At 48.3% G+C, this 71,751-nt stretch overlaps 3 protein-coding genes across 4 annotated transcripts in view; 2 read left to right on the top strand and 1 right to left on the bottom strand.

The window, feature by feature from the left end:
• tacr2 (tachykinin receptor 2) overlaps positions 1-7,654 on the bottom strand; it is a 12,817-nt gene extending 5,163 nt beyond the window's left edge. Inside the window, exons 1-3 of the mRNA XM_055647300.1 lie at positions 7,281-7,654; positions 3,837-4,031; positions 269-419 (exon numbers count right to left, since the gene is read on the bottom strand). Of these exons, the coding sequence (XP_055503275.1) occupies positions 269-419; positions 3,837-4,031; positions 7,281-7,654 (720 nt within the window). The remainder of the gene's footprint in view (positions 1-268; positions 420-3,836; positions 4,032-7,280) is intronic.
• Positions 7,655-15,130: 7,476 nt separating this feature from the next.
• On the top strand, positions 15,131-56,712 carry tspan15 (tetraspanin 15). The gene is made up of 8 exons (XM_055647301.1): positions 15,131-15,283; positions 33,881-34,066; positions 38,141-38,215; positions 39,819-39,914; positions 44,650-44,772; positions 46,666-46,713; positions 49,219-49,335; positions 54,943-56,712. The coding sequence occupies exons 1-8, from the start codon at positions 15,188-15,190 to the stop codon at positions 55,123-55,125; spliced, it is 924 nt and encodes a 307-aa protein (XP_055503276.1). The 5' UTR covers positions 15,131-15,187; the 3' UTR covers positions 55,126-56,712.
• A 14,182-nt stretch (positions 56,713-70,894) lies between these two features.
• Positions 70,895-71,751, top strand: part of rufy2 (RUN and FYVE domain containing 2) — a 50,756-nt gene continuing 49,899 nt past the window's right edge. Inside the window, exon 1 of one of the 2 annotated variants that reach the window (XM_055647299.1) lies at positions 70,895-71,092. In XM_055647299.1, the coding sequence (XP_055503274.1) occupies positions 70,933-71,092 (160 nt within the window). In that variant the 5' untranslated portion in view covers positions 70,895-70,932. The remainder of the gene's footprint in view (positions 71,093-71,751) is intronic. The other variant, XM_055647298.1, reaches the window with a different exon arrangement.

Raw genomic sequence — 71,751 nt, 5'->3', positions numbered from 1 at the left:
CCTTCGATTTAAACCAGCATCTGAAGTTCTCTCTTTACAGGTTTGGCAGCTAATGTGTCATCTTGTAAAATTGTACATGGTCTCTAGTGTGTGTGTGGGATAGTACTAGTGTGCGGTGATCGCTGGTCGGCACAGGCTGGGTGGGCCGAAGGGCCTGTTTCCGCGCTGTGCCCTGTGAGAAGCTAAAACCAAAGTGCCTTGTGTCTGCGTGTGGATGAGGATGCAACACACACCCCTCTACAAACAAAGTAGGTATTTTGCTACAGACCTTCCGTTTTGCTTTCAGCTGCTCGTGATATCGCCGCGTTGAGTCGCCGGGTATTGCGCTGGCCCACAGCGTTATCCCCACCCTGGTGTAGGTCACCCCCATCACCATCAGTGGCATTAGGTAGATCAACGCGATCACCACGAGCTGGTACCTGCGACGCACCGCGATCAAAAGAGACAACAAACGTCATAAGTCATAAGTTGTTGGGGCAGAATTAGGCCATTCGGCCCATCGATGCAACTGCCATTCAATCACAGCTGATTTTCGATTAGACAATAGACAATGGGCAAAAGGTGCAGGGCCCTTCGAGCCAGCACCGCCATTCAATGTGATCATGGAGGATCATCCCCAATCAGTACCCCGTTCCTGCCTTCTCCCCACATCCCCTGATTCCGCGATCTTTAAGAGCCCTATCTAGCTTTAACAGCCCTATCTAGTACAGGTGTCTGGGGTTATGGGGAGAAGACAGGAGAATGAGGTTAGGAATGAGAGTTAGATCAGCCATGATTGAATGGCAGAGTAGACGTGATGGGCCGAATGGCCTAATTCTACTCCTATCACTTGTGACCTTGTGATCTATCTCTCCCTCTCAACCCCATTCTCCTGCCTTCTCCCCATAACCCCTGACACTCGTACTAATCAATAATCTATCAACCTCCACCTTATTGACGGCCTCTACAGTCGTCTGCGGCAATGAATCAATTCCACAGATTCACCACACTCTGACAAAATAAATTCCTCCTCGTCCGCTGTCTACAACGTAAGTCCTTTTATTCTGTGGCTGTGGCCTCTGGTCCTAGACTCTCCCACCAGTGGAAACATCCTCTCCACTCCCCGTCTCTCTCCAGGCCTTTCACCATTTCAATGAGCCCCCACCCCCCACCACATCCTTCTAAACTCCAGCGAGTGAGTAGAGGCCCAGTGCCGTCAAACGGAATCTGAAAGTTTGCTAACGAGAGCTCCACAACGTTTGTCGTTACATGAAGTCGAACTCTGGCGATGGAGGAACGACCCTGGAAACGGGTGATAGAAAATGAAGAATCTAATTTGGGACGGCTCAGCAGTAGAGTTGCTGCCTCACAGCGCCGGAGACCCGGGTTCGATCCTGACTGCGGGTGCTGTCTGTACGGGGTTGGTTCGTTCTCATTGTGACCTGCGTGGGTTTTCTCCGGGTGCCCGGGTTTCCTTCCACCTTACAAAGACGTGCAGGTTTGTACGTTAATTGACTTCTGTAAATTGTGCATCGTGTGTAGGATAGGACCAGTGTGCCGGGTGATCACAGGTCGGCACGGACTCGGTGGGCCGAAGGGTCTGTTTCCATATCTCTAAAGCTGATATGTATCTCTAAAGTCTAAAGTCCAATTTAGAGAATATATTTTGCAGAAGACAATTTACGAGGATGTTGCAGGGACTAGAGGGCGTGAGCTAAAGGGTGAGTAGGCTGGGTCTCTATTCCCTGGAGCGCAGGAGGATGCGGGGTGATCTTATGGAGGTGTATAAAATCATGTGAGGAATAGATCAGGTAGATGCACAGAGTCTCTTGCCCAGAGTAGGGGAATCGAGGACCAGAGGACACAGGTTCAAGGTGAAGGGGAAAAGATTTAATAGGAATCTGAGAGGTAGCTTTTGCACACAAAGGGCGGTGGGTGTATGGAACAGGCTGCCAGAGGAGGTAGTTGAGGCTGGGACTAACCCAACGTTTAATAAAATGGTTAGACAGGTACACAGATAGGACAGGTTTGGAGGGAAATGGACCAAACGCAGACAGGTGGGACTAGTGTAGCAGGGACACGTTGGCCAGTGTGGGCAAGTTGGGCCGAAGGGCCTGTTTCCACGCTGTATCACTCTATGACTCTATGACTATTAACCTACAGACCTGCACGTCTTTGGGATGTGGGTGGAAGCCGGAGCACCCGGAGAAAACCCACGTGGTCACGGGGAGAACGAACAGACTCCACACAGACAGCACCCGAGGTCGGGATCGAACCGGGAGTTTTCCCTGTGCTCCCACTTGCCTCAGGTATCACACTGGTTGCAAACAATATGCATTCCATTCATTCCATCAACATTTGAATGACTGCATCACATGCATCATGCGTCTGGGTTTGCACAACATTATACAAAGGGGCGGCACGGTGGCCCAGCGGTAGAGTTTCTGCCTCACAGCGCCAGAGATCCGGGTTCGATCCCGACCACAAGTGCTATCTGAGTTTATGCATTCTCCCTGGGACCACGTTGGTTTTCCTCCGGGTGCTCTGGTTTCCTCCCAAAGACGTGCATGTTTTGTCGGTTAATTATTATATCGTTCAGTTTAGTTTTCGATACAACGTGGAAACAGGCCCTTCGGCCCACTGAGTCCATGCCGACCATTGATAACGGGTATTGTTTATGAAGGAACTGCGGATGCTGGAAAATCGAAGGTGGACAAAAATGCTGGAGAAACTCAGCGGGTGAGGCGGCATCTATGGAGCGAAGGCAATAGGCAACGTTTCGGGTCGAGACCCTTCTTCAGACTGCAGAAGGGTCTCGACCCGAAACGTTGCCTATTTCCTTCGCTCCATCGATATCGGGTACGCTAGTTCCACGCTATCCAATCCCACACACACTAGGGACAATTTACAGAAGACAATTAAACAACAAACCTGCACGTCTTTGCAGGTGCAGCAGGCAGTAAAGAAAGCGAATGGTATGTTAGCTTTCATTGCAAAAGGATTTGAGTATAGGAGCAGGGAGGTTCTACTGCAGTTGTACAGGGTCTTGGTGAGACCACACCTGGAGTATTGCGTACAGTTTTGGTCTCCAAATCTGAGGAAGGACATTATTGCCATAGAGGGAGTGCAGAGAAGGTTCACCAGACTGATTCCTGGGATGTCAGGACTGTCTTATGAAGAAAGACTGGATAGACTTGGTTTATACTCTCTAGAATTTAGGAGATTGAGAGGGGATCTTATAGAAACTTACAAAATTCTTAAGGGGTTGGACAGGCTAGATGCAGGAAGATTGTTCCCGATGTTAGGGAAATCCAGGACAAGGGGTCACAGCTTAAGGATCAGGGGGAAATCCTTTAAAACCGAGATGAGAAGAACTTTTTTCACACAGAGAGTGGTGAATCTCTGGAACTCTCTGCCACAGAGGGTAGTTGAGGCCAGTTCATTGGCTATATTTAAGAGGGAGTTAGATGTGGCCCTTGTGGCTAAAGGGGTCAGGGGGTTATAGAGAGAAGGCAGGAACGGGATACTGAGTTGGATGATCAGCCATGATCATATTGAATGGCGGTGCAGGCTCGAAGGGCCGAATGGCCTACTCCTGCACCTAATTTCTATGTTTCTATGTTTCTAAAAGCGCCGGGAGAAAAGCCACGCAGGTCACGGGGGGAACGTGCAAACTCCACACAGACAGTACCCGGTGGTCAGGATCGAACCCGGGTCTCTGGCGCTGTGAGGCAGCAACTCTGCCGCTGAATGCGCCCATGAAACCATGAAACGTTAACTTTGGAGAGCACCCCACAATATCGAAGTGGTCACGTAGAAACAGATGGCGGGGAAGCGAGAGGCAGCCCCTTACTTACGTCAGTTGGTGTTTCCCTCCAACGTCTCCGGGCCAGTACACGTTGCAGATTATTCTGTTGCCCACGTGCTCGATTTGAGCGTAAAAACACTGCGGGAATGCCAGAGCCAGGGCCAGCAGCCATATAGCACCTATCACCAGCTTGGTCATGCTGGAAGACAGTCTTGGCTTCAGAGGGTAGATGATGGCAATGTACCTGCATGGTCAACCACATACACATTATATAAAGCACATCACTGGCTTCCCTTCCCACCATCCAAACTGTATTACACACAATTGCACTTGAGGATGCTAGCAGCATAGAAAATAGACGCAGCAGTCGGCCATTCGGCCCCTTCGAGCCAGCACCACCATTCAATATGATCATGGCTGATCATCCAAAATCCGTACCCCGTTTCTGTTTTCTCCCCGCATCCATTGATTCCACTCATGGGAGGAGACAGGAGTATTGTGAGCAATTTTTGGGCACCATATCTGAGGAAGGATGTGCCGGCTCTGGAGAGGGAGGGTCCAGAGGAGGTTTACAAGAACGATCCCAGGAATGAGTGGGTTAACCTGTGATGAGCCGTTTGTCGGCACTGGGCCTGTACTCGCTGGAGCTCAGAAGGATGAGGGGGAACCTCATTGAAACATATGGAATGGTGAAAGGCTTGGATCGAGTGGATGTGGAGAGGATGTTTCCACTAGTGGGAGAGTCCTGGACTAGAGGACATAGCCTTAGAATTAAAGGACGTTCTTTTAGGAAGGAGCTGAGGAGAAATTTCTTTAGTCAGAGGGTGGTGAATCTGTGGAATTCTTTGCTACAGAAGGCTGTGGAGGGCAAGTCAGTGGATATATTTAAGGCAGAGATAGAGAGCCTCTTGATTAGTTTGGGTGTCAGAGGTTATGGGGATAAGGCGGGAGAATGGGGTGAGGAGGGGGAGATAGATCAGCCATGATTGAATGGTGGAGTAGACTTGATGGGCTGAATGGCCTAATTCTACTCCTATCACTTATGATACCACCAGTAATGTCATCTTGTGTGCAGTTTTGGTCTCCCAATTTGAGGAAGGACGTTCTTGTCATTGAGGGAGTGCAGCGTGGGTTCACCAGGTTAATTCCCAGGATGGCGGGACTGACATATGATGAAAGAATGGATCGACTGTGCTTATATTCACTGGAATTTAGAAGGACGAGAGGGGATCTTATAGAAACATATTAAATTCTCAAGGGATTGGACAGGCTAGATGCAGGAAACATGTTCCCCATGTTGGGGGAAGTCCAGAACCAGTGGTCACATTTTAAGAATAAGAATGAGATGAAGGAAAACCTTTTCACCCAGAGAGTTGTGAATCTGTGGCATATTCTGCCACAGAAGGCAGTGGAGGTCAATAAGTAAGTTTACTGGCCAAGTATTCACATACAAGGAATTTGCCTTGGCGCTCCGCCCACAAGTAACAACATGACCTACAGTGACAGTTACGAATGACTCTGAAAACACTAAACATTAATAATAATAAAACATTAATGATAAAACACCATCGATCAAGCATGTGAACCAACAAAATACCAGATCAAAGGGAGGCTACAGATTTTTGGCTATTGAGTAGAGCAACTCCTCGTGGATAAAAGCTGTTTTTATGTCTGGCTGTGGCAGCTTTGACAGTCCGGAGTCGCCTTCCAGAGGGAAGTGATTCAAAGAGTTTGTGGCCAGGGTGAGAGGGGTCAGTTCACTGGATATACTCAAGAGAGAGTTTGATATACATTAGTTCCGAGGGCTAACGGAATCAAGGGATATGGGGAGAAAGCAGGAACATGGTACTGATTTTGGATGATCAGCCCTGATCATATGGAATGGCGTTGCTGGCTAGAAGGGCCGAATGGCCTACTCCTGCACCTTTTTTCTATGTCTAAGTCTAAATGGAACCGTTTCTCCTTCCCCAACTAATGCCACTGCAAGAGTTACAGGAACTGAAACTAATTTCTCCCACACAGGTTTTTGAGCCATGGATTAAATTCTCTGTACATATTGACACTGGGATAATATACACATGACTCAGGTTAAGATCACCTTTGAGGTTCAGCATTATAATTTGGCCTGCGGTCGCCCATATTCCTTCGGCAAAACTTCATGCTAATAAATTCATGAGTTCCTAGGAGCAGAATTAGGCCATTCAGCCCATCAAGTCCACTCCGCCATTCAATCATGGCTGATCTATCTTCTCCTCTCAACCCCATTCTCCTGCCTTCGCCCCATAGCCGCTGACACCTGTACTAATGAAGAATATGTCAATCTTCGCCTTAGAAATATCCACTAACTTGGCCTCCACAGCTACCTGTGGCAAAGAATTCCACAGATTCACCACCCTCTGACTAAAGAAATTCCTCCTCATCTCCTTTCTAAAGGTACGTCCTTTTATTCTGAGGCTGTGGCCTCTGGTTCTGGCCCTTAACAATCTTATACGTTTCAATGAGATACCCTCTCATCCTTCTAAACTCCAGTGTGTACAAGCCCAGCCGCTCCATTCTCTCAGTATACGACAGTCCCGCCATCCCGGGAATTAACCTTGTAAACCTATGCTGCACCCCCTCAATAGCAAGAATGCCCTTCCTCAAATAAGATCAGCCGTGATTGAAATGCTGCCATTCGGCCCAACTCTGCTGCTACCCTACGCTGCACGCCCTCGATAGCAAGAATGTCCTTCCACAAATAGGGTGATTTCACCGAAGGTCAAATGAGCGTAGATCCCCCCTCACGTGACCGAAAATTTGAACTGGAGGACATCTCACAGTTTGGTACATGTAAGTGAATGGGGAAACACGCACTTTCCCACCCGTTAAAAACATGGAAAACGGCCGATTTTTGAGCTGAAATTTTCTGTGCTAGTCGGGGTGACCGTGAAGCACAGCGACCTAAATTTTCAGGCAAAAAAAAAGATAGAAAGTGAGGTAATTACAAGAGGGAACTGAAGGTAGAAAGCGGCGGAAGTGAACAGCTGACATTTGCCGTGGAGATTTTAAGATCCAAAATATCGGGAATTATCGCGTTTGCTCGCTGAATTTCATCAAAAGTAAGTTAATAATTCCTTACTTTTGATGAAATTCAGCGAGCAAACGCGATGTGCTTCACGGTCACCCCGACTAGCACAGAAAATTTCAGCTCAAAAATCGGCCGTTTTCCATGTTTTTAACGGGTGGGAAAGTGCGTGTTTCCCCATTCACTTACATGTACCAAACTGAGAGATGTCCTCCAGTTAAAATTTTCGGTCACGTGAGGGGGGATCTACGCTCATTTGACCTTTGGTGAAATCACCCTATAGATCAGCCGCGATGGAAATGCCGCCATTCGGCCCAACTCTGCTGCTACCCTACGCTGCACTCCCTCGATAGCAAGAATGTCCTTCCACAAATAGATCACAAATGCCGCCATTCGGCCCATCTCTGCTGCTGCCCCTGGTGGCCTCACCTGTCCAGGGCGATGGCGGTCATGGAGTAGATGCTGGCGAAGACGGCGGTGATGGGGAGAAAGTTCTGGAAGCGGCAGTAGTGGAGGCCGAAGTACCAGTCGTTGTGGGCGGCGTAGATGAAGTTGAAGGCAGCGTTGAAGGCGGCCATTGATCCGTCGGCCACCGCCAGGTTGACCAGGAAGTAGTTGGTGACGGTACGCATGGGCCGGTGGGCAAGGATGATCCAGATCACCGTCACGTTGCCGCCCAGCGCGGTCAGCACCACCAGCGAGTACGCCAGCGCCCACAGGCACACCTGCCACGCCGGCTGGGCAAACATGTTGCCCAGGGTGAGGTTGGCAACCAGCGCCGTGCCGTTCTGTCCGGCCTCCATGGCCACCGACCCACCCAATGGGACTTGCCAGTCACTCCGCGCTATCCTCTCCTCTCGCCGAGGGTCCCACTGTGGCTTGTGCCCGTAAACGCCTGGTCTCTCGACTCTCACAGACACGGTCTCACGCAGGTTGGGTGGAATCGTGAGAGGAATAGATCGGGTAGTCTCTTGCCCAGAGCAGGGGAATCGAGGACCATGTTACAGGAAAGATGTCGTCAAGCTGGAAAGGGTAGTCAAGTCAAGTCAAGTCAAGTCACTTTTATTTCTATAGCACGTTTAAAAAACAACTCTCGTTGGCCAAAGTGCTTTACATTGGTATAAGAATAGTATAACAAACAACAGTGGTTCATAGATTAAGTACATACATCAATACATACATGTAGCCCTCGCTCAGAGGACGTCAAGAAAGGCTTGGGAGTAAAGATGAGTTTTAAGTCTCGACTTAAAGGAGTCGATGGAGGGGGCAGTTGTGATGGGACGAGGGATGCTGTTCCACAGTCTAGGAGCTGCAACCGCAAAGGCGCGGTCGCCCCTGAGCTTATGCCTAGATGTTCAGCAACCCCAAGTCGGCAGACCTGAGGGACCTGGAGGGGGTGTGGTGGGTGAGCAGACTTTTGATGTAGGTGGGGGCGAGTCCGTTAAGGGCTTTGTAGACATACAGGAGGATCTTGAAATGTATTCGGAACCGCACAGGGAGCCAGTGCCAGTGGAGAGAGGCCAGGATCGGGGTGATGTGGTCCGTTTATCGGGTGCCCGTCAGGAGTCTCGCTGCGGCGTTTTGGACCAGTTGCAGGCGGGACAGGGAAGATTGGCTGATGCCTGTGTGGAGGGAATTGCAGAATAACTGCAACAGTTACACAACAGAGAAGATTTACGAGGATGTTGCCAGGACTAGAGGGTCTGGGCTATAGGGAGAGATTGAGCAGGCTGGGACTCCACTCCTTGGAGCGCACGGGGATCTTACAGAGGTGTACACAATCATGAGAGGAATAGATCGGGTAGACGCACAGAATCTCTTGCCCAGAGTAGGTGAATCGAGGTGCGGAGGACACAGGTTTGAGGTGAAGGGGAAAAGATTTAATAGGAATCCGAGGGGTAACTTTTTCACACAAAGGGTGGTGGGTGTCTGGGACAAGCTGCCAGAGGAGGTAGTTGAGGCTGGGACTATCCCATGGTTTAAGAAGCAGTTAGACAGGTACATGGATAGGACAGGGTTGGAGGGGATGTGGACCAAACGCGGGCAAGTGGGACTAGTGTAGCTGGGACATTGTTGGCCGGTGTTGGCAAGTTGGGCCGAAGGTCCTGTCTCCACACTGTAACACTCTGTGACTCACCTCCTCACTTGCTGCCGCTCCTGTAGCGGGTCCGCCCGCTATCCCGGTGGCTGAGAAGCACCCGAACCGCTATCAGTATCAGGGTTTTGCGGGCAACTCCCAGCCCTGGTGTTCCGCCTCCCGCAGCAGATCTGCCGGTTAGCCCGGCTCCTGGAATCGCTCAGCCCGCTATCCTGGGCTCACCCAGTCCGCTGTCCCAGATCCCGCAATCTCCCAGTGTCCCGGGATCACTCTCTAGTGTCTAGTCTGCCATCCCGGCTCCTAGAATCACCCTCCCTCCCCGCTATCCGAGTTCCCGCAATCACTCAGCCCGAATGGGTCCGCTATCCCCGACTCCTGCAGCGACCCATTCCGCTATCCCAGCTCCCGGGACCACTGCAACCCGCTATCCCAGCTCCCGGGACCACTCTGACCCGCTACCCTGGGAAACAGAGGGTGCAGAGTGCGGGACCGCTGTGTCGATTCACTGGAAACAAACAACGAGACGAGTGTCCCGGCAGCTGCATCCAATCCTCAGCCGTGAACACAGGGTCCCGGCTGCGGACAGTTAGCGGCGCCGCTCAGCAGCGGGGATGGAGCTGTGTGCGTGTGGACTGGCAACGCCGTCTGTAGTGTAGCGTAAACACCCCCGGAAACACCCCCCCCCCCCCCCCCACACACACACACACACACACACACCTCACACACACATATACCCCCCCCCACACACACACACACACACACACACACACCCCACACACACACACACACACACACACACACACACACACCACACACAAACCCCACACCCCCACACCCACACACACACCCCCCACCCACACACTCAGTAAGGGAATCGAGAACCAGAACCAATACAGTAGCTTTGAGGTGAGGATGGGAAAATTTAATAGGAACCTGAGGGGCAATATTTTTACACAAAGGGTGGTAAGTGTATGGAACGAGCTGCCAGAGGAGGTAACTCAGGCAGGTGCTATCGTAAAGTTTAAGAAACATTTAGACAGGTACATGGATAGGACCGGTTTATGGGTCAAACGCAGGCAGGTGGGACTGGTGTAGATGGGACAGGTTGGTCGGCGTGGACAACCCCGAGGGGCCTGTTTCCACACTGTATGACTCCTCAGATTCCTGCGCTCCAAGATATAAGGTCCTAGCCTGCCCAGCCTTAAACCATTCACCAGTGGATGTGGTAGATAGCGGAGCCTTACTTTGATCGAGCGATTATGGGGTCGCTTAGCTCCATTGCATGGAGACTGAAGGAACTACAGACTACAAATGTATGGAACATAACACTGTCTGAAGAAGGGTCTCGACCCGAAACGTCACATATTCCTTTTCTTCAGAGATGCTGCCTGTCCCGTTGAGTTACTCCAGCTTTTTGTGTCTACCTTCGGTGAAAACCAGCATCTGCAGTTTCTTCCTACGCACTCCATACCCAATCCCACTGTGCAATAGTGTGTAACTGTGGGGGGTAACTTGCAAACAAAGAATTTCACCGTGACTTGTCACATTTGGCAATAAAACATTCAATTCAATTCAAATGTCAATGTTTCAATGTCAGTTTGAAGAAGGGTTTCGGCCCGAAACGGTGCCTATTTCCTTCGCTCCATAGAAGCTGCTGCACCCGCTGAGTTTCTCCAGCATTTTTGTGTACGGTCAATGGTTCAATGGTTTCTTTGTTATCAACTAAACTAAACTAAACTAAACTAAACTAAACTAAACTAAGGTAGACAAAAATGCTGGAGAAACTCAGCAGGTGAGGCAGCATCTATGGAGCGAAGGAAATAGGCAACGTTTCCTCCCAAGTGTGCAAGATAGTACTAGCGTGGTTTCAGGATAGTACAGGATCGCTGGTCGGCGTGGACCTGGTGGGCCGAAGGTACCGTCTCAACGCTGTTTCACGAAAGTAAACTAAACCAAATGATGGGCATCCTGTTTCCTTGTTGTATGACTCTATCATCATTGTTACGGGTGTAATCAGAGATCCCAGCCTTGCCAGCAATGCTAATGTCCCCAAAGAAATCAATAGGGCTAATGGTTCTCTGGCTATATCGTACCGGTAGACTGATAACACATATCTTCATATCACTTCTGATAGGGTCCATGGGACTGACTGGTTGTGACCAACAACATCTGGGTAATCACTTCACACAATGGGATACAATAGCAAACACCGCCCACAGGAAATTGTCTTCCTAATATCAGGCATGTGTTCCATTTTGTTCGTGGCTGGTTTTACAGTATTTTCATTTGAGTTATATATAGAGTTTGCTTTTAGTTTTAGAGACACAGGGCAGAAATAGGCTCTTCGTCCCGACCAGCAATCCCCGCACATGAACACTATCCTACACACACACTAGGGACAATTTACACTTACACCAAGCCAATTAACCTACAATCCTGTACGCCTTTGGAGTGTGGGAGGAAACCGGAGATCTCGGAGAAAACCCACGCTGTCACGGAGAGAGCGTACAAACTCCGTACAGGCAGCACCCGTAGTCAAGTCAAGTCAAGTCAAGTCAAGTTTATTTGTCACATACACATACGAGATGTGCAGTGAAATGAAAAGTGGCAATGCTCGCGGACTTTGTGCAAAAAGACAAACAAACAAACAACTAAACAAACTATGAACAGAATGGAACAGAATCACATATTCTTTTACATATTAAATATTGTGGGCGGAAGGAAAATGGGAAAAAAACAGCAATTTTTTAAAAAAGCAGTAGAGTGGTTCAGTAGAGTTAGTCCCTGGTGAGATAGGAGTTTACAGTCCGAATGGCCTCTGGGAAGGAACTCCTCCTCAACCTCCCCGTTCTCATAGCATGGCAACGGAGGCGTTTGCCTGACTGTAGCAGCTGGAACAGTCCGTTGCAGGGGTGGAAGGGGTCTCCCATGATCTTATTGGCTCTGGAGTTGCATCTCCTGATGTATAGTTCCTGCAGGGGGGCGAGTGAAGTTCCCACAGTGCGTTCGGCCGAACGCACTACTCTCTGCAGAGCCTTCTTGTCCTGGGCAGAGCAATTCCCAAACCAGATGGTAATATTTCCGCACAAGATGCTTTCTACAGCCGCTGAGTAGAAGCACTGGAGGATCCTCGGAAACACTCTGAATTTCCTCAATTGCCTGAGGTGGTAAAGGCGCTGCCTTGCCTTACTCACGAGTGCTGCGGCGTGTGATGTCCATGTCATATCCTCAGAGATGTGGACTCCCAGGTATTTATAACAGCTCGCCCTATCCACAGTATCCCCATTTATTCTCAATGGTGTGTACGTCCTCGGATGATGTTCCCTCCTAAAGGCCCTTCAGCCCATCAAGTCAACGCTGACCATCGATCGCTCATTCACACTAGTTCTATGTCCTACACACTAGTGGCAATTTACGGAAGTCAATTAACCTACAATACAAGGAAATGGGCCCAACACTGATACCCGAGGTACACCGCTAGTAATTGGCCTCAGGTCCATTAAACAAACTTCCACCAACACCCTTGCTTCCTTCCATGTAGCCAATTGTCTATCCAGTCGGCTAGCTCTCTCTGAGTCCCATGCAATCTCACCTTCAAGAACAGCCTACTATGCGGAACCTCATCAAAGGTCCCGCTGAAGTCCATGTAGACAACGCCTATGGCTTTGACCTCGCCAACATTGTGGTCACATGTTCAAAAAACCCAGTCAGCTTCATTAGACATGATCTGGACCTGGTGTGGGAGACTTTACAGATGCTGGTTTAAACCGAAGATAGACACAAAAATCTGGAGTAACTCAGCGGGACGGGCAGCATCTCTGGAGAGAAGGATTGAGTGACGTTTCGGGTCGAGACCCTTCTTCAGACTATTTGGGGAAAAGGGAAACGAGAGATATAGACGATGTTGAGAGATAAAGAACAATGAATGAGTGGTAGACAAAAAAGTAACGATGAGAATGGAAACAGGCCATAGTTAGCTGTTTGTTGGGTGAAAACGAGAAGCTAGTGCAATTAAAGTGTCTGGCAATCGGAGGTCAGGTGGGTCCAGGCGGGCTGAGCGAAGGTGTTCAGCGAAACCATCGCCCAGTCTACGTTTGTTCTCGCCGATGTATAAAAGTCCACATCTTGAACAACGGATACAGTAGATGAGGTTGGAGGAGGTGCAGGTGAACGAACCTCTGCCTAACCTTAAGGGATATGTCGGGGTCCCTGGACAGAGTCAAGGGAGGAGGTATAGCGAGGTGCAGCCGCCTTTTATGGGGCGACTATTTACATACCTTGAGTACACAAGCAAAGAGTTTCACTGCACCATATCACATGTGACAATAAAATATTCCATTCCATTGTGGGGAGTTTTAACTTTCCCAATATATAATGGGATTGCCATAGTGTCAATGGCTTATACAGGGGGGGATTGTCAAATGAGTTCAGGAAAACTTCCTCTGGCAATATTTAGAGTTATGACATCTTGGACTACTCCTTGTCATTCTACTTACTCAATGAAGCATCAACATCTCATCGTTTACCAATAATCTCACCTGTAGCCTGGAGCATTGAGCTGCCAATTCCCCATCCTCCCTTAACCAGGTTTCTGTAATGGCCACGATGTCCCAGCCGAACGTACCTAACCACGACTAATGCAATTCAATCCAATGGCCATTCCTCGCTCCCTGCTGCTGTTCTCCTGCTCATCCAGACCACTGAACCTTCCTTTCATCTCCTCCCATGCAGACCACCAGCATCTTACCTGCCTGTGTCCAGCATTGGACCCCAGGCCATTTCTTGGACACTCTTCCTGCACCCCGTTTCCTTGCCCACTCACGTCAAGTCAAGTCCACTTTATTTGTCACATGCACATTCAGATTCAAACTTTATTCAGGATCAAACGTTATTGTCATTGTGCAGTGTACAAGTACAGAGACAACGAAATGCAACTAGCATCTCACCTAGAAGTGCAAACACAGAATAATGGAACAGTAATATACATATATATATATGTGTATATACAGTAGCAGTAGTGCAATTTTCAGGGGGGGGGGGGGGGGGGGGAGATCAGTCACTGGGGGAAGGAGTGTCCGAGGGGGGGAGGGGTGGGGGGAGATGACTGACAATCACCAAGGTGCGGAGTTAAGTAGAGTAACCGCCGCAGGGAAGAAGCTGTTCCTGGACCTGCTGGTCCGGCAACGGAGAGACAGACCTGTAGCGCCTCCCAGGTGGGAGGAGGGTAAACAGTCTGTGGTTGGGGTGAGAGCAGTCCTTGGCGATGCTGAGCGCCCTCCGCAGACAACGCTTGCTCTGGGCAGACTAAATGGAGGGGAGTGAGGAACCGGCAGTTTTCACCACCCTCTGCAGTTGCTAGCTCACCCTGGTCACATACACATACAAGGTGTACAGTGAAATGAAAGTGGCAACGCCTGTGGATTGTGCAAAACAATAGAACAACAGAACAGACCCAGTATTTACATTTTTAAAAAAAGCCACAACAGTAAACGAGTCCCAGGTGAGATCAGAGTTTACAATCCTGACGGCCTGTGGCAAGAAACCCCGCCTCGTCCTCTCTGTTTTCGCAGGGTGACAGCGGAGGCGCTTGCCTGACCGTAGCAGCTTGAACAGTCCGTTGCTGGGGTGGTGGTGGGGGGGTTCCTACATGATCTTGCTGGCTCTGGATCTGCACCTGCTTCCTTCCTCCCTCCCCTTTTCTCGACACACCCTTCCTTGGATCACTCTTCCTTGGCCCACTCCTGTAGAAACAGGGAACTGCAGATGCTGGTTAATACAAACAAAAAGCACACAAAGTGCTGGAGTAACTCCACAGGTCAGACAGGGTCTGAAGGAGGGTCTCAACCTGAAGCATCGCCTATCCACGTTCTCCAGAGATGCTGCCTGACCTGCTGAGTTACTCCAGCACTTTGTTTCCTATTGCCCCACTCTTCTTCCTTCAACCCCTCTTATCTGGGACCCTATAAATCTCGAACCCTCTGGCCCTCTCTCACACTCTGCAAGGGGCGAGGGAGGTCCCCGCCGCCCTGAAGCTGAGCTACAGGTGGAGGGCGCTCCGCTCCGCTCCCCCTGCGGGAGCTCCCGGGCCCCGGCGTTGACTGGGCGGCCGTGGCGTCAGTCAGGAGCGGGCGGCTCGCCGCTTGGTAGATGTGCGGAGACGGGGCGGGTCGGGCTCAGATGAAGCAGGAAGCGGTGTCCGGGTCGGGTAGGGTGGGGTGTGGTGTGGTCCGCCGGCGGGATGGCGAAGCAAGCCGTGGGGTCGCGCAACCTCTGCCGCCGCCTCAACTACATCTGTGTCAAGTTCACCCTGATCACCTACGCGACCGTCTTCTGGGTGAGTGTCAACTGGCAGAGGCGCATTAAGCCAAATGAGGGCAGTATAACTTGGGAGAGGGAGGAGGGAGGAGGGATAAGGGATAAGGGATAGAGAGGAGCGGAGGGATAGGGAGGAGAGAGGGAAGATGTAGAAAGGAACTGCAGATAGACACAAAATGCTGGAGCAACTCAGCGGGGAAGGCGGACTGGTGGGTTCGATCCTGACCTCGGGTGTTGTCTGTACGGAGTTTGCACGTTCTCCATGTGACCGCGTGGGTTCCCTCCAGGTGCTCCGAGTCTGAACACTGGTTCTGACCCAAAACAGTCATCAATATTTCTTCTCTCCAGAGATGCTGCTTGCCCCACTGAGTTACTGCAGCGTTTTGCATTTTTCTTCGGTGTAAACCAGCATCCACAGTTCTGTCGTTAAACAGCTTCGGGACATGGGGAGAGTCTGGAGCACCACACGGTCACAGGGAGAAAGTGGAAACTCGTGTTCCAGGAGCAGAATAAGACCTTTCGGCCCATCAAGTCTACTCCGCCTTTCAATCATGGCTGATCTGAGGGATAAAATTGGTCCATTAGAGAGTCAGAGTGGACAGCTAACAATTGAACAATTTCTTTTCTTCGGTATTCACCAAGGAGAAGGATATTGAATTATGTGAGGTAAGGGGAACAAGTAGAGTAGCTATGGAAACTATGAGATTCAAAGAAGAGGAAGTACTGACACTTTTGAAAAATATAAAAGTGGATAAGTCTCCAGGTCCGGACAGGATATTCCCTAGGACATTGCGGGAAGTTAGTGTAGAAATAGCAGGGGCTATGACAGAACTATTTCAAATGTCATTAGAAATGGGAATAGTGCCGGAGGATTGGCGTACTGCGCATGTTGTTCCATTGTTTAAAAAGCGGTCTAAGAGTAAACCTAGCAATTATAGACCTGTTAGTTTGACGTCAGTGGTGGGCGAAATTAATGGAAAGGATACTTAGAGATAATATATATAAGCATCTGGATAAACAGGGTCTGATTAGGAACAGTCAACATGGATTTGTGCCTGGAAGGTCATGTTTGACTAATCTTCTTGAATTCTTTGAAGAGGTTACTCGGGAAATTGATGAGGGTAAAGCAGTGGATGTTGTATATATGGACTTCAGTAAGGCCTTTGACAAGGTTCCTCACGGAAGGTTGGTTAAGAAGGTTCAATTGTTGGGTATTAATGGTGGAGTAGCAAGATGGATTCAACAGTGGCTGAATGGGAGATGCCAGAGAGTAATGGTGGATGGTTGTTTGTCAGGTTGGAGGCCAGTGACTAGTGGGGTGCCACAGGGATCTGTGTTGGGTCCACTGTTGTTTGTCATGTACATCAATGATCTGGATGATGGTGTGGTAAATTGGATTAGTAAGTATGCAGATGATACTAAGATAGGTGGGGTTGTGGATAATGAAGTAGATTTTCAAAGTCTACAGAGAGATTTATGCCAGTTGGAAGAGTGGGCTGAAAGATGGCAGATGGAGTTTAATGCTGATAAGTGTGAGGTGCTACATCTTGGCACGACAAATCAAAATAGGACGTACATGGTAAATGGTAGGGAATTGAAGAATGCAGGTGAACAGAGGGATCTGGAAATAACTGTGCACAGTTCCCTGAAAGTGGAATCTCATGTAGATAGGGTGGTAAAGAAAGCTTTTGGTGTGCTGGCCTTTATAAATCAGAGCATTGTGTATAGAAGTTGGGATGTAATGTTAAAATTGTACAAGGCATTGGTGAGGCCAATTCTGGAGTATGGGTGTACAATTTTGGTCGCCTAATTATAGGAAGGATGTCAACAAAATAGAGAGAGTACAGAGGAGATTTACTAGAATGTTGCCTGGGTTTCAGCAACTAAGTTACAGAGAAAGGTTGAACAAGTTAGGGCTTTATTCTTTGGAGCGCAGAAGGTTAAGGGGGGACTTGATAGAGGTCTTGAAAATATGAGAGGGATAGACAGAGTTGACGTGGATAAGCTTTTCCCACTGAGAGTACGGAAGATTCAAACAAGGGGACATGACTTGAGAATTAAGGGACAGATGTTTAGGGGTAACATGAGGGGGAACTTCTTTACTCAGAGAGTGGTGGCTGTGTGGAATGAGCTTCCAGTGAAGGTGGTGGAGGCAGGTTCGTTTTTATTATTTAAAAATAAATTGGATAGTTATATGGACGGGAAAGGAATGGAGGGTTATGGTCTGAGCGCAGGTATATGGGACTAGGGGAGAATACGTGTTCGGCACGGACTAGAAGGGTCGAGATGGCCTGTTTCCGTGCTGTAAATTGTTATATGGTTATATCTATCTTTCCATCTCAACCCTCAGAGGGCGGTGGAGGCCGGTTCTCTGGATACTTTCAACAGAGAGCTAGATAGGGCTCTTAAAGATAGCGGAGTTAGGGGATATGGGGAGAAGGCAGGAACGAGGTACTGATTGGGGATGACCAGAATGGTGGTGCTGGCTCGAAGGGCCGAATGGCCTACTCGTGCACGCATTGTCTATCATTCCCGATGTAGGGGGAGTCCAGAACCAGGGGTCACAGTTTAAGAATAAGGGGTAGACCATTTAGGACGGAGATGAGGAAAATATTTTCACCCAGAGAGTTGTGAATCTGTGGAATTCTCTGCCACAGAAGGCAGTGGAGGCCAATTCTCTGGATGTTTTCCAGAGAGAGTTGGATTTAGCTCTTAGAGCTAATGGAAGCAAGCGATATGGGGAGACAGCAGGAACGGGGTACTGATTTTGGATGATCAGCGATGATCATATTAAATGGCAGTGCTGGCTCGAAGGGCCGAATGGCCTACTCCTGCATCTATTTTTTTTAATGTTCTGATCAAAAATTTTGTTTAATTCAACCTTAACAATGCCCATTAACTTGGCTTCCACAGCCCATCCCTGGCAATGGATTCCACAGATTCACTGCCCTCTGACTAAAGACAACTTCTCACAGGATTGGATTGTGAGGCAGCTGCCCCATTGTGGCCGTTCTATTTGAGGGGTTTGGCAGATGTTTAAAGATTTGAGGTCTGGTGGTGGGTGTATGTTCTGTACAGGGGGTAGTTCAGGCTGGGACTATCCCATCGTTTAAGTAAGGGTTAGACAGGTACATGGATAGGACAGGTTTGGAGGGATATGGACCAAGCGCAGGCAGGTAGGACTAGTGTAGCTGGGACATTGTGGGCGGTGTGGGCAAGTTTCCACACTGTATCACTCTATGATTAACTAAGCACCTATCAGAAAAACCTGTGTTTTTTCGAATGGTGAAAGATTGGTTGGTGACAAAAATCCAAGGCCACAGCTGGTACACTGTGTGCACAGTCACCGCAGTCAACATAACTGGTGGAGCATTGAGGGTGCAGATGGTATCTGCAATTGCCTTTATTGTGGGAACAAGAAATTTGATCGCAAGAATAATGAAGTCCTACAGCAATTGCAAAAAAGGCTTCGATGAAACTGCACTGGTATTATTATGCAGAGCGGCACGGTGGTGCAGCGCTTGGAGCTACTGCCTTACAGCGGCAGAGACCCGGGTTCGATCCTGACTGCGAGTGCTTGTCTGTACGGAGTTTGCACGTTCTCCCCGTGGCCTGCGTGGGCTTTCTCCGACTTCTTTGGATTCCTCCCACATCCCAATGTCATCCAGGCTTGCAGGTTGATTGGTTTGGCATATGGATCTAAAATTGTGTGTAGAGTAGTGTTACTGTGCAGAGATCCCTGGTCGGTGTGTGGACTCGGTGGGCCGAAGGGCCTGTCTTCATGCTGTATCTCTAGACTAAACATAAACTAGGCTAATTTGTTTTGGGCCGTTGCTGGTACACTGTGTGCAGTTCTGGTGGCCATCGTTTTGGAAGGACATGATGGCAGTGGGGAGGAAACAGAGGAGATTCACCAGAATGTTGCCTGGGATAAGACATTCCACAAACATAGAAAATAGGTGCAGGAGTAGGCCATTCGGCCCTTCGAGCCTGCACCGCCATTCAATATGATCATGTTTCCATGCTGTATGACTCTGTGAGTGTAGATGGGACATGTTGGTCAGCATGGGTAAGTTGGGCTGAAGGGCCTGTTTCCATGCTGTATGACTCTGTGAGTGTAGATGGGACATGTTGGTCAATATGCGCAAGGTGGGCCGAAGGGCCTGTTTCCATGCTGTACGACTCTCCATGGCTCCGTCTATTGGAAATATGGGCAGTTAATTGCAATTGTATTCTTTACAATTGTCTAAAAATAGAGAACATCGCCATTGCAGGTTTGTTTTAAATGCGATGCCAGGTATCTGGGCATGCGCTACGCCAGGTCAGTGTGTTCTACGCAAGATTCCTGCATCTGCCAGTTCCGTGTGGCTGCAAAGTATCTGGAAGTGATTGTTGACCGACCAATGGAAAAAAAACCCTGCAAGGTACAGAGGTTGTAAGCAACACATTGGCACAGAAATTGGACCAAAATGTTCTTCAGTAACATCCACGTTTTGTTTTCTTGAGTAGATTTGCATTCACTTCCAGATACTTTACAGACACAAGGAACTGCAGAAGCTGGAATCTTGCATAGAGCACAATGGGCTGGAGTAGTGCAAACGTCCAGCTACTCTATAGACACAAGGAACTGCAGATGCTTTTTTTATTTTTTAAAGACACAGAGTGGTGCAGCGGTAGAGTTGTTGCCTTAAAGCCCTGTCCCACGGTACGAGTTCATTCCAAGAGCTCTTCCAAGTTAAAAAAAAAAAAATCAAACTCGTGGTAAGCACGGTGTATAGAAACATAGAAAATAGGTGCAGGAGTAGGCCATTCGGCCCTTCGAGCCTGCACCGCCATTCAATATGATCATGGCTGATCATCCAACTCAGTATCCCGTACCTGCCTTCTCTCCATACCCCCTGATCCGCTTAGCCACAAGGGCCACATCTAACTCCCTCTTAAATATAGCCAATGAACTGGCCTCAACTACCCTCTGTGGCAGAGAGTTCCAGAGATTCACCACTCTCTCTGTATGTACGTAGCGGGTACGTCGGAGCTCGGGGACGTCTCTTAGCGGCTCGTAACGCTAACGGCAGGTACTCGGGAAGACTCGCTAACGGCAGGTACTCGGGAAGACTCGTGACGATTTTTCAACGTGTTGAAAAATGTCCACGAGAGCCCCGAGTACCGACGAGCGGCCATTACCGCAAATCTACGAGTTCGAATCGGGGCAAACTCGGGAGAGCTCTTGGAATGAGCTCGTACCGTGGGACAGGGCCTTTACAGCGCCAGGGACCTGGGTGCGATCCTCTGTACAGAGTTTGTATGTTCCCCCTGTGACTGTGTGGATTCTCTCCAGGAGCTCCGGTTTCATCCCACGCTCCGAAGACGTTCAGGTTTGTAGTTTATAATTGGCTCCGTTAAAATTGTAAGTTGTCCCTAGTGTGTAGGATAGTGTTAATGTGTCGGGATCACTGGTCGCCATCGACTCGGTGGGCTCTGGTAAAGATTGTAAATTGTCCCTAGTGTGTAGGGTAGTGCTAGTGTATGCAATTTGTTGGAACGACCTCCTTGGCTCTGGATGCTGACACATTGGTGAGTTGATTAGTAGAGAGGTACAGCGTGGAAAGAGGCCCTTCGTCCCACCCGCCATCACCTGTACACTAGCACCATCCGACACACCAGGGGCAATTTCCGGATGCCAGTTATGCCCCTGTCCCACTTGGGAAACCTGAACGGAAACCTCTGGAGACTTTGCGCCCCACACAAGGTTTCTGTGCGGTTCCCGGAGGTTGCAGGTGGTTGCCGGAGGTTGCAGGTGGTTGCCGGAGGTTGCAGGTAATGGAAGCGGGTAGGGAGACCTCCGGGAGGGGCGCAAAGTCTCCAGAGGTTTCCGTTCAGGTTTCCCAAGTGGAACAGGGGGCCTAAACCTGCCAACCTGCAAGTCTTTGGAAAGTGGGAGAAAACCGGAGCACCCGGAGAAAACCCACAGGGAGAACGTACAAACTCCACGCAGAGAATGCTCGCAGTCAGGATCGAACCCGGGTCCGTGGCGCCGTGAGGCAGCAACTCTACCACTGCGCCGCCATGCCACCCTAACCTTCTGACATGGGAGAGGGGAGAAGCTGTGATGACCAGGGATTTAACCATGTAACCATATAACAATTACAGCACGGAAACGGGCCATCTCGGCCCTTCTAGTCCGTGCCGAACACTTATTCTCCCCTAGTCCCATATACCTGCGCTCAGACCATAACCCTCCATTCCTTTCCCGTCCATATACCTATCCAATTTATTTTTAAATGATAAAATCGAACCTGCCTCCACCACTTCCACTGGAAGCTCATTCCACACAGCTGAGTAAAGAAGTTCCCCCTCATGTTACCCCTAAACTTCTGTCCCTTAATTCACATCATGTCCTCTAGTTTGAATCTTCCCTACTCTCAATGGGAAAAGCTTATCCACGTCAACTCTGTCTATCCCTCTCATCATTTTAAAGACCTCCATCAAGTCCCCCCTTAACCTCCTGCGCTCCAAAGAATAAAGACCTAACTTGTTCAACCTTTCTCTGTAACTTAGTTGCTGAAACCCAGGCAACATTCGTTCAATTTGTTGTGAAGATATAGTTACAGGACATTCTTTGGTCAGATAAATGGCGATCCTGCAGACTTAAATCATTTCTCTGTTGATTATGCATTCGAAAGGCTTTTAACGGGACGTTGGTATGCTGTTCAGACACTTGTTTAACTTTGCTTATCCGATTGAATCCTCGTGAAAGTTTTGTGTTTATATGGATGTCATTTTGCTTTGGTTGGGAAGGCCAAAGTGAAATTCACATGCATCAAATGGCGTAATGTATAACGGGATCAGCAGCGTTTGCTAATTAGCTGCTGAAGGAGCTGATTTTCGCCAAATACAGCGGAAGACACCAGCGACGTGCCAGAAATTCAAGAGAGTCAGGGGGCAGCAGTCAGTGGAGTTGCTACTGCCAAGGGGAAGGTGGTGTGTGGGGAAACAGGAAGGTTTGAAGCTGAAGGCACACAAAAATGCTGGAGAAACTCAGCGGGTGCAGCAGCATCTATGGAGCGAAGGAAATAGGCAACGTTTCGTGCCCGAAACGTTGCCTATTTCCTTCGCTCCATAGATGCTGCTGTACCCGCTGAGTTTCTCCAGCATTTTTGTGTACCTTCGATTTTCCCGGCATCTGCAGTTCCTTCGTAAACACTGAGGTTTGTAGCTGAATGAGCCACAGAGTGAAACGACGTGGAAACAAGCTCTTCAGCCCAACGTACCCACACCGGACCAACATGTCCCATCGACACTAGTCCCACCTGCCTGTCTTTGGGACATATCCCTCTAATCCTGTCCTATCCATGTACCTGTCCAATTGTTGTAATAGCCTTAAAAACACCCATTGACTACGCCTACACAGCCATCTGCAGCAATGAATTCCACAGATTCACTGCTCCTCAGGCTAAAGAAAATCCTTCTAATCTTTTTTCTAAAAGGTACGTCCTTCTAATTCTGAGGCTATGGCCTCAGGTCCTGGACTCTCCCACCAGTGGAAACATCCTCTCCACATTCACCGAGGATGCTGCCTGCATTGGAGGGCTGCAGTTACAAGGAGAGATAGCGGAGTCCTTTTTCTCACACAGAAGGTGGTGGACACGTGGAATGAACTGCCAAAGGGGATGGTGGCAGGCATTCAAGAGGACTTGTATACAAAGACAAGGTCCATCAGGCGCTGGTCAGGCCGCAGTTGGAACATTGTGAGCAATTCTGGGCACCATAATCTGAGGAAGGATGTGCAGGCTCTGGAGAGGATCCTGACGAGGTTTACAAGAATGCTCCCGGGAATGAGCGGGTTAGCATATGATGAGTGTTTGACGGCACTGGGCCTGTGCTACCTCTAGAAGAATGAGAGGGGGGGGGGACCTCATTGAAACTTACTGAATTGTGAAAGGCTTGGATAGAGTGGATGTGGAGAGGATGTTTCCACTAATGGGAGAATCTAGGACCAGAGGTCATAGCCTCAGAATTAATGGATGTTCCTTTAGGAAGGAGATGAGGAGGAATTTCTTTAGTCAGAAGGTGGTGAATCTGTGGAATTCTTTGCCGCAGAAGGCTGTGGAGGCCAAGTCAGTGGATATTTTTAAGGCAGAGATAGATGGATTCTTGATTAGTGCGGGTGTCAAGGGTTATGAGGAGAAGGCAGGAGAATGGGGTTAGGAGGGAGAGGGAGATCAGCCGTGGTTGAGTGGCGGAGTAGACATGATGGGCCGAATGGCCTAATTCTACTATCACTCATAACTTTATGACCTTCTGATATTATCACAGCATTTAAAAGACTGCATTCGGGCAGACAGTTTGGTTTGAAGTGTAGACGCAAGCAACTGCAGACGCTTGGTTCCAAAGAAGAGTCTTGACCTGAAACGGTGCGTATCCATGTTCTCGGGGGACACAGCGTGGAAACGGGCCCCTTTGGCCCACTGAGTCCACGGTGATCAGTGATCTCCCGTTCACACTTTGTTCTGCGTTATCCCGCATCCAATCCTGACACCCCGAGGGCGAGTTAGAATTGCGTGTCGGAGCATGTATGTATTTATGTATGTGCTTAATCTATGAACCACTGTTGTGTAACGTTAGTACCTCCACCAATATAAAGCACTTTGGCCAACGAGAGTTGTTTTTTAATTATGCTGTAGAAATAGAAGTGCCTTGACTTGACTTGAGACCCAGCGCAACCACACTTGTTGACGTTTTGCGGCACGGTGGCGCGGCGGTAGAGCTGCTGCCTTTCAGCCCCAGAGATCTGGGTTCGATGCTGACCACGGGTGCTGTCGGTACAGAGTTCGCACGTTCTCCCCGTGACCACGTGGGCTTTCCTCCTGATGCTCCGGTTTCCTCCCACGCTCCAAAGGCGTGCAGGGTTTCTCAGTAAATATTGTACATTGTCCCCGGTGTGTGTTGGATAGTGCTGGTGTACGGGGTGATCGCGGACCGGCGCGGACTTGATGGGCCGAAGGGCCCGTTTCTATATAAAGTCCAAGGTCAAACGGCGATTTCCGCAATTGATGCGCTCGCTGTTTCGTTGTTCTTCTCCGAGCTCCCCCTCGATTTACAGCCACTCCAGATAAATGATGTGCCGTTAACCTGCTGTCTAAGCTTGTCGCTTTAGAACTTGTCACCCGGGAGACTAATGACATGAAGTAATCCAGCAGCAGGAGAGAGGTGCGGCTGTGTAGTGGGGCAACAGGTTTTGTTGAGAAGATTCAGCGCAATTATTAAAATGTGCAGATCGCTCAGTGTAAAAATGAACTGCGATACATGAGGGCGGCACGGTGGCGCAGCGGCAGAGTTGCTGCCGGAGACCCGGGGTTCGATCCCCGTTACAGGTGCTGTCTGTACGGAGTTTGCACGTTCTCCTCGTGACCTGCGTGGGTTTTCTCCGAGATCTTCGGTTTCCTCCCACACTCCAAAGACGTGCATGTTTGTAGGTTAATTTGGCTTGGTAAATGTAACAAATTGTTCCTAGTGTGTGTAGTGTTAATGTGCGGGGATTGCTGGTCGGTGGAGGCCCAGTGGGCTGAAGGCACCTGTTTCTGTGTTGTATTTCTAAAACTAAACCTAAATGTCGGCAGATTAGTAAATTAACAGTCTTTCACAAAAGAACACAAAGTGCTGCAGTAACTCAGCAGGTCGTAGCAACTTAGAAACATAGGCAATTCAGCCCTTCAAGCCAGCACTGCCATGCAACATAATCATGGCTGATCATCCAAAATCAGTGCCCTGTTCCTGCTTTCTCCCCATATCCCTTGATTCCGTTAGCCACAAGAGCTATATCTAACTCTCTCTTGAAAACATCCAGCGAATTGGCTTCCTTCTGTGGCAGAGAATTCCACAGATTCACAACTCTCTGCGTGAAAATGTTTTTCCTCATCTCGGTCCTAAATGGTCTACCCCTTATTCTTAAACTGTGACCCCTGGTTCTGGACTCCCCCAACATGGGGGAACATTTTGTCTGCATCTAGCCTGTTCAATCCCTTAAGAATTGTATATGTTTCTATTAGATTCCCGCTCATCCTTCGAAATTCCAGAGAATAGAAGCCCTCAGGAGCTCTGGGGAACATGGAGAGGTGACATTTTGGGTTGGAACCCTTGGAATCCTTCTGCAGAGTAATACCGATTCAAAACTTTAGAGATACAGACCCTTGTGAGAATATAATTCTGGACGTTGTACCACAAACTCGTTCTAACACTGAATGGATGTAGAATGCGGTGGTGCAGCTGTACCGTTGCTGCCTCACAGCGCCAGAGATCCGGGTTCAATCCTGACTATGGGTGTCTGTCAGTCCGGGGTTTATACGTTCTCCCCGTGACCTGTGTGGGTTTTCTCCAGGTGCCCCGGTTTCCCCCCCATACTCCAAAGACGTTCGGGTTTGTAGGCTTATTGGCTTGGGTAAAGATTGTAAATTGTCCCTAGTGTGTAGGATAGTGCTCGTGTGCGCAATTGCTGGAACTGCGGATGCCGATAAATTGTTGAGTTGATTATTTTGAGATGCAGCGTGGAAACAGGCCCTTCGGCCCTCCGCCTCCGTGCCAACCCGCCCTCACCTGCACACTGGCACTATCCTACACACTGGGGGCAATTTACAGAAAGCCAGTTGACCTACAAACCTGCACGTCTTTGTGGTTGTGGGAAGAAACTGATCGCTGGTCGACCACGGACCCGTGCTGTATCTCTAAACTAAACTACACGCTGAGTAGTCCGACTACTGTATCTGGCTGGACTGGATCCATGCAAAGCCTTAACATCTGCACAGTGTTAACGTAAACAGTTCTGTAAGCTGTCTCCAGGCGATTTTCTGTCAAATCTAAATAATATTCATTTCAAAATAGTGCGACGTGTGTGAGACTCTGGGGCAGGTTTCTGGACTGCTGGATGTTGATCCAATTAACACTACAGCACACTTTCAATTTGCTTTTTTTCAGATGTTACACATGGAGTATAGAGCATTTTTCTTTAGACTTGTCAAGAGGTCATAAGTGATAGCAGTAGAATTAGGCCATTCGGCCCCATTCCCCTGCCTACTCCCCATAACCTCTGACACCCATACTGATCAAGAATCTATCTATCTCTGCCTTTAGAATAGCCACTGACTTGGCCTCCACAGCCTTCTTTGGCAAAGAATTCCACAGATTCGCCACCCTGTGACTAATTTCTCCTCATCTCCTTCCGAAAAGAACGTCCTTTAATTCTGAGGCTACGACCTCTAGTCCCAGACTCTCCTACAAGTGGAAGAGAATTTTGCATCCGTGTTCTGGTAAATTTACCAAAGCCAATTATCTTGCAAACCCGCATTTGTTGGCGTGTGGGAGGAGGCCGGAGCCACTGGGGAAAACCCACGCGGTCACGGGGAGAACCTACAAACTCCGTACAGATTATCACCCGTGGTCAGGAACGAACCTGGGTCCCTGGCGCTGTGAGGCAGCAACTCTACCGCTGTGCCGCTCAACTCCATCTGCCATCTTCTATCCAGTCCGATTTGACTTCCCTTTTAATCAATGAACAACCAAAGGGAATGTTGGAAACAGAATCGGGGAAGTTTAAAGGGACAATGGGAAGCTGGGATCAAGTTTATTCAAGGGGAGTGTGAGGTAACAGAAATTAGCACCAACAGAACAAGATGGGCCAAAGCCATGTAGATTTCGAGGATGTTGCCGGGACTAGAGGGTCTGAGCTATAGGCAGAGGCTGAGTAGGCTGGGACTCTATTCCCTGGAGCGCAGGAGGATGAGGGGTGATCTTATAGAGGCGTATAAGATCATGGGAGGAATAGATCGGGTAGATGCACAGAGTCTCTTGCCCCAGAGTAGGTGAATCGTGGACCAGAGGACACAGGTTTAAGGTGAAGACAATAGACAATAGGTGCGGGAGTAGGCCATTCGGCCCTTCGAGCCATTCAATATGATCTTGGCTGATCATCCCCAATCAATACCCCGTTGCTGCCTTCTCCCCATATCCCCTGACTCCGCTATTTTTAAGAGCCCTTTCTAGCTCTCTCTTGAAAGTATCCAGAGAACCTGCCTCCACCGCCCTCTGAGGCAGAGAATTCCACAGACAGGCAGAAGATTTAATAGGAATCACAATTTGACACAGAGAGTCATAAGGTCATAGGTAATAGGAATAGAATTAGGTCATTCGGCCCATCAAGTCTACTCCACCATTCAATCATGGCTGATCTATCTCTCCCTCCTAACCCCATTCTCCTGCCTTCTTCCCATAACCCCTGATGGTGGTGGGTGTGTGGAACAAGCTGCCAGAGGAGGTAGTTGAGGCTGGGACTATCCTAACATTTAAGAAGCAGTTAGACAGGTACATGGATAGGACAGGTTTGGAGGGATGTGGGCCAAATGCTGGCGGGTGGGACTAGTATAGCTGGGACATGTTGGCCGGTGTGGGCAAGGAGGGCCGAAGGGCCTGTTCCCACACTGTATCACTCTATGACTCTATTTCAAAATAGTCAGTCAGAACATCATTGGAGTTTTGTTATGTACTCCGTCTGTATTATTCACAGCCACTCAATCAGCTTGTCATAGAGTCATACAGCACAGAAACAAGCCCTTCCACCCACTTGTCCATGCTGACCAAGATGTCCCTCCTTCCCATGTCGGGCCCATATCCCTCTAAATCTTTTTTGGTGACGGCGGGACTGTCATATGCTGAGAGAATGGAGCGGCTGGGCTTGGTAAATGAAATTTACCAAAGACTGGATAGACTTGGTTTATACTCTCTAGAATTTAGGAGATTGAGAGGGGATCTTATAGAAACTTACAACATTCTTAAGGGGTTGGACAGGCTAGATGCAGGAAGATTGTTCCCGATGTTAGGGAAGTCCAGGACAAAGGGTCACAGCTTAAGGATAAGGGGGAAATCCTTTAAAACCGAGATGAGAAGAACTTTTTTCACACAGAGAGTGGTGAATCTCTGGAACTCTCTGCCACAGAGGGTAGTTGAGGCCAGTTCATTGGCTATATTTAAGAGGGAGTTAGATGTGGCCCTTGTGGCTAAGGGAATCGGGGGGTATGGAGAGAAGGCAGGTACGGGATACTGAGTTGGATGATCAGCCATGATTATATTGAATGGCGGTGCAGGCTCGAAGGGCCGAATGGCCTACTCCTGCACCTAATTTCTATGTTTCTATGTTTCTAAATTATGCCCCCGTCCCACTTAGGAAACCTGAACGGAAACCTCTGGAGACTTTGCGCCCCACCCAAGGTTTCCGTGTGGTTCCCGGAGGTTGCAGGTGGTTGCCGGAGGTTGCAGGTAGTGGAAGCAGGTAGGGAGACTGATTAAAAACCACGGGAACCTCCGAGAACCGCGCGGAAACCTTGGGTGGGGCGCAAAGTCTCCAAAGGTTTCCGTTCAGGTTTCCTAAGTGGGACAGGGGCATTATTAGGAGGTAGACAAAAATGCTGGTGAAACTCAGCGGGTGCGGCAGCATCTGTGGAGCGAAGGAAATAGGCAACGTTTCGGGCCGCAACCCTGCTTCATTAGGAGGATGTTGCCAGGACACGAGGGCCTGAGCTGCAGGGAGAGGTTGGACAAGCTAGGACTTTATTCCTTGGAGCGCAGGAGGCCGAGGGATGATTGTTATAGAGGTGATCTTTTTACAGAGCTGCCAGAGGTGGTAGAATAACAACATTTAACAGACACTTGGTCAGGTACAAGGACGGGTAGGAAAGGTTTAGAGGGATACTAGACCAAGTGCAGACCCGTTGGGTCTGCTCCCCCAATGGTGTGATCCCCCAACCCAATATTCCACCATGCACCCGTCTCCTCCAACGGAACTGAAGCCGTTCCCAAATGTAAGATTCCAGCACTCCCCTGCCTCCCTCAGCAGTGGATTAAAAAAAAATTCCAATTGCACCTCCCCTGCCTGCTGCAGCAGTGAAAAGTTCAGAGTGTTCCTGCCTTGCAACTTTGTTTTGAAGTGTGTTGGAAGCTGATAGGAAGGAGCAGCCGTCAACGAATCAAAAGGAAGAAAGGCAGGCGGCAGCCAGACGGACGGACGGCAGGCGGCAGCCATAGACTTTTATATAATAAATAGATAAATAGATGGACCAAACGCTGGCAAATAGGCATAGTTTAGAAGGGGCATCTTGATCAGCAGGGACAATTTGGGTCGAAGGGCCTTTTTCCATGCAGTATGATTCTGAGACTCTACCCTTTCATCCCAGGAGTTAATCTCGTCAACCTTTTTTCTGAACTACCTCCAACGCATGTAAATCCCTCTTTAAACAACACGATCAAACCTGTCGTTCGACACAAAAAGCTGGAGTAACTCAGCGGGCCAGGCAGCATCTCCGGAGAGAAGGAATGGGTGGGTGAAGCTCAGGGATTTGACAAGGTTATGAATAAATCAAAATAATTTTACTAAAAACTCCCTCCCTAACCTTTGAAAAAATCCACGTCAATGGGCTTTCATCTCCTGTGCCAGCGTGTCGTACTCAGGTGTTGATTATGGTCATCAGTCTGAAGAAGGGTCTCGACCCCGAAACGTCACCCATTCCTTCTCTCCAGAGATGCTGCCTGTCCCGCTGAGTTAATCCAGCATTTCGTGTCCACCTTCGGTTTAAACCAGCATCTGCAGTTCCTTCCTGCACATGATCAGACCTGTTCCTGGAACTGTAAGCGCGCTCTGCAAAGTTGCAGCAACAGTTGATTGTTCTGTAACTCCACACCCTCGCCAACAAAAGTCAAGGTCCAAGGTACATAAACAACTGGAGAAACTCAGCGGGTGCAGCAGCATCTATGGAGCGAAGGGAATAGGCAACGTTTCGGGCCGCAACCCTTCTTCACTCAGTCTGAAGTTTTATTCCTGCACATTTCACCAAGGAGCTTGTGGGTCAGTGATCAGACGCATCACGTTAGCCCGTGACTATTTGAATCTGCTGAACTTTTTTCCCCAAGCAGTCTTGCTCAAGAAGGGATTGCATTCTTGCACAAGTTTACTAACCTGCCGTTGCAATATTCCGCCCATTATTTTCTTGTCAACGCCAAAGGTAAACAGGATACTAACTGCTGGATCGTTAAGAGTTTACTAGGAATTACTTGCAATGTTTAGCTTAGTTTGGAGATGCAGCTAAACATTGCAAGTAATGGCCATTGATCACCCGTTCACACTAGTCCCCAGTTCTCCATTTTTCGCATCCACTCTCCACGCACTAGGGAGCAACTTACAGAAGCAATTTAACCTTCAAACACGCACGTCTTTGGGATGTGGGAGGAAACCGGTGCACCTGGCGGAAACCCACGCGGTCACAGAGAGAAGGTACAGACTCTGTACAAAGAGCACCCACAGTCAGGATCCAACTGCATTTCGTTGTCTCTGTACTGTACACTGACAGTGACAATTAAAGTTGAATCTGAATCTGAACCCTGGGTCTCAAGCGCTTTAAGGCATCAAAAGGCGTCTGATCACTTACAAAATTCTTAAGGGGTTGGACAGGCTAGATGCAGGAAGATTGTTCCCGATGTTAGGGAAGTCCAGGACAAGGGGTCACAGCTTAAGGATAAGGAGGAAATCCTTTAAAACCGAGATGAAAATAACTTTTTTCACACAGAGAGTGGTGAATCTCTGGAACTCTCTGCCACAGAGGGTAGTTGAGGCCAGTTCATTGGCTATATTTAAGAGGGAGTTAGATGTGGCCCTTGTGGCTAAGGGGATCAGGGGGTACGGAGGGAAGGCAGGTACGGGATACTGAGTTGGATGATCAGCCATGATCATATTGAATGGTGGTGCAGGCTCGAAGGGCCGAATGGCCTACTCCTGCACCTAATTTCTATGTTTCTATCAACTCTACCGCTGCGCCACCGTGCTGCCCCGCCTGTTTTAAAAAAAAAAACACCTTAAAATTCCGTTTGGGTGTTTGTTTTTTTTTTAAATTAATTTTATTAGAAGCAATTGTACAGGGATAAGGCAATCAACATAACAGTTATACAATTATTGTGCAGCTTCATTTTTCTCATTGAAACCTACATTTAAAAAAAAGGGAAATAAAAGGAGAAAAAGAAGAGAATGAAGAAAGGGAAGTAAAATAAGAGAAGGCAAGAAAAAGACCCCTAAACTACCAAAGAAATGCAAGAGAAAATAAAATAAATAAGAAAAGAGAAGATGGAGATATAACCCCCCCCCCCCCCCCCCCCCCCCCCCCCATCCCTAGCATCGGGTTTAAATCTCAACCATGCCTTGAGATATTAATCTGCCTTTTCCGGCAAGACAAGCCTAATGTTTTCTAAATGTCGTTTCTCAGACATATCTGCAATCCGCATCTTCACTGTGGGGACTGTTGTCTTTTTCCAAAATTTGAGTATTAGTTTTTTCGCCGTTATTAGGCCGTAATTGAGGAAACATCTTTGAAATATCGTTAGCTTAGAGCAGGCCTCTGACATTCCTAATGTGATCAGTTTTATATCTGGTCCCAATTTAATTTGAAGGAGAAGATATCAAATATTCCCCTCCAGACGTTTTGTAACTTTATAAAAAGGAAGTGAAGGAATGGGTTATATTTGCTCCTTGGAGGTGACATTTATCACAAATAGGAGAGGCGTTTGGGAAGATCTTGTTCGATTTTGGTCTTTGAATGGTAGAGTCTGTTTTGGAGTTGTTTTTTACTTCCATTTTTGGAAGCTTCACCGGAATGCAGATGGTTGTAAATTGAAACACAAAGTGCTGGAGGAACTCAGCAGGTCAGGCAACATCTGTGGAAGGAATGGACAGGTGACGATTTGGGTCGGGCTGATCCCACCACGGATGCTGCATGACCTGCTGAGTTCCTCCAGCACTTCGTATTTTGCTCAAGATTCCAGCATCTGCGATTCCTTGTGTCTCCAGCGTTGTGAATTGGCCTTTTACCAAACTATATTTCCAAATCTCTTATCCAGTTCTTATCTAGCATTATAGTATTGTAACTACACCCTACACGCCCTGGTTTCTATAATAATATATATTTTTAAATTGTCATTACACAGAGGTATGACGTGATTATTAACATTTATCCAGTGGATCTCTTTATTTGATGTACTCCACCTTCAGATTAACAGGGTTTAGAGTCATAGAGTGATACAGGGTGGAAACCGGCCCTTTGGCCTGACTTGCCCACACCCAACATGTCCCAGCTACACTAGTCCCACCTGCCCGGGTTTGGCCCATTTCCCTCCAAACCTGTCCTATCCATGTAACTAACTGTTTCCTAAACGTTGGGATAGTCCCTTCCTCAACTACCTCTTCTGGCAGCTCGTTCCATACTCCCACCACCCTTTGTGTGAAAAATTTACCCCTCAGAATCCTATCAAATCTTTTCCCCTTCACCTTAAACCTATGTCCTCTGGTCCTCGATTATCCTACTCTGGGCAAGAGACTCTTGTGCATCTACCCGATCTATTCCTCTCATGATATTATACACCTCTATAAGATCACCCCCTCATCCTCCTGCACTCCCAGGAATAGAGTCCCTGCCTGTTCAACCTCTCCCTATAGCTCACATCCTCCAGTCCTGGCAACATCCTCGTGAATCTTCTCCGTACCCTTTCCAGCTTGACAACATCTTTCCTACAACATGGTGCCCAGAGCCGAACACAATACTCTAAATGCATTCTCATCAATATTTTATACAACTGCAACATGACCTCCCAACGTCTATACTCAATGGACTCGGGTGACACAATGAGAACCTGCATTGCTTCTCGGTAACCTAACATCAAGGTATTATTATATTCCGTTTAATTTACTCAGTTTAAATAAACTCAGTTTAATGTACTATTGCCGTATGTACCAAGGTACTGTGAAAAGGTTTTGTTTGCATGTTATCCAGTCAAAGAAAAGACTACACATGATTACAGTCAAGGACCACACACACGCCGGTCATTCTCTGTTTAGTTTAGAGATGCAGCGCGGAAACAGGCCCTTCGGCCCACTGGGTCCGCACCGACTAGCGATCCCCGCACACCAACACTACGCTACACACACCAGAGACAATTTACATTTATACCAAGCCAATGAACCTACAAACCCGTACGTCTTTGGAGGGTGGGAGGAAACCGAAGATCTCGGAGAAAACCCTCGTGGGTCGTGGGGAGAACGTGCAAACTCCGTACAGACAGCACTCTGGTGTCTGATGCTGTAAGGTTGCGCCACCATGCTGCCCAGCCATTCACTGTTCTCCGAAGATTGAAACAAAAAGCTGGAGTAACTCAGTGGGACAGGCTGCATCTCTGGAGAGAAGGAATGGATGACGTTTCAGCGTCGAAACCCTTCTTCAGACGTTATGGGGAGAAGGCAGGAAAATTAGATTAGGTGGCAGAGATCAGCCATGATTGAATGGCAGAGTGGACTTGATGGGCCGAATGGCCTAATTCTACTCCTATAACTTGTGACCTTGCAAACGAGAACCTGTCAATCTCCGCCTTGAAAATATCTATAAAAAAACACTGCGGGCGGTTCGATTGTAATCATATATAGTCTTTCCGCTGACTGGTTAGCACTAAACTCTAAACTCTCTGATCTCTTACAAGGGCAGAATTGAACTTTTGACGTTTTGAACTGGTTTATGTTTTCTGTTTTTTCCCCCCGCAGGTGATTGGAGGATTAATCCTCTGCATCGGGATCTATGCAGAGGTTGAAAGACAGAAATACAAAACACTTCAAGGTGCCTTTCTGGCCCCTGCTATCATCTTGATCATCCTTGGCATCCTGATGTTCGTGGTGTCATTCATTGGTGTCCTGGCCTCTCTCCGAGATAACCTGTGCCTTCTCAGAGTGGTGAGATACTCCCTCTGTATAACTGGGTGTTAACTTCTGCTCGTCCTTTCCAAGTCTTCAACAAAGTGCTTGAAGCTACAATGAATGTGAAAATGTGATGATGCAATTTGTAGAATGTTTAAGAAGGAACTGCAGATGCTGGGAAAAATCGGAGGTAGATAAAAATGCTGGCTAAAGAAAAATAAATGATAAAATATAATATTGTAGGGACCGCCACAATATAATGTAATGACTCTATTGTAGTTTGAACGCAGTTGGTTCATTTGTTTGGAAATGGACTAATTTCTAAAGAAATAAATAATGCAAAAATACATTCTACAAATTGCATGGTAGATAAAAATGCTGGAGAAACTCAGCGGGTGAGGCAGCATCTATGGGTGAAGGAATTGGTGACGTTTTGGGTTGAGACACTTCTTCAGAATCTAATTCAAGCATGAGTCTGAAGAAGGGTAATAATAATAATAAATTGAAGTTATATAGCGCTTTTCAGGGACTCAAAGTCGCTTTACAAGCGTATCTGTGAAACTACATAGAAATAATCGCTGTGAAGCCTAAGGTTATAAACATGTGCTGCACCTCAAAGCCAGTAATTGCCTTTCCCGAATGTTCATCTGATGTCAGTCGTTATCTTGTTGTGTGATAACATAAAGTACATTATTTGCTCAGCCTGGGGAACAAGGTTTCACAGGAAATCTTTTTGTGATTGTAAAATGGAAGGTTGATTGCATTAGTGGATCAGTTCTTGAAATACAATCACTGATTATTGTTAGTTGTCCAGAAGTGGCCCCCTTATCAGCCAAACGTGCAAAATACATGCTGAATTCCCCGCTCTCCTTGTCCAACAAGAACCACAATCGCTTCTATTTTAGCTTTTTAATGAAGTACCACCTTATTATCAGTTGTTCACAAATCGCTTAGTTTAATTTAGAGATACAGCGCGGAAACAGGCCCTTCGGCCCACCGAGTCCGTACCGACCGGCGACCCCCCCGCACACCAGCACTATCTAGACTATTAAAGATTTATGGAAATCGCTTGTATTCACTGGAGTTTAGAAGGATGAGGAGAGATCTTATAGAAACATATAAAATTATAAAAGGACTGGAAATGCTAGATGCAGGAGAAATGTTCCCAATGTTGGGCGAGTCCAGAACCAGGGGCCACAGTCTTAGAATAAAGGGGAGGTCATTTAAGACTTGAGGTGAGGAAAAAACTTTTTCACCCAGAGAGTTGTGAATTTATGGAATTCCCTGCCACAGAGGGCGGTGGAGGCCAAGACACTGGATGGATTTATGAGAGAGTTAGGTAGAGCTCTAGGGGCTAGTAGAGTCAAGGGATATGGGGAGAAGGCAGGCACGGGTTATTGATAGGGGACGATCAGCCATGATCACAATGTATGGCGGTGCTGGCTCGAAGGGCCGAATGGCCTCCTCCTGCACCTATTTTCTATGTTTCTCTTCTACACCCACTAGGGACAATTTTACATTTATACCAAACTAATTAACCTACAAAGCTGAACGTCTTTGGAGTGTGGGAGGAAACCGAAGATCTCGGGAAAAAACCCATGCAGGTCACGGGGAGAACGTACATATTACATACAGACAGCACCCATAGTCGGGGTCGAACCCAGGTCTCTGGCGCTGTAAGTGCTGTGATGCAGCAATTCTACCACTGCGCCATCATCTTGTTATAGATCCTCGCGTACATTGATCTATAATAAAATGCAAACTTTGATACTTTTGCTGTATTACTTTCCTGGTTTGTGTGAATATGGAAAATTACCTTTCCAGGTTAAGGATCGACAGGGTTTTACAAGTGTAATCTAATTACATTCATGGACTGTATCGTCATATGTACCTAAGTACAGTGACTTTTGTTTTTCACACAGTCCAGTGAAAATCTTGCTATACATTGGGCACAATTGTACTAAGCATGGGGCGGCACGGTGGCGCGGCGGTAGAGTTGCTGCCTTACAGCGCCAGAGACTCGGGTTTGATCCTGACTATGGGTGCTGTCTGTACGGAGTTTGCACGTTCGCCCCTTGACCTGCGCAGGCTTTCTCCAGGTGCTCTGGGTTCCTCCCACACTCCAAAGACGCACAGGTTTGTAGGTTACGAAATGTGCAGAAATGAACTGCTGATGCTAGTTTAAACTGAAGATGGACACATAAAAAAGCAGGAGTAACCTGCGCCTTCTACTGCAGTTGTACAGGGTCTTGGTGAGACCACACCTAGAGTATTGTGTACAGTTTTGGTCTCCTAATCTGAGGAAAGACATTCTTGCTATAGAGGGAGTACAGAGAAGGTTCACCAGACTGATTCCTGGGATGGCAGGACTTTCATATGAAGAAAGACTGGATAGACTCGGCTTGTACTCGCTAGAATTTAGAAGATTGAGGGGGGATCTTATAGAAACGTACAAAATTCTTAAGGGGTTGGACAGGCTAGATGCAGGAGGATTGTTCCCGATGTTGGGGAAGTCCAGAACAAGGGGTCACAGTTTAAGGATAAGAGGGAAGTCTTTTAGGACCGAGATGAGAAAATTATTTTTTACAGAGAGAGTGGTGAATCTGTGGAATTCTCTGCCACAGAAGGTACTTGAGGCCAGTTCATTGGCTATATTTAAGAGTTAGATGTGGCCCTTGTGGCTAAAGGGATCAGGGGGTATGGAGAGAAGGCAGGTACAGGGTACTGAGTTGGATGATCAGCCATGATCATATTGAATGGCGGTGCAGGCTCGAAGGGCCGAATGGCCTACTCCTGCACCTATTTTCCATGTTTCTATGTTTTCTCTGGAGATGCTGTCTGGCCCGCTGAGTTACTGCAGCTTTTTGTGTCTATCTCTGGTTTGTAGGCTAATTGACTTCAGTGAAATTGTGACTGGTAAAATGTGAAATCAGTAAAGTCGGACGGGGCGAAACCGGTGGCGCAGCGGTAGAGTTGCTGCCTTACAGCGGCCGGAGACTCGGGTTTGATCCCGACTACGGGTGCTGTCTGTACGGAGTTTGTATGATCTCCCCGTGACCTGCGTAAGTTTTCTCTGAGATCATCGGTTTCCTCCCACTCTCCAGACACGTACAGCTATGTAGGTTCATGGGCTTGGTGTATGTGTAAATTGTTCCTAGTGTGTGTTGGATGGTGTTAATGTGCGGGGATCAAAGTCAATTTTATTTGTCACACAAACCCGAAAGTGCAGTGAAATGAATTTGCCAGCAGCGATACACTTAAAAAGAACACACAATGCACAATAAGATTCGACACAAACATCCGCCACAGTATTCTTCACTGTGGTGGAAGGCACAAAGTTCGGCCAGTCCTCCTCCATGGCCAGGACCATGAATGGCAGGTCGGCACGGACTCGGTGGGCCGAAGAGCCTGTTTCCACGCTGTATCTCCAAACTAAACTAACATACAAGACTCAAGACTGACCACACTAAGCCAGTTTAGTGTGGTCAGTCTCTCGTCCATCGAGAGCCTGCTGACATACTGCATTACAGCATGGTACGGCAGCTGCACCATGGCAGACAGGGAGAGGCTTCAGAGGGTAACTAGGACAGCACAGAAGATCATTGGTTGCCCTCTCCCCTCCTGATGGATATCTACCCTCCCACTGAGCCAGTTTAGCAGGAGTCGCCATCAAAGACAGTCCCTTGCAAGTCTTAACTTCTGGAAGGCGCCATCAAATCCAGGACAAATGGACTCAGGCATAGCATTATAACTCAAATTCACACATTGCAGGGCCCAACCCCGGACTCCATCTGTATATGTATATAGCGCCGCAGAATTGTGCACCTATTTCTGTTTTTTGTTTTCTATTTCTTGTTTTTTGTACAAATTATCTATGCACTGAGTAGCAGCTTTTAATTTCATTGTTGTGTGACAATAAATGGTTCTATATCTATTATATCTACAGGGTCACCATCTTGTACCCTTTCTTAACTTGGCCCATTGTCCTGGCGGCAGCACTAGCTCACAGTTGCAGGGGTCACCTGATCCCACAATTGCATTTCTAACAATATCTGCGTACTTAATAAGTTTGGAGTAAAGCGTGAGTATTTTGGGTTTGTTTTTACACAGTTTCTCTACACACTTGCGATCGTGTTGATACTTGAATTGATGGGCGGAATCGTGGCGTTGGTCTTCAGGACTCAGGTAAGAAATTAAAATTTCACTAATTACTCGTTATACCTTAACCACACCTTTGGAAGCTGGAGCAGCGAGGGAAAGCCCACATGCTCACAGGGAGGACATTCAAACTACACCCAGGCCCCAGCACCCAAGGTCAGGATTGAACCCGGTTTGCTGTGAGTCGTGGAGTCACACTGTGGAAGCAGGCCCTTCGGCCCGACTTGCCCACGCCGACCAACATGCCCCACCAACACTATCCCACTTGCTTGCGTTTGGCCCACATCCCTGTCTACCTGTCCTATCCATGTATCTGTCTAAATGTGTCTAAAATGCTGCGATAGTCCCTGCATCAACTACGTCCTCTGGCAGATCGTTCCATTCATCCATTTTTAAAAAGGTTACCTCTCGGGTTCCTTTCATTTTCCGGCACCCTTGGTTCCAGAGCCTTTATAGATCACCCGTTTTGCTGGCACCAACAGAGGTCACGGCCTCCGAGAGGGGTCCAACGGTACCGGAACGGTCCATCTAGGCCGCCGGGCAGGCCAAGGAGCTCATTGTAGACTTCAGGAAGTCCAGAGGCGGCACGCACACCCCCATCCACATTAACGGGACGGAGGTGGAACGTGTTTCTAGCTTCAGGTTCCTGGGGGTCAACATCTCCGATGACCTCTCTTGGACCCACAATACCTCTACTCTGATCAAGAAGGCTCATCAGCGTCTCTTCTTCCTGAGGAGACTGAAGAAGGTCCATCTGTCTCCTCAGATCCTGGTGAACTTCTACCGCTGCACCATCGAGAGCATCCTTACCAACTGCATCACAGTATGGTATGGCAACTGCTCTGTCTCCGACCGGAAGGCATTGCAGAGGGTGGCGAAAATTGCCCAACGCATCACCGGTTCCACGCTCCCCTCCATTGAGTCTGTCCAAAGCAAGCGCTGTCTGCGGAGGGCGCTCAGCATCGCCAAGGACTGCTCTCACCCCAACCATGGACTGTTTACCCTCCTACCATCCGGGAGGCGCTACAGGTCTCTCCGTTGCCGAACCAGCAGGTCGAGGAACAGCTTCTTCCCGGCGGCTGTCACTCTACTCAACAACGTACCTCGGTGACTGCCAATCACCCCCCCCCCCCCGGACACTTATTATTATTTATTCAAATCGTTTGCTATGTCGCCCTTCCAGGGAGATGCTAAATGCATTTCGTTGTCTCTGTACTGTACACTGACAATGACAATTAAAATTGAATCTGAATCTGAATCTGAATCTGAGATACCGGCCCGCAAAAGTCAGTCTCGGAAGTCGGCTATGGGATCGGATCTGCCGGCTCCGGCCGGGCCGCAGTTCCAGAGCCCCGGCCGCAGGAGGCAGATTCGACCCGCCGATCGGCTGCGGAAGTCCCGATGAGGTCGAGATCGGCCACCTCACCCGGCGTTGACGCCCCATTTTCGGGGGAACCTCCGGGGGGGGGGTCGGGATTTCGAACGCGCACTCGTAACTTTGTCTTGATAAAAGGAGGCCCTAGAACACCAGTTGTCAGAAAATCGGTGGTGGACCTGTATGATTATTTGATTGATTTATTAGCTGCATCAATATCTTCAAGGTTCAACTGTAAGTCTTTTTTTGCCCCAGACATTAGACTTTATAAATAAAAACATTCGTCGAGGAATTAAACATTACTACGATGACCTGGATTTCAAGAACATAATGGATTTTGTCCAAGAAAAGGTATGTGTCTATTAATATGTTCATAAGTGACAGGAGCAGAATTAGGCCATTCGGCCCATCCATGTCTACTCCGCCATTCAATCATGGCCAATCTATCTCTCCCTCCTAACCCCACTCCCCTTCCTTCTCCTGGATAGACTGGATAGACTCAGCTTGTACTCACTAGAATTTAGAAGATTGAGGGGGGATCTTATAGAAACTTCTTAAGGGACTGAAGTTTAGGGGTAACATGAGGGGGAACTTCTTTACTCAGCTTTGAAGAATGAGCTGAGGGGGGATCTTATTTAAAAATAAATTGGAAAATATTCTTAAGGGTTTGGACGCAGGTATATGGGACTAGGGGAGATTATGCAGAAGGGTCGAGATGGCCTGTTTCCTGTGCTGTAATTGTTATATGGTTATATGGTTGGACAGGCTAGATGCAGGAAGATTGTTCCCGATGTTGGGGAAGTCCAGAACAAGGGGTCACAGTTTAAGGATAAGGGGGAAATCTTTTAGGACCGAGATGAGAAAAACGTTTTTCACACAGAGAGTGGTGAATCTCTGGAATTCTCTGCCACAGAAGGTAGTTGAGGCCAGTTCATTGACTATATTTAAGAGAGAGATAGATGTGGCCCTTGTGGCTAAAGGGATCAGGGGGTATGGAGAGAAGGCAGGTACAGGATACTGCGTTGGATGATCAGCCATGATCATATTGAATGGCGGTGCAGGCTCGAAGGGCCGAATGGCCTACTCCTGCACCTATTTTCTATGTTTCTATAACCGCCGACACACGTACTAATCCCCATCAGTCTGAAGTAGGGCCCAAAACGTTGCGTATTTCCTTCGCTCCATAGATGCTGCTGCACCCGCTGAGTTTCTCCAGCACTTTTGTCTACCTAATCAAGAATCTATCTAGTTTCACGGAGTTTGCACATTCTGCTTTCCTCCCACATTCCAAAGACATGCCGGTTTGTAGACCAATTGGCTTCCGTCCCATTGCGCTGAATATGCAGGGAGTGGATGAGAAAGTGTGATAACATGGAGGTAGTGTGAACAGCTGATGGGTGGTTGCATGGACTTCGTGGGCAGAAGGGCCTGTTTCCATGCTGCATTTCTAAACTAACTAAACGGCAGGAAGGTTTGGACATGTCGGGCCTGTTTCTGTACTCGCCGACTTCAACATGAAACCTGATCCAGCTTGTCTCAAAATGCAAATCGCATGCAGAGTGGAATTGCTGACGGACACAAAATGCTGGAGTAGCTCAGCGGGACGGGCAGCATTTCTGGGGAAAAGGAATAGGCCATGTTTCGAGTCGAGACCCTTCAGACTTCTTCAGTCTGAAGAAGGGTCTCAACCCGAAGAATCTGTAGAAGGGTCTCGACCTGAAACGTCACCAATTCTTTTTCTCCAGAGATTCTGACCAGCCCGCTGAGTTACTGCAGCATTTGGTGTGTATCTTCGGCATAAACCCAGCATCTGCAGTTCCTTCCTACACTCTCTGTGTCAGTTTCACTTAGAGACACAGCGTGGAAACAGGCCCTTTGGCCCACAGAGTCCGCGCCGACCAACAATCACCCATGCACGAGTTCTATCCTACACACAAGGGCCACACTTACAAACCTGCAGGTCTTTTAGATTGTGGGAGGAAACCGGAGCACAGGGGCAAAACCCACGCCGGTCACAGAGAAAAAGTGCATACTCCGTACAGACAGCACCCATAATCAGGATCACACCAGGGTCTCTGGCGCTGTGAGGCAGCAATTCTGCCAGGTGCCACTGTGCCGTCCATATTGATCAGGAACTTAAGGACGATTTGAAAAAGTTACTTTGGAAACTGACAAAACATTTTAAAAAGCTGCCTTGCAAAACAGACTCTCCTTCAGAGACCCAGTGTGAAGAAGGGTCTCGACCCGAGGCGTCACCTCTTCCTTTGCTCCAGAGGTGCTGCCTGACCCGCTGAGTTACTCCAGTTTTTTGTGTCTGCCTTCGGTTTAAACCAGCACCTGCGGTTCCTTCCTACACAGAGTGGAATTGATGCTGCTGTGAGGACACTGGCCACACAATGCATCAATTGTTGCTTCCACTCCCTGGCCCCCAAATGAGTTCCTGTGTGTGTGTGTGTGTGTGTGTGTGTGTGTGTGTGTGAGCGTATTGTTCCCTTTACCATGCCGAAGCGATCCACTAAAGCATCCACAAAGCATAAATGGACACCATTGTGCAAGGAGTGATTAGGTAGCAAATACAAAACATAGGATTTTTAGCATTTAGATGAACCAGTTTTTGCCTGATAGGCCCTGTCTGGGTCCCAGTCTTATTCATTCCATTGGCTTCCCTTCCATTGACTCCATTTATACCTCACGCTGCCTCGGCAAGGCCAGCAGCATAATCAAGGAAGAGTCACAACCCATTCACTCCCTCCTCTCCCCTCTCCCCTCTCCCATCAGGCAATAGGTATAGAAGTGTGAAAACGCACACCTCCAGATTCAGGGACAGTTTCTTCCCAGCTGTTATCAGGCAACTGAATCATCCTACCACAACTGAGCTACAATCTATCTTATTGGTGACGTTCTGCCTATCCTTAATCGGACTTTGCTGGCTTTACCTTGCATTAAGCGTTATTCCCTTATCATGTATCTATACACTGTAAATTACTCGATTGGAATCATGTGTTGTCTTTTCGCTGACAGGTTAGCACACAACAAAAGCTCTTCAGTATACCTCGCTACACGTGACAATAACCTAAACTAAACAATCAGGAAAGGACATCGTAGGTTGAAGAAGAATTTTGTCTCAAAACGTCACCTAATCCTTTTCTCCTGAGGTGCTACCTGACCCGCTGATTTACTCCAGCTTTTTGCGTCTGTCATAGGTTCATAAATTGAGCTCAGTTCTGGGCACCAAGTTACACGAAAGATGTTTAGTTTAGTTTAGAGATACAGCGCGGAAACAAGCCTTTGGCCCGCCGACCAGCAATCCCCCCCGCACACTAACACTATCCTACACACGTTTACATTCATACCAAGCCAATTAAGCTACAAACCTGTACGTTTTTGGAGTGCGGGAGGAACCCAAAGATCTCGGAGAAAATGCATGCAGTCACGGGGAGAACGTACAAACTCCGTACAGACAAGCACCCGTAGTCGGGATCGAACTCGGGTCTCTGGTGGTGTGAGGCAGCAGCTCTACCGCTGCGCCACCGTGCCAATATTCTCATGATAGTGCTGCAAGTAAAGGGCCTGTCCCACCAGCATGCGATTGCATGCGTCTAGTGCGGCCAAACGTGTTGGCTTGAGGTGTACGGCCTCGCGGGGCCGGTCCCACTTCCAACTTCGGAGCCGTCTGGAGTTGTGCGAGGTGGGTGAGGTACGGAGGGAGAGGGAATGCCAGGGTTACATGAAGTTAGAGAAATCAATATTCATACGATTGGGCTGTAAGCTGCCCAAGCAAAATATGAGATGCTGTTCCTCCAATTTGCGTTTAGGTTAGTGTGGGAATGGGAAGGAGAGAATTAAAGTGTTTGGCAACAGGGAGATCAGGTAGGTCTGGACGTATAATCTAGTTAAACTCCAGTACCGTAGAGCAAAGGAGAAGGTACAGAGTACAGAACCAGAAGTGCTCATCGTACTCCAAAGAGTGACAAAACATTCTGCAGTAACTCAGCGGGTCAGGATGCGTTGGAAAGAACTTCAGATAGACACAAAATTCTGGAGTGACTCAGCGGGACAGGCAGCATCTCTGGGTAGAAGGAATGGCCGATGTTTCGGGTCGAGACCCTTCCTCAGACTGGGGGGGGGGGGGGGGGGAACGGGGACACAGAGATAAGGAAGGACAGGGTGTGAAAATGAGACATCAAAGGGGACGAGGTCAAATAAAATATAGATTGGATCTGAAGATAGGCACAAAATGCTGGAGTAACTCAGCAGGACAGACAGCAATCTCTGGAGAGATGGAACGGGTGACGTTTCGGGTCGAGACCCTTCTTGTCTGAAGAAGGGTCTCACCCCCGAAACGTCACCCGTTCCTTCTCTCCAGAGATGCTGCCTGGCCCGCTGAGTTACTCCAGCATTTTGTGCCCATCTTCGGTTTAAACCCGCATCTGCAGCTCCTTCCTACACAGGGAACTTCAGATGCCGGTTCACACCAAATGCGCCCTAACCAGAAGGTTCACCAGACTGATTCCTGGGATGTCAGGACTGTCTTATGAAGAAAGACTGGATAGACTTGGTTTATACTCTCTAGAATTTAGGAGATTGAGAGGGGATCTTATAGAAACTTACAAAATTCTTAAGGGGTTGGACAGGCTAGATGCAGGAAGATTGCTCCCGATGTTGGGGAAGTCCAGGACAAGGGGTCATAGCTTAAGGATAAGGGGGAAATCCTTTAAAACCGAGATGAGAAGAACTTTTTTCACACAGAGAGTGGTGAATCTCTGGAACTCTCTGCCGCAGAGGGTAGTCGAGGCCAGTTCATTGGCTATATTTAAGAGGGAGTTAGATGTGGCCCTTGTGGCTAAGGGGATCAGAGGGTATGGAGAGAAGGCAGGTACGGGATACTGAGTTGGATGATCAGCCATGATCATATTGAATGGTGGTGCAGGCACGAAGGGCCGAATGCCCTACTCCTGCTCCTAATTTCTATGTTTCTATGTTTCTAACCAAGGTCTCGCAGCTTACTGCAAGACAATCTTTTTTAAAACAAGATGAAATGTCGGTTGTATCACAAGTGTGTGATCTAACCTGTTTTTCCTTGCAGTTTAAATGCTGTGGTGCGGAGGACTTCACAGATTGGTCAACGAACATCTACCATAGCTGTGATGGAACTGCCAAGGGAATGCTGGCTTGCGGCGTACCATATTCATGTTGTGTACGCAACAAGGTAGACCTTTGCTCATTTGTTTAGTTTTAGCTTAGTTAAGGGATACGGTTAATAGTACTTTGTAAATCCTATAATAAACAACACATCTAACAGACATACAGTGCATTCAGAAAGTATTCAGACCCCTTCACTTTTTCCACATTTTGTTACGTTACAACCTTATTCTAAAATGGACTAAATTCATTTTTTTTATCATCAATCTACACACAATACCCCATAATAAAAAAAGCGAAAACAGGTGTTTAGACATTTTTGCAAAGTAATTAAAAAGAAATAACTGAAATATCACATTTACATAAGTATTCAGACCCTTTACTCAGGACTTTGTTGAGGCACCTTTGACAGCGATTACAATCTTAAGTCTTGTTTGGTATGACGCTACAAGTTTGGCACACCTGTATTTGGGTAATTCCTCCCATTCTTCTCTGCAGATCCTCTCAAGCTCTGTCAGGTTGGATGGGGAGCATCGATGCGCAGCTATTTTCAGGTCCCTCCAGAGATGTTCAATTGGGTTCAAGTCCCGGCTCTGGCTGGGCCACTCAAGGACATTCACAGACTTGTCATGAAGCCACTCCTGCTTTGTCTTGGCTGTGTGCTTAGGGTCGTTGTCCTATTGGAAGGTGAACCTCCGCCCCAGTCTGAGGTCCAGAACACTCTGGAGCAGGTTTTCATCAAGGATCTCTCCGTACTTTGCTCCGTTCATTTTTCCCTCGATCCTGACTAGTCTCCCAGTTCCTGCCGCTGAAAAACATCCCCACAGCATGATGCTGCCACCACCATGCTTCACCGTAGGTATGGTATTGGCCAGGTGATGAGCAGTGCCTGGTTTACTCCAGACGTGACGCTTGGCATTCAGGCCAAAGAGTTCAATCTTGGTTTCATCAGACCAGAGAAAACAACCCTTTTGGCAAACTCCAAGTGGGCTGTCATATGCCTTTTACTGAGGGCACACACACACACACACACATGCACACACACACACACACACACACACACACACACGTGCACACACACGCACACACACACACACACGCACACACACATGCACACGTGCACACACACACACACACGCACACACACGCACACACACGTGCACACGTGTGCACACACTCACACGCACACACGCATGCACCCACACACACGCACACACACACACACATGCACACACATGTGTGCACACACTCGCGCGCACACATGCACGCACACACACCCGCACACACACACACATGCACTCGCACACACGTGTGCACACACTCACACGCACACACGCATGCACCCACACACACGCACACACACATGTGTGCACACACTCGCGCGCACACATGCACGCACACACGCACACACACACGCACACGCGCACACACACACACATGCACACACACACTCACACGCACACACACATGCACACACGCGCACCCACACACACACATGCACACACACACGCGCACACACACGCGCACACAGTTTAGAGCTTATTTAGTGGTTGTAGTGTTTAATAGCCTGATGGTTGTCGGGGAAATGCTGTTCCTGAACCTGGCCGTTACAGTTTTCAGGCTCCTATACCTTCTTCCCGATGGCAGGAGTGAATGGAGAGCGTGGCCAGGGTGGCCTATGACTCGGTCGGCAGAAGGGTCTGTTTCCACGCAACATCTCTAAACTAAAACTTAACTACATTTTTTTTTTTTTTTTAAAGGATTCAGAACTAATTAGTGATGTTTGTGGTGGAAAGATTGCCGTCTGGACATTGAATATATATATATATATATCTTCCTGCCGAACCCACTCACTGCAAATTGTTTGCAATGAAATGGGACGTGAACAAAGACTTTAGAAACGGACACTTAAAAATACTTTGTTCGGTGAAAAATTAATGGTGTGTTTCCCTCTTTGCAGACGGAAGTCGCCAACACGATGTGCGGCTACAAAACACTGGAGAAAGATGTATGTATTTCTTGTTAAAACGTGTGTGTATTACTTCAAGTAGCCCTTGCTGTTCCCTCGCTCTCCATCCCCTCCTCCTTCTCCCGCCAGTCTTACTATCTCCGACTACATTTTATCTCTGTACCGCCCACTCCCCTGACATCAGTCTGAAGAAAGGTCTCGACCCGAAACGTCGCCTATTCCTTCTCTCCAGAGATGCTGCCTGTCCCGCTGAGTTACTCCAGCTTTTTGAGTCTATCTTATGTATTTCGACATTTCATTTCTTTCTCGCTCCATTTCCAGCAAGCTTTTCTATTTCATGTTCATAGGTGATAGGAGCAGAATTAGGCCATTCGGCCCATCGTGGCTGATCCACCTCTCCTTCCTAACCCATTCTCCTGCCTTCTCCCCATAACCTCTCACATCAGATTCAGATTCAATTTTAATTGTCATTGTCAGTGTACAGTACAGAGACAACGAAATGCATTTAGCACACCCGTACTAATCAAAAATCTATCTTTCCCTGCCTTAAAAATACCCACTGACTTGGACTCCACGGCCTTCTGTGGCAAGGAATTCCACATATTCACCACCCTCTAACTAAAGATTTTCCTCCTCATCTCTTAATCCTAAATGAAGGTCCTTTCATTCCGAGGTTATGACCTCTGGTCCTAGACTCTCCCACTAGACTCTCTCATCTTCTCCACATCCACTCTATCCAGGCCTTTCATTATCTGTTAGTGGGTTGGTCTGAGTTGGCAATGCAAGTTTATATTAAAAAAAGCACACAAAGTCCTGGCGTAACTCAGCGGGTCAGGCAGCATCTCTGGAGGGAATAGATGGGGCGACATTTCGGGTCGGGACCACTCACCAGACGAAGAAGGGTCCAGCCCGAAATGTCACGTATCCGCTTTCTCCAGAGATGTTGCCTGACCTGCTGAGTTGTGCCAGAACTTTGTGTCTTTTTTCCCCCCACTGTGTAGACGTCTTGCTGGCCTAAAGAACCATTGGAACCTTGAACCCGTTGATCAGCTAAATCCCCACTGGTCCATATCCTCAGTGCTCCAACATGTCACCTCGTCTGTTTCCACTCAGTAATCTACACAGACTCCCGGCCACAACATTCAAAACCCTTTATCTCTCAGTCTAACTCAAAGCGAATGGCATGTTGGCCTTCATAACAAGAGGAGTCTAGTATAGGAGCAAAGAGGTCCTTCTGCAGTTGTACAGGCCCCCAGTGAAACCACACCTGGAGTATTGTGTGCAGTTTTGGTCCCCTAATTTGAGGAAGGACATTCTTGCAATTGAGGGAGTGCAGTGTAGGTTCACAAGGTTAATTCCCAAGATGGCGGGACTGTCGTATGCTGAGAGAATGGAGCGGCTGGGCTTGTATACTCTGGAATTTAGAAGGATGAGAGGATCATGAAGGGTTTGGACACGCTAGAGGCAGGAAACGGGTTCCTGATGTTGGGGGAGTCCAGAACCAGGGGCCACAGTTTAAGAGTAAGGGGTGAGGCATTTAGAACGGAGATGAGGAAACACTTTTTCACACAGAGGGTTGTGAGTCTGTGGAATTCTCTGCCTCAGAAGGCGGTGGAGGCCGGTTTTCTGGATGCTTTCAAGAGAGAGATAGACAGGGCTCTTAAAGACGGCGGAGTCAGGGGATATGGGGTGAAGGCAGGAAGATTGTTCCCGATGTTGGGGAAGTCCAGAACAAGGGGTCACAGTTTAAGGATAAGGGGGAAATCTTGTAGGATTGAAAGGCAGAGGCTGTAGGCAGAGGCTGCCGTCAGTGTGGCGCCCCCTAGGGGCCTTGTCACTAGCTTGACCATGGGATTGAGTGACTGCTTCTACTGACTAGGGGCAGCACCATGGCAGAGTTGCTGCCTCACAGCACCAGAGACCCGGCTTCGATCCTGACTACGGGTGCTGTCTGTACGGAGTTTGTCTGTTCAGCCCGTGACACTGTGGGCTTTCCCCGGGTGCTTAGGACTGTCTTATGAAGAAAGACTGGATAGACTTGGTTTATACTCTCTAGAATTTAGGAGATTGAGAGGGGATCTTATAGAAACCTACAAAATTCTTAAGGAGTTGGACAGGCTAGATGCAGGAAGATTGTTCCTAATGTTGGGGAAGTCCAGGACAAGGGGTCACAGCTTAAGGATAAGGGGGAAATCCTTTAGAACCGAGATGAGGAGAACTTTTTTCACACAGAGAGTGGTGAATCTCTGGAACTCTCTGCCACAGAGGGTAGTTGAGGCCAGTTCATTGGCTATATTTAAGAGGGAGTTAGATGTGGCCCTTGTGGCTAGGGGGATCAGAGGGTATGGAGAGAAGGCAGGTATGGGATACTGAGTTGGATGATCAGCCATGATCATATTGAATGGCGGTGCAGGCTCGAAGGGCTGAATGGCCTACTCCTGCACCTAATTTCTATGTTTCTATGTCTATGTTTCTATGTGCTCTGGTTTTAGTGTCTACCTTCAGATCAAGGCTGACGCCCCACATCTTCCCCTTTATCCACAGCGCTACACTGCAGTCCAAATTGTCTTCGTGGGCGGATGCACAGATGCCGTGCTGAATTGGTTCCTGGCGCATTACGCGGCCATGGCGGCCATTTTGTTGGGCATAATAGTTCCACAGGTAACCTCCACTTTACCATATCTTATTTTATATTTTACAAGTGTTAAAAACTTCCCAACTATTGTTCTGCCGTTCAGCCTGTTCATTCCTTTGGATGCGCGCGTGCGCTGAGTAATCTTTAGCACACGTAGCTAGGAACTGCAGGCGCAGGTTTAAAAAAATGACTGCAAAGTGCTGGAGTAACTCAGCGGGTCAAGCAGCATCTCTGCGGTCCGCATCCGTCTAAACGGCAATGTTTTTAGTTTTAGAGATACAGCGTGGAAACAGGCGCTTCGGCCCACCGAGTCCGCACGGACCAACGATCCCCGCACGCTAACGCTGCCATACACTGGGTAGCAATGTTACAAAATTTTGAGATTTTAAAAATCAAGTCTGCAATTTATCCCATCAGATAAAGCATAAAAAGAAGTTTATTTTGACACCTAATTCACTTTCATATCTTCAATATTAAAAATGTGATGGCCATTTTCATACTGAAATTAGCATCTTGTTCCCTATTGCTTTTCCATTGACTTCTCAAAAGCTGTGATCAAGGACAGTCAAAAGCCCACAACTTTCTTAAAAATTAAGAGAACTGGATGAAATTTTCAGTTATTATAGATTGAAGCATTCTGAAACAAATATGAAATAATCTTACTTGGATGACCTGAAATTAAAGCATATAATTAGTTAGTTACCTAATTGTAGCTAATACAAAATTCAATTACTAGATCTAAACATCTATCCATTTCTTAAGAAAAGGTTAACATTTTTAAATAGCCTAAGTGTCCAAATAACATTCACACAAGAATTCACAATATAACATGATTTTTAAATCTCATTGTCATGAATTTATAGGCCAAATGGAAGGAATTTAATGTTTAATTCCCGTAGATTAATGGGCATTTCAATCATCTTGTGGAACGCGGTCATTTTAAACGTTGCGGTTACAGTGAATTAGAACCCCATATCGGCAGGAAAAACACTGCCGGTTCGTATGGGGCCAAAATCACATTTTCGCCAATGAAATTTGGATTAAAGTCGTCTTAAGAAGCAAGTTTAAATGTAAAACAAACGGCTTACCTTATGTTTTGTCCCGTACATGAGATCCGTCCCGTTGTAGGCGTTGACAGCGTTAGAAGTAGCTTTTTATTTTACTCCAGGGATTAAATTGTCCCGTGATTTTTTTTTAAAAACATCGGAGGACGGAAGTCGGAACGATTTTTCTGCAGCAGCTGAACAGCCTGAGAAAGTTCAACTCCGCAGGCTGGAGAAAACGGCATTTTAATCCCCCCCCCCTCCCCCTCAAAGGCACCAAAGTCGCGCACACGGCCAGTGGCAGAACTGCAGTGCCGCTCAAAGTAGGTATTGTAACATCGCTACACCAGGGACAATTTTACATATATACCAAGCCAATTAACTTACAAAGCTGTACATCTTTGGAGCGTGGGAGGAAACTGCAGACATCAGAAAAAGGTAATCGGGGGAACGTACAGACAAGCACCCGTGGTCAGGATTGAACCCGGGTCTCTGCCGCTCTAAAGCAGTAGCTCTACCGCTGCGCCACCGTGCCGCCCATATGCATCTCTGCCCCAGTGGTTAGGTGACGTTTCTGGTCAGAACCTCGCTTCAGACTAAGTAATATAATTTAATTTCTACAACTTCCCCCCACCCCTCCTTAAGGACGGCATTATTAATGGCAGGTTTCCTCCAGTAGTGAGGATCTGTTTAGATTCTCCATTACATTTCCGGCCACAGAGATTGTGTGATGGATTTAACGCGCAAACTCCGAATCTCACGCTGGTCTGTTGATGTTGAATCAATGTAGGACAGTGTGACGGGGAAATCAGTGGATGTAAATTCAACATCTTTCATCGGCAACACAGACAATGTCAAACGCTTTATAATTTCCATTGCGTTCGCTATTTATTCGAACGAGGACTCGTGTTTATCAAATACGAGGATTCAAATAATCGAACATCCTTCATTTGCTGACCCCTGTTTCTTCCCGCTTACTTGGTGTTTGGATTCCCGGCCTGTACTTAGTCTCCTCCCCAACGCAGCCCGTACATTTATCAATGTTTCTAAAGCGGGGATTTACAGATTCTATGATTACCAAGGGTCTTTTAGTCATGGATTCATAGAGTGATACCGTGTGGAAACAGGCCCTTCGGCCCAACTTGCCCACACCGGCCAACGTGTCCCAGCTACACTAGTCCCACCTGCCCGTGTTTGGTCCATATCCCTCCAAACCTGTCCTATCCATGCACCTTTCTTAAATGGTGGGATAGTCCCAGCCTCATCTACCTCCTCTGGCAGCTTGTTCCATACACCCACCACCCTTTGTGTGGAAAAAGTCACCCCTCTGATTCCTACTAAATCTTTTCCCCTTCACCTTGAACCCATGTCCTCTGGTCCTCCATTCCCCGACTCTGGGCAAGAGATTCTGTGCATCTTTTAAAATAGACTAAATGCATATGATTGAATGGCAGGCTAGACTCGATGGGCCGAATGGCCTAATTCTGCTCCAATGACTTGTGAATGTGGATTGGCTGTCTGCTCTTTAAACCGCAGAGCTTCGACAAGTGGCAACACGTTAAAATCCGTAGATCGACACAAAATGCTGGAGTAACTCAGTGGGTCAGGCAGCATCTACGGAGAAAAGGAATGGGTGACGTTTGGTTGAGACCCGTCTTCAGACTGAGAGTTAGAGGAGGAGGGGAACTAGAGGTATGAAAAGGTACAGAACAAATCAGAGTTGGCACCGATGATTGAGAAAAGGTGGAGCCCACAATGGTCCATTGTTGGCTGTGGAAGAGGTGATAACGAAGGGATTATATGGATGTGAATGTTGTGACGGCCAGGACGACCAGGGTGGTGGAGGGACGGAGAGAGAAGGAGTGCGAAGGTCTCTTGAAATTAGAGAAATCAATATTCCAAATCCTCACCTACAGTACTCACAACCTCCTTGGTTCTTGCAGGCCGCAGCCAAATGTATCATTACATTAAAGTCGTCTAGTGAACTCAGGAACACTACAATCATGGAAATAGTGAAAGGCCTGGATAGAGTGGATGTGGAGAGGATGTTTCCCCTTGTGGGAGAGTCTAGGACCAGAGGTTATAGCCTCAGAATTAAAGGGCATTTCTTTTGGAAGGAGATGAGGAGGAATTTCTTTAGTCAGAAGGTGGTGAACCTGTGGAATTCATTGCCCCAGACGGCTGTGGAGGACAAGTCAATGGATATTTTTAAGGCAGAGATAGATTAGGTCTGAAGAAGGGTCTCGACCCGAAACGTCACCCATTCCTTGTCTCCAGAGATGCTGCCTGTCCCGCTGAGTTACTCCAGCTTTTTGTGCCTATCTTCGGTTTAAACCAGTATCTGCAGTTCCTTCCTACACATTTATTTTCCTCTGTCTGCCCAAGTTTCATTCAAGTCATGTCCTACCCGGCCTCTTTCTCAGGCCCTCGAGTCCTGGCAACGTCCTCGTTAAATCTTCTCTGCGAGTAATTCCACGGAAATCTTCTCTTTCTCCTTTAAAGAGGGTGCAGTCATGGGGTCAGTAATCCCAGCACCTCTCCAAATCACGTTTCATGAACTTGTAGCAACATCGGGGCAGGTTAACTGCGGATCATTTAGGCTTTAGAGATACAGCGCGGAAATAGGCCCTTCGGCCCACCGAGTCCTCGCCAACCAGCGCTCCCCGTTGCACTAGCACTATCCTACACACAACAGACAATTTACAACCTTTACCAAAGCCAATTAACCTACAAACCTGTACGCTTGCGGAGTGCGGGAGGAAACCGATGCACCCGGCAAAAACCCACGCGGTCACAGGGAGAGTGCACAAACACAGTACAGACAGCATGGTGGTCAGGATGGAACCCAGGTCTCTGGCGCTGTCAGGCAGCAACTCCGGATTATCCAGCGGGAGAGTTGTAGTTGCTGCCAGAGACCCGGGATCAATCCTTGCCATAGAGGGAGTACAGAGAAGGATCACCAGACTGATTCCTGGGGTGGCAGGACTTTCATATGAAGAAAGACTGGATAGACTCGGCTTGTACTCGCTAGAATTTAGAAGATTGAGGGGGGATCTTATAGAAACTTACAAATTTCTTAAGGGGTTGGACAGGCTAGATGCAGGAAGATTGTTCCCGATGTTGGGGAAGTCCAGAACAAGGGGTCACAGTTTAAGGATAAAGGGGAAATCCTTTAGGACCGAGATGAGAAAAACATTTTTCACACAGAGAGTGGTGAATCTCTGGAATTCTCTGCCACAGAAGGTAGTTGAGGCCAGTTCATTGGCTATATTCAAGAGGTCGTTAGATGTGGCCCTTGTGGCTAAAGGGATCAGGGGGTATGGAGAGAAGGCAGGTACAGGATACTGAGTTGGATGATCAGCCATGATTATATTGAATGGCGGTGCAGGCTCGTAGGGCTGAATGGCCTACTCCTGCACCTATTTTCTATGTTTCTATGTTTACTGAGGATGCTGTCTGTACGGAGTATGTACGTTCTTCCCGTGACCGCATGGTGGTTTTTCCGGGCGCTCCGGTTTCCTCCCACACTCCAAAGACGTGCAGGTTTGCAGGTTAATTGGCTTCGGTAAAATTGTCCCGTGTGTGTGTGTGTGTGCGCGTGGGACAGTGCAAGTGTATCCGTGAGCTGTCATCATTCTCCATCAAGACCCTTCTCCCTGTAACTTTGGAGATTCTGTTTAGACACTCCTTAAAATCTACACCATTAACAAGGTTATGTTATTGTCTGTTTCTTTAGCCTTGGTGTCATATTCTTTTCCTGATTATGATCCTGTGAATTATTGTGGAATTTTTTAATGCGCCGAAAGTATACACATCCAGGTTGTTACTTAAGTAAATGGACAGAAGTTTGGACAGTGTACGGAGCTGTGAATTTCTCAGCTCATCTCCCTGTCAGATTGTAAACTTTCCTCCCTGCTAAAGATATTGCATAGATGCACCTTTTTTTTACAAAAATGTTTTCCAAGGTTTTATAATAGTCATAGAAACATAGAAAGTACATGCTGGAGTAGGCCATTCGGCCCATCGAGCCAGCACCGCCGTTCAATATGTTCATGGCTGATCATCCAGAATCAGTACCCCGTTCCTGCTTTCTCCCCATATACCTCGATTCCGTTATCCCTAAGGGCTATATCTAATGCCCCTGTCCCACTTAGGAAACCTGAACGGAAACCTCTGGAGACTTTGCGCCCCCACCCAAGGTTTCCGTGCAGTTCCCGGAGGTTGCAGGTGGTTGCCGGAGGTTGCAGGTAGTGGAAGCGGGTAGGGAGACTGACAAAAACCTCCGGAAACCTTGGGTGGGGCACAAAGTCTCCAGAGGTTTACGTTCAAGTTTCCTAAGTGGGACAGGGGCATTACTCTCTCTTCATCCAGTGAATTGGCCTCCACTTGCCTCCTGTGGCAGAGAATTCCACAGATTCACAACCCTCTGGGTGAAGAAGTTGTCATCCCAGTCCTAAAGAAACATCACCTGGCCATGTCTTCTAGATACGCTGCCTGACCCACCGTGTATAAAACGCCAGCTTTTATTCAAGCAAGGTTATTTGCACGTTTGTTTGATCGGCTGTTTCTTTGTTCCCTGCTGTTTTTCAGTTTTTCGGAGTTCTGATCACCTGGTTGTACATCAGCCGTTTGGAGGACATCATCTATGAGTACGACATGGTGGACGTTGGCCTGATGAGCGGTGTCCCTCCAGGTTGCCATGCCAACGAATCAACCACAACCAATAACGGATGTTGCTGCTGGTGTCTACCCAACTTTGACAACGGCGTTTAAAACATGTGACCAGCGGCAGCAACACAGAGTGACAGCTGCTTAAGATTCTTAAAGGATTGGACGGGCTAGATGCAGGAAAATATGTTGGTGGGGGGGAAAATATGTTGGTCCAGAAACAGGGGTCACAGTTTAAGAATAAGGGGTCGGCCATTTTGGACTGAGATGAGGAAAAACCTTATTCACCCAGAGAGTTGTGAATCTGTGGAATGCTCTGCCACAGAAGGCAGTGGAGGCCAATTCACTGGATGTATTCAAGAGAGAGAGTTAGATATAGCTCTTAGGGCTAACGGAATTATGGGATATGGGGAGACAGCAGAAATGGGGGTACTGATTCTGGATGATCAGCCATGATCATCTTGAATGGCGGTGCTAGCTCGAAAGGCCGAATGGCCTACTTTCCATGTTTCCAGGAGGCTAAACGGTGCCTTAACACTATTCAAGGGTTGTGCTGATCTAAGCTTCAGAGACAAGGAGAGAGGGAGAGAGAAAGACTGCAAGATCACAAATCTATAACCATCTGATGAAGTCATACAGCATGGAAACAGGCCCTTCGGCCCAATTTGCCCATGCTGACCAACATGCCCCATCTACACCAAGCCCACTTGCCTGCATTCTGCCCACATCCCTCTAAGTCTGTCCTATCCATGTACCTGTCCAAATGTTTCTTAAATGTTGCATTAGTCCCTGCCTCAACTACCTCCACTGGCACCTTGTTCCGTACACCCACCACCCTTTGTGTAAAATAAGTAAACCCCTCCAGGTTCCTATTAAATCTTTCCTCCCTCACCGTAAACCGATGTCCTCTGTTTCACTCGGGACGCAAGACCCTGGGCGTTTACCCGATCTATTCCTCTCAGGATTTTACACACCTCTGTAAGATCACCCCTCATCCTCCTGCGCTCAGAGGAATAAAGTCCTAGCCTTCTCAACCTCTCCCTGTAGCCCAGGCCCTCTAGCCCTGTCAACATCCTTGTAAATCTTCTCTGCACCCTTTCCAGCTTGACAACATCTTTCCTAAAAGATGGTGGCCAGAACTGGACACAATACTCTAAATGCGGCCTCACCAACGTCTTATACAATTGCAACATGACCTCCCAACTTCTATACTCAATACTCTGACTGATGAAGGCCATAAGCCTTTTTGACCACCATATCTAACTGTGACGCCACTTTCAAGGAACCATGCACCTGCACTCCTAGATCCCTCTGCTCTACAACACTCCCCAGAGGCCTACCATTCACTGTGTAGGTCCTGCCCATGTTCTCCGCAATTATAATTCTGAGGGCGATCTAGGTTCATAAGTTATACGAGCAGAATTAGACATTTTGGCCCATCTACTCCCTCATTCAATCATGGTTGATCTATCTCTCTCCTGCCGTTTCCCCATGACCCCTGACACCCGTATTAATCAAGAATCTATCTATCTCTGCATTAAAAATATCCATTGACTTGGCCTCCACAGCTTTCTTTGGCAAAGAATTCCGCAGATTCGCCACCCTCTGACTAAAGAAATTCCTCCTCATCTCCTTCCTCAGCGGTTCTCATCGATTGTAAATAAAAACAATTTTGGACAAGCGGGTTTGATAGTATGTGAGTAAAAAAATTAGGAACTGCAGATGCCAGTTGGCAGAAGAAGGAGTCAAAGTGCTCAGCAGGACAGGCAGCATCTCTGGAGGGCATGGATGAGTGACGTTTTGGGTCGGGACCCTTCTGCAGACTGAGAGCAGGGTCCCGATGCGAAACGTCACCTGTCCATGTCCTCCAGAGATCCTGCCTGCCCCGTTGAGTTACTCCAGCTCTTTGTGTGGTCCTAATAGTGCATAGGCAGGGCACGATTTTGCCTGTTGGTCAGAGATGGTAGAATCTACGACCAAATTATTGATACGTCAATGTAATGTTCATATTTGAGTATGGCTATGGTGATAGACACATTTTCTACACTGCGTTGATAAACCTCTTCCTGCCTTACTATCTTGGCAAGAGTCTGAATAAGGGTCTCGACCTGAGGCGCCACCTTTTCCTTTTCTCCAGAGGTGCTGCCCGACCCGCTGAGTTACTCCAGCATTTTGTGTCCGCCATCAATTCCACTGTGCGTGCGATTTGCAGTTCCAGACCAGCTGGATCGGGTTTCATGCTGAAGAAACAGGTTGCTCATGTCCGTACCATCCTTCCGCACTAGTTTGGTTTCGAAATATAACTTGGAAACAGGCCCTTCGGTCCATGCAACTAACGATCGCCCATTCACACTAGTTCCATGTTATCCCACTTTCTCATCCACTCCCTGCACATTGAGTGCAACTGTACAGAGGCCAATTAACCTACAAAGTTGCACGGCTGTGGAATGTGCCTTATTCACCTATTCCTTTTCATAAGTGATAGGAGTAGAATTAGGCCATTCGGCCCATCAAGTCTCCTCTGCCATTCAATCATGGCTGATCTATCTCTATGCCCGAACCCCATTCTCCTGCCTTCTCCCCATAACCTCTGACACCCGTACTAATCAAGAATCTATCTATCTTTGCCTCAAGAATGGCCATTGACATGGCCTCCACAGCTTTCTGTGGCAAAGAATTCCTACCGATTCACCACCTTCTGACCAATGAAATTTCTCCTCATCTCCTTCCTCAAAGACCGTCCTTTAATTCTGAGGCTATGACCTCCAGTCCTAGACTCTCCCACTAGTGGAAACACCCTCCCCACATCCAGCGATGTTACCTCAGCCGCTGAGTACTCCAGTCTTTTATTTAAACCAACATCTGCAGTTCCTCCCCAGACATATCTTAAGCAAATTCTTGTTCTTTCTATTTCTTGCAATGATGTACCATAATCACATTGAATATTGACAAGCCAATACAGGAAGCTCTTCTTTAACAATAGTTACGTTGCTATGACATCTTGCTGTCTGTACGGAGTTTGTACGTTCTCCCCGGGACCGTGTGGGTTTTCTCCGGGTGCTCCGGTTTCCTCCCGAATCTCAAAGGAGCGCAGGTTTGTAGGTGAACCGACACCTGTAAATTGTCCCTCGTGTATGGGATAGAACTAGAGTATGGGTGATCGCTGGTCGCCGTGGACTTGGTGGGCCGAAGGGCCTGTTTCCACACTGTATCTTTAACCTAAGCTAAATATGTATTACGAACTAAAACTTTTTTTTTGCAGTGTTTTCAAAAAAATAAATGTATTTCTACTAGCTGTATACGTTTATTTTTGTTGCAAGTGTTAAAATACTTTGGCTGCATGTTACATTGCTTCATAGAGGATGGCACGGTGGCGCAGTTGGTCGAGCTGCTGACTCACAGCGTCAGAGACCCGGGCTTGATCCTGACCTCGGGTGCTGCCTGCTGGGAGTTTGCATGTTCTCCCTGTGACCGCGTGGATTTCCTCTTGCTCCGTCTTGTTTCCACATCCGAAAGACATGCGGGTTTGTAGGTTAATTGACCTCTGTAAATTGGCTCGTGTGTGTGTGTGTGTGTGTGTGGATGAGATAACATGGAACTGGTGTGAACAGGTGATCGATGGTCTACGTGGAAAGTTTGTTTCCCATGCTGTATGTCTAAACAAACCAAGGAGCAGTGAAATGCAGAAACAAGGAACTGCAAATGCTGGTTTACAACCAAAAAAAAGAACAGGTCCCAACCTGAAACGTCACCTATTCATGGTCCCCAGAGTTGCTGCCCGACCAGCACTTAATGTCTTCCGAAGACCATCAGTGCATCTCTAAGCTGAACTAAAACTAAACGGGTTATGGCAAATCTACCAGTACTGAGATTTCCTCACTGGAGATGAGGAGGAATTTCTTCAGCCAGAGGGTGGTGAATCCGTGGAATTAATTGCCACAGACGGCGGTGGAGGCTGCCATTGGGTATTTTTAAAGCGGAGATTGACATGTTCTCAATTCGTACGGGTGTCGGGGATTATGGCGAGAAGGCAGGAGGCTAGGGTAGAGAGGGAAGGATAGATCAACCGTGATTGAATGGCGTAGACTTGATGGGCTGAATGGCCTAATTCTGCTCCTAGGACTAATGAATTTAGGAAGATCCTGCTGCAATTTTGGACAACTATCTTCACCATCGACAATACCACCCACTTTTGTGTGGTCTGCAAATTTGCTAATTATTCCATGTATATGTACAATTGATGGTTAAAAAATAATAAATACATGGTTTTACAAAATCACGGGTGGCACGGTGGCGTAGTGGTAGAGTGACTGCCTTACAGCGCCAGAGACCCGGGTTCAATCCTGACTACGGGAGCTTGTCTGTACGGAGTTTGTACGTTCTCCCTGTGGCCTGCATGGATTTTCTCCGAGACCTTCAGTTTCTTCCCGCAATTGCTTGGTATAAATGTAAAATTCTACCAAGTGTGCGTAGGATAGTGTTAATGTGCAGGGATCGCTGGTCGGCGCGGACTCAGTGGCCTGTTTCCGTGCTGTATCACTAAACTAAAGGGGTGGGAGATTGCAACCTTCACGTGGTTCACCCTGTTTCGACGAAAGCAATCAACCTGGCGCGCGCAAACAGAAGATCAAACAGAACAAGTTGCCTTGCAACTTTAGGCTGTGCACGCCATACGCAAGAAGTAGACTAAACTAAAATTAAACTAAACAATAACATGTTTTGCTCACAGGAAACATAAAACTGGGAGACCTCGAACGACAGCTATACTTATGTAAGATATTAAGGCTTCATTCAGCATGTACATAGACAGAAGCAAGCACAGGTTTTCAGTACACGCTGTTGCCAGCGCGGGTCGTCTTTATCTTGCGTAAGTATACTGAGCAAACTCACACATGTTCACGAGACCGATAAGATCTAGAATATATCACATGATTCAAAATTCAAAGAATGGGCACAAAAAGGCATAACGGCAATGTATACAGTTTCAGAAAATGGCGAGTTTATGAGCTTCCAGGATTTAAAGTCAAAGTATGGTCTCGAAAACAAAGATTTTTTTAGATACTTGCAATTAAGAGACTACTTTATAAAAGAGATAAGGCCAGAACTAGATGAAACTTCAAATAATGTGATCAAGGTGATTGTGGATGCATACAAACAGAAGGGGTCTCGGGTCATCTCTGCTTTCTACCAAGCTCTGGTGGAAAGCGGGGGGAGAATCAACGCTCCACATAAAAACAAAATGGGAAGCAGAATTAAAGATTCAAATAACAGAAGAAGAATGGTATCAAATGTGTGAAACACAATGTTCATCCACATGCTCACTAGTATGGAGAGAATTTTGCTGGAAGAATCCATCTCGCTTTTTTATAACACCCAAAATAAAAAGCAGACAACTTGCTGTCCAACAACACTGTTGGAGGCTGTGTGGGAGTACGGAGGCAGACCACTCGCATATTTTCTGGAATTGTGTAAAGATAAGGCCATACTGGGAAAATGTTAATGCAGCTGTAAATAATATCTTGGGTTATAAAATCCCAAATACCTGCCCTGTGGTGTATCTGGGGCGTATTAAAGATAGTGTAAAAATAGAAGATACATATTTGATTATAAAGTTTTGCTTGCAGCAAGCAAGAAGGCCATTACCAGGCAGTGGCTTAATGAAAAAAGTCCAAAACAGGAACAGTGGTTAGAAATTGTGCAAGACATCTTTAATATGGAGAAATTGACATATTCCTTGAGAGTCGAGGAGAATTCATTTGAGAAGATCTGGGAAAAATGGACTGTTTATTTGAGCCATGACACCAATTAGATAAATGCCGAGCTAGAGATGGGAAGATTGCGTTATATAGAACTAGATGGTATGTTTGTATGAATGTTGAATTATCTCCAGATAACTAATCAATGTAATGGTTTTTCTTTTTTTAATTTGGTAAGTGAACCACACGGTCTTATCCCAATTTTTTTTAATTAATTTATTTATTTATTTATTTCCTCCCCATCTACTTATTTTTTTATTTTGATTGCTGTTTTTCTTACTTTGTTTTATTTATGGTGATGGTGTTGCACTGTTTTGAAAATATCTCTTAAAAATCAATAAAAATTTAAGTGAAAAAAAAAGAATATATCACATGACACAAATCATACCATTTTAGTGCTCAGTGCTTAAAGCTACAGTTACCATTATACACACTACAACTTCCTTTAAATTGAATTTCCCCAAATATACGGCTGGCGTGAGGTCCCTGGGTTCACGATAAATAGGAAGCGTGTTTGTCAAATGTAGAAGTTGAAGGTTGGATTGGCTCCAATTAAATTTTCCAGGTTTCAGAAGGAGAACACAAATTAGTTTAGTTTAGCGATACAGCGTTTGAAACAGGCCCATCGGCGCGCCTGGACCGCACTGACCAGCAACCCCCCGCACGTTTACCCTACACACACTAGGGACAATTTCTATTTTACATCTAAACAATACGATAGAACTTTATTTATTCCAGGCGGCAACAGTCATAAAGCACAAAATATATGAAACATGAAATGAAAGTGACGAGTGGAAAGGCGTGGGGGGATGTGCAAAGATTGGAGAGGGGAGGGGAGTCAGTCTCAGTCTACCCCATGACAGAAGGGGGAGGAGTTGTACAGTTTGATAGCCACAGGGAAGAAGGATCTCCTGTGGCGTTCTGTCCTGCATCTTGGTGGAACCAGTCTGTTGCTGAAGGTGCTCCTCAGGTTGACCAGTGTCACGGAGGGGGTGAGCTGTATTGCTTCCAGGTCAGTTTATTGTCACGTGTACCAATTAAAGTCCAGTGAAATTTCAGTTACCATACAGCCATACTAAGTGAAAAGCAACAAGACACACAGCTACATGAAAGTTAATGTAAACATTCATCACAGTGGATTCCACATTCCTCAAAGTGATGGAAGGCAATACATTTCAATCTTCTTCCTCTTCCTTCTCCCGCGGTCGGGACAGTCAAACATTCCGCAATCAGGGCCATCAAACCCCCCCGCAGCCGACGATCGAAGCCCCCGTCGGGGTGATCGAAACTCCCGCGTCGGGGTGGTTGAAACTCTCTCCGCGGCATGGGGGCTCCCGAGTCGGCCTCTTCTTACCAGAGCCGCCGCCGGCTTCACGATGTCAAAGTCCACAGGCCCCGCGGTTGGAGCTTCGATCCCCGGCAAAGGGATCGCGAGCTCCGCGATGTTAAAGTCCCACAGACTCCCGCGGCTTGGAGCACCGGGTCGGTCTCCAGGGAAGGCCGCCAACTCCACGATGTTAGGGCGCGGTGCGGATGGAGATACGATACAGTAAAAATCGCATCTCCGTCGAGGTAATAGATTGAAAAAGTTTCCCCCACCCCCACACCCACCACCCACACATAAAACAAACCAAGGAACACTAAAACATTACTTTTTAACTCATTCTAAATTTTTTTTTAAAAAGGACAGACAGACTGTTGGCGAGGCAGCCACTGCAGGTGGCGCCATCCACAGTTTGAGGCAAAGATCCTAGATAATCTTTGGTTTGAGGAGCATCGTCCCCTCCAAGACCACCCACCTCCCATGAATCCAACTCTGCCCTGAGGACGGAGCCAGCCTTCCTAATGTGTTTGTTGATCTTATTGGCGTCCACAACCTTTGCCCTGCTGCCCCAGCACACGGCAACGAATAAGATGGCACTGGCTACCACCAATTGTTAGAACATCTGCAGCATCTTACTGCAGACTTTGAAGGAGCGGAGCCAATTGACCTACAAACCTGTACGTCTTTGGAGTGTGGGAGGAAAACGAAGATCTCGGACAAAACCCACGCAGGTCACGGGGAGAACGTACAAACTCCGTACAGACAGCACCTGTGGTCAGGATCGAACCCGGGTCTCTGGTGTTGTAAGGCAGCAACTCTACCGCTGCGCCACCGTCCCAGCCCACCTATTCAAAAAAAGACACAAAGTGTTGGAGTAACTCTGGGTGCTAGATGAGTTACTGCAGAATTTTGTATCCTCTTAAAGACAATGCATTAGTGTGTGTGTGTGTGTGTGTGTGTGTGTGTGTGTGTGTGTGTGTGTGTGTGTGTGTGTGTGTGTGTGTGTGTGTGTGTGTGTGTGTGTGTGTGTGTGTGTGTGTGTGTGTGTGTGTGTGTGTGTGTGTGTGTGTGTGTGTGTGTGTGTGTGTGTGTGTGTGTGTGTGTGTGTGTGTGTGTGTGTGTGTGCGCGCGCGCGAGCTTCTGGAAGTCATGATTGAGTGGTGGAGTAGACCTGATGGGCCGAATGTCCTAATTCTGCAGAATTATCTGACACCAATATTAATCCATAAACCCTGACACCCGTATTAATCAAGAACCTTAGAAACATAGAAAATAGGTGCAGGAGTAGGCCATTCGGCCCTTCGAGCCTGCATCACCATTCAATATGATCATGGCTGATCATCCAAAATCAGTACCCCATTCCTGCTTTCTCCCCATTTCCCTTGATTCCGTTAGCCCAAGGAGCTAAATCTAACTCTCTCTTGAAAACATCCAGTGAATTGGCCTCCACTGCCATCTTTCAGACACACAGCGCGGAAACAGGCCCCCAGGCATCTGCACCCAGGATGAGGTGTTCCAAACCATGGCATCGGAGATGTCCTCATTGTTTGGGGAACGGGGGTTCTCCTTTTTGACTATAGATGAGGCTCTCACCAGGGTCTCCTCTATATCTCATAGCTCCGCTCTCACTCCCCATCCCCCCACTCGTAACAAGGACAGAGTCCCCCTTGTCCTCACCTTCCACCCTACCAGCCGTCACATACAACAGATAATCCTCCGACATTTTCGCCACCTCCAATGGGATCCCACCACTGGCCACATCTTACCATCTCCTCCCCTTTTGGCTTTCTGCAGAGACTGCTCCCTTCATAACTCCCTGGTCAATTTGTCCCTTCACACCCAAACCACCCCCTCCCCTGGTACTTTCCCTTGCAACCAAGAGTCAAGAGTCAAGAGTCAATTTAATTGTCATTTGGACCCCTAGAGGTCCAAACGAAATGCCGTTTCTGCAGCCATACATTACACACAAATAGACCCAGACACAACATAATTACATTTTACATAAACATCCATCACATAGCTGTGATGGAAGGCCAAAAAAAACTTATCTCTCCACTGCACTCTCTCCCCCCCGATGTCAGAGTCAAAGTCAAAGCCCCCGGCTGGCGATGGCGATTGTCCCACACCGGGGTCTTGGTGTTGGAGCCCCCGGTGTGCGCTCGTAAAGTCCCGCAACCGCAGGAAATGCTACACTTGTCGCTTTACCTCCCCCCTTGGCTCCATCCAAGGACCCAAGCAGTCTTTTCAGGTGAGGCAGATGTTCACCTGCATCTCCTCCAACCTCATCTATTGCATCTGCTGCTCCAGGTGTCAACTGCTCTACATCGGTGAGACCAAGCGTAGGTTTGGCGATCGCTTAGCCCAACCACTCCGCTCAGTTCGCATTAACCAACCCGATCTCCCGGTGGCTCAGCACTTCAACTCCCCCTCCCATTCCGAATCCGACCTTTCTGTCCTGGGCCTCCTCCATGACCAGAACGAGTCCCACCATAAATTGGAGGAGTAGCACCTCATATTTTGCTTGGGTAGTTTACACCCCAGCGGTATGAACATTGACTTCTCCAATTTCAGGTATTCCTTGCTTTCTCCCTCCTTCCCTTCCCCTTCCCAGCTCTCCCACAGCCCACTGTCTCCACCTCTTCCTTTCGTCTTCCTGCCCCCCGCCCCCCCCCCACATCACTGAAGAAGGGTCTCGACCCGAAACGTCACCTATTCCTTCGCTCCATAGATGCTGCCTCACCCGCGGAGTTTCTCCAGCATTTTTGTCTACCTTCAATTTTTCAAGCATCTGCAGTTCTTTCTTAAACATATATGTAGGTTAAAGTCACCCATGATAACTGCTGTACCTTTGCTGCACGCATCCCTAATTTCCTGTTTGATGCTATCCCCAACCTCCCTACTGCTGTTTGGTGGTCTGTATACAACTCCAACAAGCGTTTTCTGCCCTTGGCTATTTCACTGTTCTACCCATGCCGGTTCTACAGTATCCAAGCTAATGCCTCTCTTTGCTATTGCATTCATCTCCTGTTCAACCAGCAATGCCACCCCACCTCCTTTTCCTTTCTGCCTATCCTTCCTGAATATCGAATACCCCTGCATATTTAGCTCCCAGCCTTGGTCACCCTGGTGCCATGTCTCCAGAATTCCAATTATATCATATTCCTTAAATGCTAACTGCACATTCAATTCATCCACCTTATTTCGAATGCTCCTCGCATTGAGGCACAAAGCTTTCAGGTTGGTTTTTCTTATCTCCCTTTTGCTTCTGTCCATCTTTTATTGCCCTCCGTCTCCTTGCACTGGTTCCCCCCGACCTTCATCTTTGATCCTTTATGATTGCATCAATATGTTAGGTCCAGGACAGAGACAGATCCTCAGAGATATGCATTTGAGGCAGCGACTCAAAAAATGTAGTTGTTAACACTAACTGTACTGTGATGACAATATTGAATGGCTGGAGGGAAGAAGCAGGAAGTTACGGTTTTACTGTGCACCTGACAATATTGAACGCACAGGCACACACAGTAAGAATGCATTAGGAATTTTGCACTCGTTTTATTCGGAATAAGATTTATTTTTAGGAGGGGGGGGGGAGGAAAAGAAAGTGATGAGGCGAGTGGGAAAGGGGAAAGGGGAGGGGAGGGGAGGAAAGGAGAGGGGAGGGGAGAAAAAGAGTGGGGAGAGATGAGAAGGGAGATGAGAAGAGGAGGGGAGGAATGGAAATAGGGGAGAAAATAAGTGAGAAGGGAAGGGGAGCAGAGAGGGGAGAAGAAAGGGGAAAGATGGGGAGAAGGGGAGAAGCGAAGAGGAGGAGGGGGAAAGGAGGAGGGGGAGGAGTGAAGAAATGGAAGGAAAGGATAGTGGAGAAGAGGGGAGGTAAGGAGGGGAGAAGAGGGGAGGAAAGGAGGGCAAAAAGGATAGGAAATAGACAATAGGTGCAGGAGTAGGCCATTCGGCCCTTCGAGCCAGAAATGCCATTCAATGTGATCATGGCTGATCATCCACAATCAGTACCTTGTTCTTGCCTTCTCCCCATATCCCCTGACTCCGCTATTTTTAAGAAATGGGAAGAAAGAGGAAAGGAAAGGAGAGGGAATGAAAGAGGAGGTAGAGAGGAGGGAGGTAGAGAGGAGAGGGGAGGATGAGTCCCAGTGCTACCATTTGCTCCAGGAGAGGAGCGGGGATACTGCTGCCTGGGGAGGGGTGGAGAGGGGAGGGGAGGAGAGAGGAGAGGAGAGGGGAGGAGAGTGGAAAGGAGGGTGTGGGGAGAACAGAGAGAGAGAGGAGAGAGAGAGGAGAAGAGGGGAGAGGGGGGAGAGGGGAGAGGAGGAGGAGAGGAGAGGAGGGGAGGGGAGAGGAGAGGAGGCGAGGGGAGGGGAGGGGGGGGGGGAGGGGGAGGGGAGAGGAGGGGGGGGGAGAAGAGGGGAGGAGAGAGGAGGAGAGGAGAGGAGAGGAGGAGAGGAGAGGAGAGGAGGAGAGAGAGGAGGAGGGGGAGAAGAGAGGAGGGGAGGAGGAGGAGGGGGAGAAGGAGAGGAGAGAGGAAGGAGAGGAGGAGAGGAGAGGAAGGAGAGGGGAGAGGAGGAGAGAGGAGAGAGGAGGAGAGAGAGAGGAGGAGAGGGAGAGGAGAGGAGGGAGGAGAGAGAGAGGAGGGGAGAAGAGGAGAGAGAGAAAGAGAGAGAAGAAGAGAGAAAGAGAAAGAGAGAGGGGAGAGAGAGAGAGAAGGAGAGAGGAGGGAGAGGCGGAGGGGGGAGAGGCGGAGGGGGGAGAGAGGGAGGAGGGGAGGAGGAGGGAGGAGGAGAGAGGAGAGAGGGAGAGGAGAGAGGAGAGGAGGAGGAGGGAGCGGTCCTGAGGCGGGGCGGACCCACCCACCAGCGGGACGGGGACGGGGACGGGGACGGGGTCGAGGCGGTTCATGGAGCGGGAGCCGGGCAGGATGGCGGCGGCAGCAGCGGCAGGGCCGGGCCTCGGGCTGGCGGACAGCGACTCCCGGGACCCGGAGCGATGTTTCGGGGTGTTGCGGCTGCGGGAGGAGCGGGGGGCCCGGCGGCGGCCGGGAGGGAGGAGGAGAAGGAGAAGGAGAAGGCCGGGGGGGGGGGGGCCGGGGCCCGACCCTACACACCGGCGGCAACGCAGCGCCATCGTGGAGCCGAGACTGGGGGGAGCGGCCGGGGAGGAGTGAGGAGGGATGGAGGGAGGGAGGGAGGGAGGGAGGGAGGGAGGGGAGGAGGGGGGGAGGGAGGGAGGAGGGAAAGGGGGGGGGGGAGGGGGGGGGAGGAGGGGGGAGGGGAGGAGAGGAGAGGGGGGAGAGAGGGAGGGAGGGAGGAGGGAGGGGGGGTGGAGGGATGGAGAGGGAGGGAGGGAGTGGAAGGGAGGGGGAAAAGAGGGATGGAGAGGGAGGGAGGGGAGGGAGGGAGGGGTGGAGAGAAGGAATGGAGGGGTGGGGGGAGGGATAGGAGGGAGGGAGAGGATGGAGGGAGAGGGAGGGAGAGAAGGAGGGAGGGGGGGAGAGAGAGAGGGAGGAGAGGGGCATAAGGAGGGAGGGGACTGAATGGGAGAGAGGGAGGGAGGGAGATGACTGGGTGGGGGAGAGAGGGATGGAGATGGAGGGAGAGGAGGGAGGGGTGGGGAGGGGGGAATGGAGGAGGGGGGGGGATAAGGAGGGAGGGATGGATGGAGAGAGGGAGGGAGAAAAAGAGGATGGAGGGAGATAGAGAGGGAGGGTGGGAGGGGATGGAGGGAGGGATAGAGGGAGGGGGGAGAGGGGGAATGGAGGGAGAGGGAGGGGAAAGGAGGGAGAGGGAGGAGGAGAGAGGAGGGAGGGAAAGGAGAAGGTGGAGGGGGATAAGGAGGGAGGGATGGAAGGAGAGGAGGGAGGAGAGGGTGGGGGTGGAGGGATGGAGGGAGGGAGGGTGGAGTGAGATGGAGGGAGGGAAGGGTGGGGTGGAGAGGGGGAATGGAGGAGGTGGGAGGGGATAAGGAGGGAGGGATGGATGGAGAGAGGGGAGGGAGGAAAAAGAGAGGATGGAGGGAGATAGAGAGGGAGGGAGGAAGTGAGGGATGGGGCTGGGTGGGGGTGGAGGGAGAGAATGTAGGAGAAGGGGAGGAGAGGGGTGGGGTGGGGAGAAGTGGTTGGTGATGGGAGGGGGATAGGTTGAGGTGGGGAGATAGGGAGGGAGAAGGGATGCGGATAGAGGGAGAGAACTGGGTGGGGAGGGAGGGAGAAGCAGGTGGAGAGGGAAGGGAGGGGTGGATGAGGGAAAGGGATGGGGTGCGGAGGGGAGAGAGAGGTGAGGGACTGGAGTGGGGGGGATAGAGGCATGGCTGGCAACATTGGGCGAGAGTGGAGGGGATGGAGAGAAAGTACGAGGTAGCCTAGCGACCGAGGGGGGGGGGGGGGGGGGGAGCGACGGTGTTGGAGGGGGGGGGGGGGGGGGAGCTTTGGCATTTTTCAGCTTGAAATTGTGCAATCTGGTGCATACTGTGGCGAATCTTTTAATTTATACTTGAATGCAACATTTATGCTTCAAATTGGATTAGGTATGAATAAGGTTCGGCTAAATTCCATTCCTAATTATATTCCACAGTAGAGCCAGGCTCTGATCCACAAGTGCAGCACATGAATGACCTTAGTATATTCAAGTATGGAAATCAGATTATAATTCATGCTGTTATGCATATATAGAGAAACAAAAACATAGAAACAAGGCAGGAGGAGTCAGACTTTCATCACTGTTCTGCACAAATAAATCAATCAACCTTACCCTTTGACTATAGAAACAAGACAAAAATAATGCCACATATTCAACCGTACATGGTTCAATGAAATTAAGATATATATGTAAAACATATATATGGAAAATGGCCCTTCGGCCCACCAAGTCCACACCGACCAGCAACCTACCATACACCAATTGGATCCTACATGCCAGGGACAATTTACAGAAGCCAATTAACCTACAAACCTGCACTTCTTTCAGATGTGGGAGAAACTGGAATATCCGGAGAAACCCATGTGGTCATAAGGAGATTGTACAAATACTGTACAGACAGCACCCGTAGTCAGGATCAAATCTGGGTCTGTGGTGCTGCAAGGCAGCAACTCTACCGCTGCGCCACCGTGCCATCCCATTAATTCTTTTTTCTGTAATATATTTATTATGGTGTCACACGTCAATAAAGACGAACACATGATTCTGATTTCTGCCCTTAGTTGGATAACACACATCTCCAGTCATTGTGGTTTATGGCTGGCTTTCAACCTCTTCAGTCTGAAGGTCTTTGATCCGAACCATCACCTATTCTTTCTCTCCAGTGATGCTGCCTGGCCTGCTGAGTTATTCCAGCTTTTAGTGTCTATCTTCAGTTTAAACCAGCATCTGCAGTTCCTTCTTACACTCTTTGTTAAGAGAAACAGGTCCTATTCTCATAATATTATTCACCTCAACGAAGTCTTTTCCTCACCACCGTTGCTGCAGAGAATACAATCCTAGTTATCAAATCTTTCTTCAAAGTGAGGGGGGATGGAAGGTTGAGGAAGGGGGGAGTGGGGATGGAAGGAGAGGATGTATGAGCAGGTGGAGGGGGTGGGATGGGATGAGGTGAGGGGAGGGAGGTAGAGGGGGTGGGGAGACAATAGACAATAGGTGCAGGAGTAGGTGCAGGATCATCCACAATCGGTACCCCATTCCACAGACAGAATAGGTGCAGGAGTAGACCATTCGGCCCTTCAAGACAGCACCGTCATTCACTGTGATCATGGCTGATCATCCACAATCGATGCCCCATTCCTGCCTTCTCCCCATATCCCTCGACTCCGCTCTCTTTAAGAGCTCTATCTAACTCTCTCTTGAAAGCATCCAGAGAATTGGCCTCCACTGCCTTCTGAGGCAGAGAATTCCACAGATTCACAACTCTCTGGGTGAAAATGTTTTTCTCATCTCCATTCTAAATGGCATACCCTTTATTTGTAACCTTTGGCTCCTGGTTCTGGACTCCCCCAACATCAGGAACATGTTTCCTGCCTCTGGCATGGCCAATCCCTTAATAATCTTCTATGTTTCAATAAGATCCCCTCTCATCATTCTAAATTCAAGTGTATACAAGCCCAGCCGCTCCATCCCGGGAATTAACCTCGTGGACCTAGGCTGCACTCCCTCAATAGCAAGGATGTCCTTCCTCAAATTTGGGGACCAGAACTGCACACAATACTCCAGGTGTGGTATCACCAGGGCCCTGTACAACTGCAGAAGGACCTCTTTGCTCCTATACTTAACTCCTCTTGTTATGAAGCCCAACATGGCATTAGCTTCCTATCACTGCCTACTGAAGCTGCATGCTTACCTTCAGAGGGAAGCAGAGGATGGGGGGACAGGTGGATAGGAGGAGAGGGTGAGAGGGGAGGAGGTAGGGAAGGGAGAAGAGTTGGGGAGAAGGGGGGATGAGGAGAGGACAAGGGATGGGGAGAAGGGAAAGGAAGGAGTTGGAGGTGGGAAGGGAGCAGGTAGAAAGGACAGGGAGGGGTGGGAAGGGATAGGGGAAGGAAAGGAGAGAGGAGGGGGGAGGGAGGATAGTGGACGGGGAGGGGGGAGGATGTGTGGGAAGGTGAAGACAACAGATTGAGGAGATGGGTCTTTGGGAATGGCGAGGGAGCTGTGAGCTTGGTGGATCTAGGAGGAGAGGGCAGAGGGAAGAAGGATGGGAGTGGAACGTCAGGAGGTATAGGGCACGTGCGTGCGATTGGGAGCGGGGAATTGGCTGGTGTTGAGACTGAAGGGATTCTCTGGCGTCTAATTATTGCCTGTTTTGTTTGTTTGCTCAGCACCGAGGGACCCGATGGCCATTGAACGAGCAAACCTGCTGAAGATGGCGAACCTGAGTGTGAAAGGACTGATTGAGTCGGCCCTGAGCTTCGGACGGACACTGGACTCGGATTACGCGCCGCTGCAGCAGTTCTTCATCGTGATGGAGCATTGTCTCAAGCACGGGCTGAAAGGTAGCGCACTAGGGAGGCGCGTGGAGTTGTTGCCTTACAGCGCTTACTGCGTCAGAGGCCCGGGTTTGATCCCGACCACGGGTGCTTGTCTGTACGAAGTTTGTACGTTATCCCCGTGACCTGCGTAGGTTTGCTCCGAGATCTTCGGTTTCCTCCCGCACTCCAAAGACGTACAGGTTTGTAGGTTAATTGGCTTGGTATTAGTGTAAATTGTCCCTAGTGTGTGTTGGATAGTGTTAATAATGTGCAGGGATCGCTGGTCAGTGCAAACTCAGTGGGCCTGAGTAAAACTAAACTGCACTAAACCAAACCAACGTCTTACAGTATATAACTGCAACGTGACCTCCCAACTTCTATACCCAATTAAACTATATGGCAGAAAGAAAAATCAGTCCAATTTTCCTTCTTCTTCAAAGATACAGCAAGGAAGCAGGCCCATCGGCCCACCGAGTCCTCGCCGGCCAGCGATCACCCTGTCCGTACACGAGCACTGCCCCACACACACTTGGGAACATTTACTACTTTTACCAAAGCCAGTTAACCTACAAACCTGTACGTCTTTGGAGCGTGGGAGGAAACTGAAGATCTCGGAGAAAACCCATGCGGTCACGGGGAGAACGTGCAAACTCCGTACAGACAGCACCCGTCGTCAGGATCGA

Source organism: Leucoraja erinacea, chromosome 15 (assembly GCF_028641065.1).
Source record: "Leucoraja erinacea ecotype New England chromosome 15, Leri_hhj_1, whole genome shotgun sequence".
NCBI lineage: Eukaryota > Metazoa > Chordata > Chondrichthyes > Rajiformes > Rajidae > Leucoraja > Leucoraja erinaceus.
This window is presented reverse-complemented; position numbering and strand designations above follow the sequence as displayed.

Bases quoted from the DNA above. Each gene is read 5' to 3' on its own strand.
- tspan15 (XM_055647301.1), top strand. From the start codon at position 15,188: ATGGCGAAGCAAGCCGTGGGGTCGCGCAACCTCTGCCGCCGCCTCAAC. The intron at 34,067-38,140 runs GTGAGATACTCC...GTTTTTACACAG, and splicing joins ACCTGTGCCTTCTCAGAGTG to TTTCTCTACACACTTGCGAT. The intron at 46,714-49,218 runs GTATGTATTTCT...CTTTATCCACAG, and splicing joins ACAAAACACTGGAGAAAGAT to CGCTACACTGCAGTCCAAAT.